General features: G+C 42.5%; 2 protein-coding genes across 2 annotated transcripts; one reads left to right on the top strand and one right to left on the bottom strand.

Annotated features, from left to right (window-relative positions):
- Positions 1 to 30,090: 30,090 nt before the first annotated feature.
- On the top strand, positions 30,091 to 50,429 carry LOC135176931 (zona pellucida sperm-binding protein 2-like). Its single transcript, XM_064146410.1, has 21 exons — positions 30,091 to 30,139; positions 31,654 to 31,746; positions 33,174 to 33,301; positions 33,957 to 34,100; positions 34,731 to 34,814; positions 35,714 to 35,881; positions 35,950 to 36,046; positions 36,138 to 36,361; positions 37,244 to 37,397; positions 37,472 to 37,680; positions 37,770 to 37,887; positions 38,055 to 38,260; positions 38,726 to 38,843; positions 39,479 to 39,648; positions 40,388 to 40,461; positions 40,542 to 40,666; positions 44,763 to 44,952; positions 45,352 to 45,493; positions 45,753 to 45,849; positions 45,988 to 46,066; positions 49,617 to 50,429. Exons 2-20 carry the CDS (start codon positions 31,659 to 31,661, stop codon positions 46,059 to 46,061), a joined length of 2,610 nt encoding a protein of 869 aa, XP_064002480.1. The 5' UTR covers positions 30,091 to 30,139; positions 31,654 to 31,658; the 3' UTR covers positions 46,062 to 46,066; positions 49,617 to 50,429.
- Positions 50,430 to 53,322: 2,893 nt separating this feature from the next.
- Positions 53,323 to 53,844, bottom strand: MSGN1 (mesogenin 1). Its single transcript, XM_064146850.1, has one exon. It carries the CDS (start codon positions 53,842 to 53,844, stop codon positions 53,323 to 53,325), a length of 522 nt encoding a protein of 173 aa, XP_064002920.1.
- Between the last annotated feature and the right edge of the window lie 12,694 nt (positions 53,845 to 66,538).

Here is a 66,538-nt window from a genome sequence, read left to right on the forward strand (position 1 = left end):
GGCAGATGTGACTGAGCTGGAGGGCAGAAGGGCTCTGCAGCGGGACCTTGACCGCCTGTACAGATGGGCAGAGGCCAATGGGATGGGGTTCAATAGCTCAAAGTGCAGGGTGCTGCACTTTGGCCACAACAACCCCATGCAGAGCTACAGGCTGGGGTCGGAGTGGCTGGAGAGCAGCCAGACAGAGAGGGATCTGGGGGTACTGATTGATACCCGCCTGAACATGAGCCAGCAGTGTGCCCAGGTGGCCAAGAGAGCCAGTGGCATCCTGGCCTGCATCAGGAGTGGTGTGGTCAGCAGGAGCAGGGAGGTCATTCTGCCCCTGTACTCTGCACTGGTCAGACCACACCTCGAGTACTGCGTTCAGTTCTGGGCCCCCCAGTTTAGGAAGGACATTGAGATGCTTGAGCGTGTCCAGAGAAGGGCGACGAGGCTGGTGAGAGGCCTCGAGCACAAGCCCTACGAGGAGAGGCTTAGGGAGCTGGGGTTGTTTAGCCTGGAGAAGAGGAGGCTCAGGGGTGACCTTATTGCTGTCTACAACTACCTGAAGGGTGGTTGTGGCCAGGAGGAGGTTGCTCTCTTCTCTCAGGTGGCCAGCTCCAGAACAAGAGGACACAGCCTCAGGCTGCGCCAGGGGAAATTTCGGCTCGAGGTGAGGAGAAAGTTCTTCACTGAGAGAGTCATTGGGCACTGGAATGGGCTGCCTGGGGAGGTGGTGGAGTCGTCGTCCCTGGGGCAGTTCAAGGCAAGGTTGGATGTGGCACTTGGTGCCATGGTCTAGCCTTGGGCACTGTGGTAAAGGGTTGGACTTGATGATCTGTGAGGTCTCTTCCAACCTTGGTGATACTGTGATACTGTGATACTGTGATACCTTTTCCTTCTGAGCGGAAGCTGTTACAGAAGTTAAAGCTACTGGAAGCGGCAACAGTTCGCATCAACTCAAGGAAAGCAGGATGAAAAGAAGCAAGGAGGAGAGCTACCAGAAGTGCTTCCAGTATTTATCAAACTGCCCAGTCTATGTGTTAACTTCCCCATGCAAATTAAATACATCACAGACTTTTCCTGTATTAGTTATCTGACTCCCACAAGTAACCTGGCTGTAGTTACATGAACAGCAGCAATAAATTTCTTAGGCTCAGAGAAAAAGAACACAAAAACAGAGAAATAAAAAATACCTCCTATACAGGACAGCAAATTGCTAATGCTTAGTTTTAGAAAACTATTACACCCAAGGCAGGTTTTGTCAATAAGTCTCACAGCACTTTATTAAAAGTGCTGCGAGGCAGATGCCTTGAGCTCCACACTTTGGAAACCAAATCTGAGACTTGAAAAGTGTTCAGCATCACGTAACAGGTCAACATGTTCTAATTCAACGTTCCCAAGTCTATAAAGCCTCTGTCTTTTCTTTGCTTTTAGTGAGCTCCAGAAGAGAAGACAAGCAGTCCTTTGCCCGGGTTGAGTTCTGAGCTTGTCACTAGAACAGCACTGAGGTAGAACGATTCAATGCATGGAAGAACTAACGAGTTTTTAAGATACCAGTTGCCATCTAAGTTGCTTTCCCAGGTTGAAGAACAAAGGACAAAAATGTAGTCAAGAGGAAGGAAAAAAAAGAGGAAGCAAAATTCTCTCTGCTTCAGATGATAAATAACCTGTTCTCCTTAAAATAGCCACACTCCACTTTGTCCATGTGGCCTTTTCTGGTTTTCAATGGCAAGATTGTAAGACCAAAACATTTCCTAAAAAGGAAACCAAAAAAAGATAAGTTCATTTATTAGACCTTGCTCCAAAACAATCCTATTCAGAGCACACACAGCTCCAGCAGAATACACCTCTGGAGCCCTCACACCCTGCAAGCGCAGGTTCTTGCAAGACCAGAGGAAACAACTGCATTTCTTGCTGCTGATGATAAAGGTAAGGATGGTGCAGTGTTGCCTTTCAACCTCCAAACACGGATCGATACTGCTAGATCAAAATCAGGCAGCTCCCCCGACCAAGTTCAACCTGCAAGACATAAGCCTACCTGGAAGAGATGGCAACAGCACAGAGCAAACTGAAGTCAGGCTGATATCTGCAGTCAGGACCCATGGTGGCTTTGAACAGAATGGAGTCCAACAGGCTGCAATGGCCTCCCTTTGTGCCCCCTCCCAGCAATTCCACAGCAGCTATATGAGCCAGTAAATCAAGATCTCTCATCTCAATTCCCACTCACTTGCTAGGGATGGAAAGGCAAAATACATAAGGTGCTTTAGTGTGATGGGAGAGAAGATGAGCCAGAAAACTTGAGGAAAAGGGGATAAAGAACAGAAAATCATGCTAACACCAAAGACATCAGGAGTTCTTAGGACATGGGTAACACTGAAGTAAACAATGTAAACAGTCAAAATAAGTGAAGCCTTCCACAATCCTTTATATCAAAGTTACCAACACTTCAACCACAGAGACCACCACGCTTATTTCAGATTTAACCTAGCTCCTTGCAGAACAGCACATGAAAATCAGTGTCTCAGGCTTTAACTGTAACAGAGCAAATGGCATGAATCCAAAGTAAACTAAGCTCCAGTACAAGAATAGTGACCACAACAGAACCTTCTAATACCAGTGATAAATCTCATCTTTCTAGAACACAACTGCCTCTTGAAAATAAAATCATGACTCTGGAATAAGCTCCCTCAGAAATTAAAGGCAAACACGGTCAACACCATTTTCATCTCCACGATAAATATTTTAGAAGCCATCTTTTCTAGAGAAGAATGAACAAAGAAAACCATTACAAGCAACTGTCACATACAGAACTCTTAAGAAAAAATGGGCAAGTGATAGATGACAGCAATTTAACACACTATTGTTCAGACTTCCCAGAAGTTATGAATGATGGTTAAGACATGGTAGAATATGTTCAAATAAAATGACAAGTAGAGTCTAAACAGAAGAAGCATCAGTAGAATAAGGAAAACTGAAAGGGCCCAGTAGGAAATCAGGTATAAAAAACAATAAATGCTAAAGAATGGAGAAGTCTATCTTGGAGCATATGATAACCTGACATTAACTGGTGCAGAACTATTAACTGGAATAGGTCAAAGGCAGTTTCTGTCAGCTGAGGATTTGGCCCTCTACACAGAACCAGACAAGGGCAAGCAGATGTCATCCTGATTGCTTTTCTGGGGGTGTTTTCCCCTTTGGAAAAGGGTAACACAGGACGAAAGTAAGATGATATGAATTAAAAAGGAGAAAGATATAAAACAGAGAAAAAATAGGTGAAGAGCAAGAAACAAGAACAAAGAGGCAGGGCAAAAGCCAAGATAAGATGAAAATATCTACAGGTTAGTGGAATACATTTTATTTATTCATGAGTTCTGTTTTATTATGTGTCCTTGGCAGACATCCCACAACTGAAAATTTGAAAGACATAGAATGATGAGAGTTAAGAGACTTGAGCCTTGTTTCTAGTCATTAGCCTTGGGCAGATCTATTTAATAGATGTGCCCCAGTAGCAAGTAAACAAGTTCTTTAAATCAAGAGCCTTTAGACAGGAGTGATGCTGCAAACTATCAGGCTTAGCCAGAGAGAGATTCTGGGAGAAAAGACAATAAGCAAGCATGACCACAACCCATTTTCAAGCAACCAAGAAGAAAGGACAGACCTTTAGGAAAGATACTGCCCAACAGCATGCAGTCTGTTTCTCACTCTGACCGTAGCTCACAGCAGACTCTGTAGAGCATCTGCCTTTCACACACACTCCTTGTTAACCAGCACTTATTCTACCTGAGACCATGTGGGGTTCAGCTTGCTCAGCTGGCAGTGAGGAGGGATGCAAATAGCAGGCAACCAGAGGATCGGCGGCAGCACTCTCTGGCAGTGATCCCAGCGCAGATGTGTCCAACGACGACGACTTCACTAGGGGGGTCAGAACATAGAGCACACCTCTGGCAGATGCACTAAGCTGAGCAGGGAAAGCCTGGCTGTCTCCACTCTCCATATGGGTTTAAGGTGCCTCTGCAGATCAGCTCAGTCACTGCTGAACCTTGTTTTGCATTGAGACTGAATCTGGCTCACGGTCTTGGCACTGAGTATTAATAGTTGGGTTTACTTTGCCTGTAGCTGTAATTGCACTGCTAAGGCAATATTGGTGGCTTAATGCTGATTTATCATCTGCTCGGGTTTGAGATAGTTTTATTCTTCTTGCCCTGGGAAATCTGCTAAGTCCTGCAGAGGATAAGCAAATGAATGCTTCTCTTTCAGAAGCAATCTGTTTCCAGAAAGGACATTTTAAGAAAACATCTGACCTCACTTGTCTCAGGAATAATACTAGGGAGAACACTGGAGTTTGTATCCATTCAGCTGAAAACCACTGTTCATTGATTTTCTTTTGCCTACACTCACAAACAAGAGGTTGAAAGGCTGCTACCATTTCTGTGGGCTGCCTTAGTGCTGAGATGGATAAACAAGACATAGCCATTTAGATACAGGGTTCAAGGAAGAATGTCTCTTCAAAAAGAGCTTTAATGTTCTTTGCTATGAATACACATAGATGCCTCTTATTTTCAAATCAATGTAAACAAATCTGTTCAGCCTGTACACAGAAGATCTAACAGATAAGTAAAGAACTGTATAACTTAGGAGATTTAGATATTATTTCTGGACCTTTGTCATTCTTCAGTTCCTACAACTGGGGGGGGGGGGGGGGGGGGGGGGGGGGGGAAGTGAAATAATTACATTGCATCCACTTATGAAAAGAATTTTTTTGAAATCTGTACATAAAAAGCACTATAAAGGTATGATTGCTGTCAGTCATTGCTTTTTAATAATCATTTAGCTACTGATCTATACACAAACAATTTACACAGTTTCAGAATGTAAAATCATGTCTACTCACAGTGCTATCTCAGCAAAAGTTTAGATACTAGAAAGGATTTTTCTTATTAGTCAATTGTCTGCCACTCCTCCAAATACTACCTTTTTGAGCAGTGAAAGCTAGAAAAACCTGGAAAAGTAGAAGGCAAGGAGGAGAACATATAGTTCTCTATAAAGAAACTTCCATTCTCATAAGAAATGATTACTGTTTTCAACACTGCTGCAATGGGCCACTTCCACCCAGCAGCAGATAGTAAATACACCTTACGAAGCTGAATGACTACCTTTGTTTCTTAGTGAGCACAGGAAATCGATACCAATCAAAACCTATCAAAACCGTGGATGATTTAACTGTAACTGCTTAGGGCAGAGTAGGATTTTGCAAAATGTTGCCATTGTGACTAAGGGAACTAGGAATGTGTGGTCCAGGACGTGCCTCTGAAAATGAAATGTTCCCAATGTATCCCAAGACATGCACACCCAATGTATCCCAGAATATCCCTATGTATCCCAGAATTTGATGCACACATAACTCTGAAAATCCTGGCTCGTGTACACAGTGTATTCTTGATTCCTCTGTCCTCTTAGGATGTTAGCCCAAGTACCTTATGCCATCTATTGGCCTAGACCAGCGACGGATGCTCTGAGAACTTTAATTCTGGGAAAGCAACTGTGTTAAAAGGGATCTGTCGGTAGATCTGTAAATTCTGCTAATGGAATCAATATGCTGCTGCTGCTGCTGCTCAGATTTGAGGTCTACCCTCCCAGTAGGCACTATGACTTCAGCTCCCAGAATAACCAGCAGTTGTGCTTTGCATTAGGTAAAAGAGAAGTAGTATTGACACAGGGCTATCTCACTGGCAAAGAAATGACAAGTGAGCATATTCACTGCCTTGTAGAAGGGCATACGAGAAGTCCTTTTACAAAAAGAGAAAGCTTCTTCAAAATCCACCCAATCTAAAATCAGGTAAACTGCTCTCAACTTAGTCTACTTAAAATCAGCCACGCAGAAAGAGTGGCCTTCTCCCACGTTTCTTTAGCTGTAGAGGCTACTGACATATCTCACCAACCCTTAAATACAGTTTAGCTTTTAATCTAAATGCGTTTTTAAACGGCAATGCGGAGTCCTGCAATGCGAAATGGGTTTGGGGGCATCTCTACTGATCCGCTCCCGCGCGGTCGCAAAGTCGGCAGCAAAACCGCGCGGCCACCCCTATCACCGCCTGCTCCCTATGCGGGGGCCGAGGAGGTCCCCATCGCCGGTCCCCATCCTGGTCAACACAGCCTCCCCAGAACCGTCTCCTTTCGAGGGGTGGGAGAGAAGCCGAACGTCCCGAGCGAAGAGTTCAGGGCAGGACTCTAGCGGAACAGCGAAGCCCGCGGGGATTCCCTCGGCGCCGAGCTGCATCCTCCCCCGCCTTCTCCTCCGCCCAGGACTGCTTCTCTCGCAAAACCCCAGGAGAAACCACCGCACCTCCGGCCCCGCGCCGAGCTGAGCCGGGCTGCGCTCCCTCCCCAGGGAGCCGGGAAGCCGCCCGCCCCGGGTCCGCCACGCTGCGCTGGGGAGCCAGCACTGCCTACCTGGAGCTCCGTGCTGCCGCCGGCCGCCTTCCGCCCGGCACCGTGGGGCAACACCACGCAGCCAGGGCTGGGAGGGGAAGGAAACCGACAGCGGGAGGGCTCAGGCGAGTCCCCACCCCGGCCTCGGGCATCCCCTGGCCTCCGCCCCGGCGCCCCGTTCCCGTCCCGGGGCCGCAGCAGATAGACACTGTCCCGGCGGGGCGGGAACAGCAGCGGGGCTGCGCTGCCTCCGCCCCTGAGGGTCCCGCGGCTCCCTCGGGGGGGTCCCGGTCCCCACTCCGAGATCCTGCCCCGTCCCTGCTATCTATTGCCTTGCTTTCGAGGGGTCCCGCACCGCGCGTGAGAGTCCTGTCCCGCACTCAGGGGTGCTGCTCAGCGCTCCCTGTAAGTCCCGTCCCTCGCTTGGGGGTCCAGCACCACGCTCAGGGATCAGGGATCCCATATCTTTCCCGGGGGTTCCGCTCATGCTCGGGTGGTCATGCTCAGTGCTGTCCCGAAAAGTGCCACTCCGAGCCATGGGGATCCTACTCCGTGGCCCCAGGGGGCTCCGCACCGCCCCCGGAGGTCCCGGAGTGTTCCCTCGCTTTGCCTGTCGTTACCGCACTGCATCCGTAGAGTCTCACGCTGCTCCCGGAGAGTTCCGCTGGGCTTTTTAATTTTTTCTTGGAGGTGTCCAGCTCAGTGACCTCGGGGAGACCCGCACCCACCCATACCCTGTCTCCGAAGCACGCGTGGGGATCTGGCCGCTCCGCTTCCCCCAGCAGCCACCTACCAGGCACCACCAGACAGTTCCCCTCTCTCCCACGATTCGGAAGAAGACGCGGAGAGAGGGGCAACCCGCCTGGAGCAGGAAATGCTGCCGAGGCTGGGGCCGTTGGGGTCGCAGACCGTCTCCTCCTGCCCTCGGGCTGCGGCACCGCGGCGGAACAAGTTCTGCGTCTGCCGCGGGCCTCCGCGAACTGGGCTGCCGGGCTTCTACCTGCCCGCTTTTGTGCAGCGACGCTGCCAAGTAGCACGCAGATAATAGCAACGCGAACAGGATTGATCTGTTATTGATTCTCCACCACTGGGTTGCTGAAGTGGCAAATACATGGCGATATTTGTCGGCTGTACGGAAGGAGATGCGGGGTGTCCCCCCTACATGCTGCAGAGGGAAGTGGTTTCTTCTCCGTGTTGAGCCCCAAAGGAGCTGCCTCCAGCAGGGCTCATTTCTGCCTTAGTGAAAGGCAGAGGGCAGTGGAACCAGGGCATCTCTGAAAGGTATCTGCAGAGCACAGCTGTGCCAACCTTCGGAAATGGACCATTTGCCGGTTTCATTGGTATCATTCTGGAAATTGACGAGGATGGTTGTGGCGTTCTATCCTTTCATTACATTTTTTGACACAAAGTATTTTATGAACTTGGGGCAAACTTTTCCAAACTTTTAATTAAAAAAAGTCCTCTAAATCATTGACTTCGTTGTATCCAACTCCAGGATTTGGGGGGAAAATTAACATCCTCTTAGTTACTATTTCTGCCTGGATTATTGTTGGGGTGTTTTTGTTTGTTTGGGGGGGGGGGGGGTGTTGGGTGGTGGTTGGTTGGGGTTTTTTTTCACTAATCAGTATTTCCTTAGAAAAAAAGAAAATCATGCTTGAATGTCAAAAAATTCTCCTGTTTTCTTTTTAAATTAGTGGTTTTTTATGAGTAGTTTTTTTTTTTTTTTTTTTAAGAATTCATTACATGTTTTAAGGAAAATAATTCAAAGACCTCTTGTCAGGGAGTCAATATAGATGCTCACCATGTTGTTGTGCTCCTAGGAATCATTTTGAAGTCCTCATTTGTGAAGACTGAGGAGAGTGGGAATGCTAGGATAGCATATGTCTCTCTGATTGTGTTTACTGGTGTTCCCTTAATTGATATACAGAAAGGGTCCTTTTTTTATGATTTGTGGTTTAATTACATTAATAAATTAACTGTTTAACACCTTCCCGTTTCATTAAGTGAAGAAGTTTCAATAACTGCAAAATAGGACTTGTCCCTGTATTACATCTGCCCTTCAATGTTGTGCACAGCAATTTGCCTTTCTTACATGTTTATCCAAACAACATAATTAACAAGCAGTATGGAATAAGATCAAAAGTAATGACCTGCATGGAATGTAAAGTAGTTTCAGAAAGTTTGTGAGAAAGCAACACATTCAGTGCTGAGTGAATTTCTCAGAACTATTCAAACACAAGAATGTGAAGAGAATACTTCCTGAACACAAATGAGATCATCTTAATGGGTCATTTGGTGATTTCAGCATAAAATCTGAAAGATGATGTAGAAATAGTTACTGTCTTTGGAAATGATACTGCAGCACAGCAGCCCATCAAACAGTTACACAACCTAAGTCATCACAAGCACAAATGTGAGATACTAGAAATTGCCCTCAGCAGAAGGGCACGTATATTCCTATAACACCTGGTGAGATATGTAAGGGCAAAGGGGTTTGTGGTGGTCTCATTCCCTGATGACACTGATGACCCTGTCTTTTTGCTGCTGTTGTGGCCATTGTGTATGTCCCATGGTCCTGCTCTGCTTCTCACGCAGGAAAAGAAATGTGCTCTTGGCTTGTCATGGAGCCTATCAAGCTGCAACATGCATTATCATAACTTAAAGCTCCTTACATCAGAATGAGTTTGAGTTACTCTTTTCTGGACTACAGACCCAGTCCCTTGAGAGCAGCACATTTAGAAATGCCAGTTCACTCCTCTCAGTGTTCTGCAGACTCATACACCTTCTCTATTTTATCTGCATCAAGAAATACCACAAATTTTGGGACTTGTATTTATTTTTGTATTTGATGCATCACGGTTGCTTGGTGTTTTTTTTTCATATAAGCAGCATCTGAGCACTGAGCTGTCTGTAGGAGCATCTTCCTTTACAAAGCAGTATTTCATTTGCTTCCACTAAGACATAGCAGCTTCCCAAAGCTGTGATCATGCTTTTACACAGAGGGCTGACTTGAAGTTTTTGGCAGGTTTTTGTGCCTTCGTTTGAAAACATGCCTTGGAATTTGCTTGACTTGCTCATCTGGAAAAAGAGAGAGGTCGTTTCTAGCTTCCTGATGCAGGAAAAAACTTACTGGCAGCTGTTTGTGGTGGGCACGAGCTTAGCTGCTGGCAGTGGGGAAAAGAGATCAAGCAAAATCTAGTCTCTGACACCATCATCTTCATTACACTGCAGTGTTTTATAATATTGCAGAATGGTGTTAACTCCTGCTCACCAGTTTAAAATGATTGTGAGATAAAAACTGTTAGGAAAAGTGGCATATACTAGGCTGGCTCACAGTATCTTGTGCTCCAACCAAAGGTCAGCCAAAAATATTTGTGTTCTGGAACGAATCATTGCAAAGTGTTCAGACTAGGTTTTGCAAATATTAACTCCTTCAAAGCTGCTTGTAATAAATTAGCTTGTGACAAAACCACTGATTTAAATCCCTCTTAGGATGAGAAGATTTTCACCTACAGAGTGAATGGAGTGAAAAGTTTGCACTAGTGAACATATGGCTATGTCAGAAGGGATTGTAACCCCCTAATAAAATGGTTTACATCCATTTTATGGCTCTCTAAAGCATGCAGTAAGCCTATCCGAAGTCAAGGAGCCACTGGCTAATCTAAACTGGAAACAACAACACCCTGAGCACCGTTGTGTGTGTTTGTTGTGTTTGTGTAATGCTGCCATCCCTAGGGGCTGGCCATTTCCCCCCCTATTTGTTTCCTTCTCTGAATTGCCTTAATTCAACCAAATTCTGTCAGCAGTTACACCAGGGGGACTCTATTAAAGGCAAATGGACTAATGTTCTTCCTCCATAAATGCTCATAATTTAAACTGCACAGCTGTGGAACAAAGTGGGAGTAACTCTGCCTGAGGTACTTTCTTGAGGAGAAAACAAACAAACAAACAAACAAACAAAAACAGCACAAAAAAAAATCCCAAAAGCAATTAGAATGGCAATTCTTCTGTCAGCAAGAGCTGAATCTGATCTGCTCTGCTTGCTGTAATCCTACTCCAGATCCCAGGACGACACATGGGACAGGGACTGTAACATCACTTCCAGTCCCTTCAGTACTTGCTGATGTACATTCATAGGCACCACAGCAGCGGGCACAAGGAGTTGTCACTTGCTAAACAAACAACATACATGACTGCAATATTTCATATTCATGGAGTTTTACATGGAGTTTGTGCTATATCCACAGGGACTCAGTGCTCTTGTAATGTTATGGAGGTTGAGGCACCGTCCCTGGGGGTCTTCAAGAAAAGACTGGATGAGGCACTTAGTGCCATGGTCTAGTTGATTGGATAGGGCTGGGTGCTAGGTTGGACTGGATGATCTTGGAGGTCTCTTCCAACCTGGTTGATTCTATGATTCTATGATTCTATACTTGCTTTTGTGTTCCAAATCTTCAGTCTGTCTATGCAATTTTGGTTTAAGAACATTGGTTGGAATTCACCATTTTTACTGTTTAGTTCAGGAAGACAAACTTTTCTTTAAAAATTATAAAGTGTCCCTCCTTAATTAGCCTGAGAAAACAACTTCATATAATGCAACACTGCACCTTTAATTCACTAAATAGCATATTTCTAGTGATAGCATAGCATTATCAAGAGAAAGGCAAAGAGTTTGAATGGGTTTGTGAGGCACCACGATCTGCTAACTTGAGGAAACACTATAGCCTCTACAGAACTAGGAACAGAACTTACAGTTCCAAATATTTCACTTTTTTTTTTTTTTTAATGCTGAGTTGGTAGTAAAGAGGAGAACACTGCTAGCATTTGAATTTAAACACATCTGTAAATGTTTCTGGGAATATGCGAACAATAACAGATCTTCAATCAAGGAAAAGGAAATAAATTTGAGATACAATTCAAGAGAGATGCTGAGATGCTGGAACGTGTCCAGAGAAGGGCAACAAAGCTGGTGAGGGGCCTGGAAAACAAACCCTATGAGGAGAAGCTGAGGGAGCTGGGGTTGTTTAGCCTGGAGAAGAGGAGGCTCTGGGGTGACCTCACTGCTGTCTACAACTACCTGAAGGGAGGTTGTGGCCAGATGGGAGTTGATCTCTTCACCCAGGCAACTAGCAACAGAATAAGGGGACAGAGTCTCAAGTTGTGCTGGGGGAAGTATAGGCTGGATGTTAGGAGGAAGTTCTTGATAGAGAGAGTGATTAGCATTGGAATGGGCTGCCCAGGGAGGTGGTGGAGTCGCCATCCCTGGAGGTGTTCAAGAAAAGCCTGGATGAGGCACTTAGTGCCATGATCTAGTTGATTGGACAGGGCTGGGTGCTAGGTTGGACTGGATGATCTTGGAGGTCTCTTCCAACCTGGGTGATTCTGTGATTCTATGAAATTTGTCACTGCCAGGTACACCCTGGTTGTCAGGCATTTCTTATGAAGAAAGGTCAATACATGAGTGCATTAAGCAAATATATTTTCCTGAAAGTATTTTTTGCCTTTATTTTGAACACATATTAATACAAAGGCTTTTTAATAGAAGATGATGGACTACAAGTTATTGAATCACTGTTGGCTGTAATCTTTCTTAACTCCAAATAATCTGAAATTAGAGTTTGACTTGTAGCAGAGTAGGGCTCTGGAAACACAATATAGCATTGACAACTCACACAAAAATGCTGAATGCAGCAACCATCATTACACAGGCTACTAATTCAGTAATTACACACTGAATTTATGATCTGTCTTGCTTGTCACTGCTGAATTCTTGCTTCCAGTGAATACACTAAGCTTTACAGTGCTACACCTTTTAAAAAATATAAGTGGAAGGCATACTTGCTGAGGTAAAAGACAAGGTCTTCGGTGGGAAAAAGATATCTGTAAGTATGCTGAAGAAGGATCTTTTTATTTCTCCTATAAGTTTACAAGGGGAGGCTTAGGAAAATGAAGTAGAAGGTGGGGTCTCTTTTCTTTAGTATTCTTTCTCTTTGTATTTCTGGTTTTGTCATCTGTCTTGGTTTTCAGCTTTATTATTATTCAGTGTTACTAGGAACCTTAATCCAGACACATAATTTCATTTGAGTAGATGTGATACAATCAAGGACACAAGAAGATAACCTGAAGATTAGGTAAGAAGTAGGACTATAGAAGGAACTGAAAATCAGAAGGCAAGTAATGCTAAAATGAATAGAGATATATTAAATATTAATTGTTATATGTATTTATATTAAATTTTAATATAAATAGTAAAGCTGTGGCAGTGTTTCAATCTGCTAAAGTTTTAAACCTTTTTATTTGCTGTTTCTCTTGAAAATGACAATACTTCTTCTAGTTCTAGTCTCTTTTCCCTTTGGACATTTGTCCTTACATTGCATTTCTGTTCAGTGTAGAAGTCCTTGACTTGTCCATTTCTCTGACTTGACATCAGTCACCAGCTGTGTGGTTGGAAGATAGAACTGCAAATATTTCCTTCAATACTTAAGAGAAAAATGAGCCAGGAATCAATATTGCTATACAGGCATATCACACTAATTATTGAGCTGTAAGAGTATTTACATCTGAAAGCATTCCACCTTGCTCTTCTCATGAATAATGAAAGAGGTTACAGCATTCTTGTGGATCTGGGTTAGCCAAACAAAATCTTTGGAGAGCATGAGGGGACTAGTACATATTCATTACCGTTCTGTGTTTACTTACTGTTTTCTGGGGGCGGAGGAAAGAAAGAACTTTTCAATGTTTCATAAAGTTTCTATTCCATAGAATCTATGGAGATACACTATTGATACAATTACTATATAAGGTCCAAAGAGACTCAATACAAAAGTCATTCAGCTCTAGAAATATTGCATTTTAGTAAAACTATATGATGTCCAGTCATTGGTATCCCTTCACAGGCTATGTCTGCAGTCTAAGATATTCAGTTAGTACCTTCATCTGTCAGTGATAAGTGACACGTACTTGGTAAAAGAAATGTTGGAGGGGAGGTTATTAGTATATTTTGGGCTTTCTTCAAAGTGATCATATTCCTCCTGGAAAGCCTAAGCCTAATGACATGGGCTAAAATCAAAATATTGAAAGTATTCATAGAATCAACAAGGTTGGAAGAGACCTCCAAGATCATCCAGTCCAACCTAGCACTCAGTCCTATCCAATCAACTACACCACAACACTAAGTGCCTCAGCCAGGTTTTTTATAACATCTCCATGGATGACAACTCCACCATCTCCCTGGGCAGCCCATTCCAATGCCAATCACTCTCTCTGGGAAGAACTTCCTCTTAACCTCCAGCCTATACCTCTCCCAGCACAATTTGAGACTGTGTCTCCTTGTTCTGTTGCTGGTTGCCTGGGAGAAGAGACCAACCCCCACCTGGCTACAGCCTCCCTTCAGGTAATTGTAGGCAGCAATGAGGTCTGCCCTGAGCCTCCTCTTCTTCAGGCTAAACAAGCCCAGCTCCCTCAGCCTCTCCTCACAGGGCTGTGTTCCAGGCCTCTCACCAGCTTTGTTGCCCTTCTCTGGATACATTCCAGCACCTCAACATCTCTCTTGAATTGAGGAGCCTAGAACTGGATACATTAGTCAAGGTGTGGCCTGACCAATGTTGAGTAACATTCTGCATGATTAAAGAACAAGGAAATACCTTTCTGTTTAAAACAAAAGATAATTACATGATTTTTCTTTTTGTGATTTAACAGTTACAGAAGAAGAATTTCATAAAATGACAGGACCAACAAAACTACAACACAGCCCACTGCAGATGAGACACTGAAATTCTCAGTGACAAAACCAAGAAGAAACATGGATGTTTGAGAAGGAATGCCTGTTCTGTTATCAAAAGAAATATTAACCATCCTCATCATTACATCTATAAGCTAAAAATGTAGATGTTGAGTGGAAAAAGCAAATTAAATGAGGTATTTCACCCAGTTTTGCAATCAACTGTAAGGCCCTGCTTTGCCAAAGTCTTCTCTGGCGACTATCTAATTTTCCATCAAATAGCAATCTGTTCTGTGACATTATTCTCCAGGTGCTCTATAGTCTTTTAAAAAATCTCCCTGAACCTAGAACTTTACATCTTTGAAACCTCAGCTTAGAACTCATATCAGGTCTAATGTCCAACAAAGAATGATTAAATGTGGCACAGGCTGTACTGGTAAATAGTGCCATATTACTGGATTACCTTTCACATTGCATGTACCTCTTCTCTGGGGCTTCTGTGTCCTTTCTAGAAGTTTTTTTAAGTGTAAATAGGCTGTATATCATATAGCTTTATTAACAGGGCTGGGGACAGAGTGGCTGGAGAGTAGCCAGGCAGAGAAGGACCTGTGGGTATTGGTCAAAAGTGACTGAACATGAGCCAGCAGTGTAACCAGGTGGCCAAAAAGGCCAATGACATACTGACCTGTATCAGGAATGGTGTAGCCAGCAGGACCAGGGAGGTTATTCTGACCCTGTACTTGGCCACATCTTGAGTACTATGTCCAGTTCTGGGCTCCTCCATTTAAGAAAGATGTTGAGGTGCTTGAATGTGTCCAGAGAAGGGCAACAAGTCTGGTGAGGGGGCTGGAGCAGAGCCCTACAAGGAGTGGCTGAGGGAGCTGGGGTGGTTCAGCCTGGAGAAAAAGAAGTTGTAGCCAGGTGGGGGTTTGTCTCTTCTCCCAGGCACCCAGAGACAGAACAAGAGGACATAGTCTCAAACTGCACCAGGGAAGGTTTAGGCTGGACGTGAGGAAGAAATTCTTCATGGAAAGAATGACTGCCCATTGGAATGGGCTGTCTGGGGAGGTGATGGAGTCACCATCCCTGAAGGTGTTTAAAAGGGGACTGGATGAGGCATTTAGTGCCCTGGTTTAGTCAATTAGAAGGGTTATGTGATAGGTTGGAATTGATGATCCTAGAGGTCTTTTCCAACCTGGTTAATTCTGTGATTCTGTGAACATAACGCAGTTTTGTACTGCTTAAGAGTAGGAACCATTCCACATCCAACAGTCCAAATGAAGCAAGGAGATATGCATTTTACTGAACCCATCTGCTCAGAGTTTTGACTGTTATGGTAATTGGTCACAGCATGGCTATGAGCTGTCAACAGAGCATGACCATAAAAACCTCAGGATATTTTCTGCAGAGATAGAGAAACATTCGTATCACTATATATAGCACTGGTGAAACCTCACCTGTATTATGATGCTCTGTATTACAGAAAAATATGCTACTAGGATGTTCAAAGGAATGGAGACTCAAGTGTAAAATAGGATGAGAAAGGAAAGGATGCTTCAGTCAACTAAATGAAGAGTAACAAGGAGTATGAGTCGTCTCTTTGAAAATGAGAACTAAAACCAGGAGGTGAATAAGAGTAATTTAGACTCAACAGCTGCACTAGTATAAGAATAGATCAATACAAACTGCTCGAGAAGACAATCTGGATAAAAATTCAACATTTCCAGATGTCAAGAAAATAAAGATCTGGAACATTCTTTCATTAGAGAGTTGAAGTGGGGGTGGGAGGAGGATAGGGGGAAAAAAATCATTGTTTTTGGAGTGGATTTCAATCACCTGATGAAAGTTATTATACAGAGAATTGCCTGTAATAATGAGGTACTAAGTAGATGGAGTAATAAACTCTAAACTTCTTCCCAGTCCTGAGATTTTTTTTAAGTATACCACTGCAAACAAATGTGGAAAACCTCCCAATTCAATTAACAGCATTTAAGATTCGTGCAAAGGAAGTTGTGAATAGTTCACAGTATCACAGTATCACAGTATCATCAGGGTTGGAAAAGGCCTCACAGATCATCAAGTCCAACCCTTTACCACAGAGCTCAAGGCTAGACCATGGCACCAAGTGCCACGTCCAATCCTGCCTTGAACAGCTCCAGGGACAGCGACTCCACCACCTCCCCAGGCAGCCCATTCCAGTGTCCAATGACTCTCTCAGTGAAGAACTTTCTCCTCACCTCCAGCCTAAATCTCCCCTGGCACAGCCTGAGGCTGTGTCCTCTCATTCTGGTGCTGGCCACCTGAGAGAAGAGAGCAACCTCCTCCTGGCCACAACCACCCCTCAGGTAGTTGTAGACAGCAATAAGGTCACCCCTGAGCCTCCTCTTCTCCAGACTAAACAATCCCAGCTCCCTCAGCCTCTCCTCATAGGGCTGTGCTCGAGGCCTCTCACCAGCCTCATTGCCCTTCTCTGGACACGCTCAAGCATCTCAATGTCCCTCCTAAACTGAGGGGCCCAGAACTGAACACAGTACTCAAGGTGAGGTCTAACCAGTGCAGAGTACAGGGGTAGAATGACCTCCCTGCTCCTGCTGACCACACCATTCCTGATGCAGGCCAGGATGCCACTGGCTCTCTTGGCCACCTGGGCACACTGCTGGCTCATGTTCAGGCAGGTATCAATCAGCACCCCCAGATCCCTCTCTGTCTTCCTGCTCTCCAGCCACTCCGACCCCAGCCTGTATCTCTGCATGGGGTTGTTCATAGAATCACAGAATCAACCAGGATAGAATCAACCAGGTTGGAAGAGACCTCCAAGATCATCCAGTCCGACCTATCACCCTGCCCTATCCAGTCAACTAGACCATGGCACTAAGTGCCTCAGCCAGTCCTTTCATGAAGACCTCCAGGGACGGTGCCTCCACCACCTCCCTGGGCAGCCCATTCCAATGGGAAATCACTCTCTCTGTGTGTTGTGGCCAAAGTGCAGCACCCTGCACTTGGAGCTATTGAACCCCATCCCATTGGACTCTGCCCATCTGTCCAGGCGGTCAAGGTCCCGCTGCAGAGCCCTTCTGCCCTCCAACCCAGCCACATCTGCCCCCAGCTTAATGTCATCTGCAAACTTGCTGATGACTGACTCCATGCCCTCATCCAGATCATCTATGAAGATGTTAAAGAGGATGGGGCCCAGCACTGATCCCTGAGGGACACCACTAGTGACAGCCGCCAGCTGGATGTGGCACCATTCACCACCACTCTCTGGGCTCAGCCCTCCAGCCAGTTCCTAATCAGTTACTCTGATCAAAAGCTGTTTTACTGCTACATCCATTTTCTTACATTAATTAGGATCGGATGCTTTAAGAACTGCTTCCTTCAGCAACAAACATCTATTTATGTGCTCAGTTTGATTGTGGAAACACTAAATGATCATAAATGCAAGCAGTACATCCGATGAGACTGGGCTCACCAAAGTAAAAACAGGTGGGACAATTATAAATCAGCTGTAGAGCAACCCGATTGCTTAAGGGGAAGTTGAATGTATCCCACAATGATCTTAGATTTAATGACACTGTAGCACCCCCTTGTACAAATGCCTAGATAGAACAGAACTCAGTGAAATATTTATCTGGATTAATTATGAGTGTTCTATCACAGTGTCAAAATATGAACTTCTGAATCCCTACAGGAGAATGATTTTGTTTTTGAACCCTATAACACTTGGATTTTTCCAGATACCTGAATTAAAGTAGTTGCAGCAGAATCTATTTTATTAATAGTTTCTTGAACAACAGCCAGTGCTTATTGCTTTGCAAGAGGAAAAAAAACAACAGTCAATGCTTTAAGGAGCTGGAGACATTCAAAGCACATAGTGCTTTCTCAAAAGAAAATCAACATCAGCATTACTTCCCAGTCCTCTGCTGTAAGGAGACTGAAAAGGAGTTTAAAGCAAACTGCTTTGCAAACATGCAGGATTCATCTGCTACATATAGGTCTAAAAGTAGGCTTGGGACATCAAGTAGACTAATATGCAATATTATCAGGCTGACAGATTGTTTTAGAACAATATTATCAGGCTAAGAGATTGTTTACTCTTATACTGATATTGGTGTACCTCTCTTTAATTTAAAAGTAATGTTGTAAGGGACACCCTGTGACTTATGTAAAATCAGATCACTCAGTCTAATACGGCTTTATTCTTAAGACATGGTAGTCTTGCCTCTAATACCTATGTAATCTAGAATAACTACTGCTGAACTTGCAGGTCCATTCACAAGCCTGAGGCTGTGATATTGCCCAGCAAGAGCAAGCCTATCAGTAGACTCCTGTTTCTCAGAGGAGAAAAGGAGAGTTGTATCTTGACATTTAGGATATGTCAGCTACACCATTGTTGGAGTCCGGAGGCTGGTGAGAGGCGAGGTCCGGGTACTGGCGAGTCGACTCAGCAGCTTCTATGCATCAGTACAGCTTTATTAGGGTAGCGAAGCCTCTTATATAGTGCTCAGAGGAGGTGTATCCAGTCAGCCTGGGGCTGGCACAAGTGGTCAGTACAGATTGGCCCAGAGCCACGTGCAAGGTGCAGATAGGTTGCCCTGTGCCAAAACAACCTGTGGTTCCCACCCCAGGGGGCTGGCAGGCTCAGGCCCCTGTAGCTGTGTCCAGCCCCCTGCAGGTGTGCATGGGTTGCTCACTGTAGCTTCCAGCTCAAGGACATTCTCCCATCACAAGTTCTCATGTTTACAGCTCATGTCCCACTGTGGGAGAATTCTCCCACACACCATGAAAATTTAGGATATGTCAGCTACACCATGAAAATGTCAAGATACAACTCTCCTTTTCTCCTCTGAGAATCAGGAGTCTACTGATAGGCTTGCTCTTGCTGGGCAATATCACAGCCTCAGGCTTGTGAATGGACCTGCAAGTTCAGCAGTAGCAGTTTTACAAACAGGCAAGGACATGAATCAACTAAATCACCATTTTCAGGAAGCATCTCTAGTAGCCCTGTGACAGCCACATTTTACATGTGCCTCGCTTGGGCATTTTGACTACAGCCATGTCATCTGAGCTCAAGAGAGGAGTAAGTCACACTCCTTTCTATCCAAGGCTGCCAGATCTCTGCAATAACTGGCAGAGATAGTCAAAACATCTACTGTGCTGAAAATACAATGTTTGACAATCTGTTATCGGTGGCAATACACTGTCTCTATGCATGGTCCCTCCCCAACACCAAAACAACCTGTCTATTTTCCTTCCATCCATTGTGCTGACATTAATGTAGAACTGCAAAAATTTGTGCTTTCTTTTAATGGTGAATTCTGACCACCATGTAGCCCTGAAAATAGTCAAAATGGTGCTCCCTTATGGTGGCAGCAACAACTTCATGAAGACAGAAAAGCCTACCAGATCATGGGAGGCAAGTAGGGGAGATCTTAAAGCAACTCTGCCACTGTTGGCAATGCCTAGTCTCAATGTAGCCTATTCTGAAACGAGCCAAATAAGATAAGCAAGTACTAAAAGCACTTCTGAAATCTTCAAGTATCTCTAATTTTCTCATAGAATCTCTCACAGAATCAACCAGGTTGGAAGAGACCTCCAGGATCATCCAGTCCAACCTAGCACTCAGCCCTGTCCAGTCAACCAGACCATGGCACTAAGTGCCTCATCCAGTCTTTTTTTTAACACCCCCAGCGATTGTGACTCCATCACCTCCCTGGGCAGCCCATTCTAATGGCAAATCACTCTCTCTGTCAACAACTTCCTCCTAACATCCAGCCTAGACCTCCCCCAGCACAACTTGAGACTATGTTGACATATTTGACAGAAAATACTGAGCTTTCAAGTGAAATTAGGGAGTGTCAACTTAATAATCTTTTCATTGAACTACATTCTGAAATTTTAGTGATTTCAATATCTGTCAGCAAAGTAAATTTTAGAAGCAAAGCTTAACATATAAGTCAAGGTCAAATCAAAATGGGATTCAGGGAGGGTATGTTGTTATGCCTGAATGGCTCGTAGCTGTTCTGATTAGTGTTGGGTAAAAGCAGCTTCCAGACCACTCATCCATCCTCATATTTCAGGATCACCCTCTCTACATCAGAAGTAGTTGTAACTACTGTGCAGTAATTCCTTTTGGCAAGATGACAACAGTATCTGTATTGAAAATTGCCATTACTTACTGTCATGTTATTATTTCTGAGATAATTATTATTGGTATACCCTCATCAGCTCCTGAACCTCCTGATGGTTCAGTTGTTGAATCTCTCCTATTCTACTCCATAGTGTGGACTCTCTTATTATGTGTCATCTTCCAGGACATGGGATGAGCTTAACCATTGAGACACCAGAGTACACTGAATATGGGGAAGTCTGGCAGGGGAATTTGGCCTACTGTGGAGAGCAGTGAGATCACAGGACCATTTTGTTTGGAAAAGACCTTTTTAAAGTAGAGTCCCACCATAAAGACATTGGGTTTATTATCTCCAAATGATACAAGAGAATCTCAAGAGATATTAGCCCAACATCACAGCAGAAGCAAAGATCCCCAGATTCTTCCAGACTGAATTTCTTCTCAAATTTTCTTCTTTACAGACTGAAGTTTGGTTCTCCTGAACTTTCTCTTTTGCTAAGTATTTCATTATTTCTTCTAATTATCTGCACTTTGAGTTTTAAAAAATGTCAAACTTATTACCAGGACATAATTTTTTTTTTGACTGGCAGTGATGAATGCTCAATGACATTTATTGTGGAGTCAATAGGAGTGTATGAAACACAGAAAAGATGTGAGCAATGTCTCCTTAGTCCACAGACCTCTCTTTCTTGTAAAGTATTTAATCTAGTACCAATTTTCCCTGCAGCTACCCAGAGGCAGTGTAAATTTGGATTTATTATTTGAAATAATGCTGCTATAGTTAACCACAAATTATCTTCCATAGTTATATGGCCTTTTTGATGCACACATTGTGTAGTGTACAAACAGATCACTAACTTTTTTTTCAAACTCTTCTAACAGTACTGTGAAACAGTATTAATAGAGGATGTAGATGCTGCTGGCTAATGATCACATAATGATCTGCTGTGAAGTCAAATTGGAGATTAAGCCCATTTTACCTCTCTGGCAGTATTCATAGGGTAGTTTTCATATGCAAGAGATTGACTGGTTCCTTAATACAATCCATTGCATGAGATAGGGATATTTCCAGACCTTATTCGTGTATTTCATGGTCCTGCATAAAAATCATTCATCATTTAGATTCTTATCATTAGAATCTGTTTCCACTGATGGGAATCTGGCAAAAAGACCAAACTGTCCCCTAAGAGTTATCAAAAGTACTGAGAGAACTTGATTGATGCTAAATGGCTGCCAGCTCTGGGGAGAGGAGACATATCATCTGAACTTGAACTTATTTTATTACTCACAGGCAATATGGAGCTCTGTCTGCAAAGCAATGCAGATAAACATTGATGCAAGTCATAGAATCATGGAATCAACCAGGTTGGAAGAGACCTTCAAAATCATCCAGTCCAACCTATTACCTAGCCCTGTCCAATCACCTGTCCAATCAACTAGACCATGGCACTAAGTGCCTCAGCCAGGCTTTTCGTCAACACCTTCAGGGATGGTGACTCCACCACCTCCCTGGGCAGCCCATTCCAATGCCAATCACTCCCTCTGTGAAGAGCTTCCTCCTAACATCCAGCCTAGATCTCCCCTGGCACAACTTGAGACTGTCCAGTTGTTCTGTTGCTGGTTGCCTAGCAGAAGGGACTGACTCCTACCTGGCTACAGCCTCTCTTCAGGTAGTTGTAGACAGCAATGAGGTCACCCCTGAGCCTCCACTTCTCCAGGCCAAACACCCCCAGCTCCCTCAGCCTCTCCTCATAGGATTTGTGTTCCAGGCCCTTCACCAGCCTTGTTGCCCTTCTCTGGACACCTTCCAGCACCTCAACATCTCTCTTGAATTGAGGAGTCCAGAACTGGACACAGCACTCAAGGTGTGGTCTGACCAGTGTTGAGTATAGGGGAAGACTAACCTCCCTTGTCCTGCTGGCCACACTGTTCCTGATACAGGCCAGGATGCCATTCGCTCCCCTGGCCACCTGGGCACACTGCTGGCTCATCTTCAGCTACTGTCTACCAGTACCCCCAGGTCTCTCTCTGCCTGGCTGCTCTCCAGCCACTCTGTCCCCAGCCTGTAGCACTACTTGGGGTTGTTGTGGCCAAAGTGCAGAACCCTGCACTTGGCCTTGTTAGGTCTCATCCCATTGGCCTCTGCCCTCATCCAAGTCCCTCTGCAGGGCTCTCCTACCCTCCAACAGATCCACATCTGCTCCTAGTTTGGTGTCATCTGCAGACTTACTGATGCTGGACTCAATCCCCTCATCCAGATCATCAATAAAGATTTTGAACAGGACTGGGCCCAGCATTGATGCCTGGGGAACACCACTAGTGACAGCTGCCAACTGGATGTGGCACCATTCACCACCACTCTCTGGGCCTGGCCCTCCAGCTGGTTCTTGACCTATATCAGAGTGAATCTGTCCAAGCCATGAGCTGCCAGCTCTGCCAGGAGCTTCTTGTGGCAGACGGTGTCAAAGGCTTTGCTGAAGTCCAGGTAGACTACATCCACAGCCTCCCCTACATTCACCAGGCAGGTAACCTGATCATAAAAGGAGATCAGGTTGGTCAGGCAGGACCTGCCCTTCCTGAATGAAGACGCTTCCAAATTTAAAAATAAATCACTCAATAAAGTTTTAAACTGTTTCCTGTGTGACGAGAACACAGACAGCCCCATCCTCCAGACTTTGAGAGCTAAATCCAAAGATCATTGAAATCAGAGAGGATCAGATTATTGTTCATTTAAGGCAGCAGCTTTAAAGGTTAAAGACTTCTATAAGCAAGCATCAACTGTATTTAAGCAAACTGCAATTAGACTTGCAAGTTATTTTTTATAAAGATACTCTGGAAAGGTTATTCTTCTTTTGGTTCTATATTGCTTCTTTTTGACTGCTAATAAGACACAGAATTCTTTGGACACATGGAAGAAATGTGTTAATTCACTGCTGATTACACACTATTTTCACTTGCCATCTCTGTCTCTACAAAGTCTAAGCAGTACTGGTGTATTGTCGTGCACCTAAGAAAATTTCCTTCCTTCCTTTCCTTACAGCACCAAAGAATAGCTTACTAGATATGTAAATGATATTGCAAGGTCTCAGAAGCTTTATGTAAATAGAGAGAAGAAAGAAGATTTCAAATCAGTGAAATAGTGATTATAAATCCAGAGGTGTACTGGAATTGACCGAAAGAAAGAAATCTGCCTGAAGAATTCTGGCTTCTGAGAACAGGCCTGAGTATCTCAGGCTTTTCAGTGTCTCAGGAGGACTGAAACCGAAGATGAGCTAAAAATATAAAAGGATTGTATCTGTGTGACCCATCTGCATGACAGGAGCTAGTTTATTTGTCCATTACTTTGATGGATATAAATGTGTAATAGCATCTTTAAATAGAGACAAAGAGAGAAAAAGGGAGGGAAGAGTAAAATGTGCTTGTCTGTAGTTGAAATAGAACTAGATCACAGATTGTATTTAAGAACAAGTTATTCTTTCCTTGTTTATTACAGTTGTCAAGTAACCACATATAACTACTTATAGACAAAGACAGGGCTGTGCCGGAGCAGCAATTATTAATGGACATCACTGAATGATAACGAAAGAGCTAGCTCAGAAATGGCATTCATTGCACACAGATGTCTGGACCATGGGCAGATGTCTTAGATTGTCGACACAAAGCGCTTTTGTGCTGTCACAGTAATCTAAATTGCTTTGCATTTGGTTCCAGACTTTTCTACAAACTGCTTTCCGCTGCACATAAATTCCTATTCTTAAATCCTAACTGGACTTCAAGGGCCAAATTACTTCCTGGTGTAACTTTGCTTAATTTCACTCAGTTTTATTGGTGCAGACAGACTCGGAGAATGGCATTCTCGGTTATAGGAGATCTCATACATCATTCCATAGGTTATGGTCTTGGTTCAGGGGAGGGCATCCACTGCTCTTGCACCATCGCATGGAAGGAGATGATACTCAGAAAGCGTAAGTGGTGAGCCGGTGGGGTGGAGTGTGCTAGTTTGAAGCTAGCTAGAATGTTTTGGTGAGAAGAACTAGATCATAGCCTGTGAAAGGAAAACAATGGTGGTGTGTACTCCCCTCAGAGTCTTGCTGAAGAAGAAACTAAAACATTAGATAACACGCTCGCCATTTTTGTCTCACTTTCTGGCTGGGCTGCTGACTGAGCAACGTCTTTCTAACACACCTTCCACTCACCTTTGCTTCTTAACCTCTTGGCCGAACCTCTATTCTTCTTTGGGACTGGGGTAAGGTTGAGAGGGACAGGGGGAAGGTGCAGGGGTGGTTGAGAGCCCCTCCTGAGGGACTCAGGTTTCTGGGGGGGAGTTGTGTTTCTGTATTACCTTTTACCTTGTGTATTTCTGTCTATAACTGTATATACTGTAAATATCTGCTTGTATATTGTGCTAGCTGTAAATAAATAGCTTCATTTATATGCCCAGAGCCGACTGAGTCTAGTCTGGGTAACTTCTAAAGTGTGGGGGGGGCAGGGAACACCCAAACCATCACAGTGGAGGCATGGTTTTGTGTACACTCTGTGTGCAAAACACAGTATGCTTCACAAGACAGTGTGGTCAATGACCAGTGCTTAAAAAGAGAGGCTTGTTTCAAATGTCCTGCTGTACCCTACTCAGAGAAGAAAGGCCTCACAGTATGTTTGATAAAGTTTTAGCTAAGAACATTTGTCATTTTAAATGTACTGATCCCTGATGTAATCTGTGAATTGTCAGCTGACATCATACCTTGTGTATGAACATGCCCACAGAAAACCATCCATAGCTGTGAGACACATCATTTCCTGACTCTCTGGGGAATCTTAGCTCTACCGTACTCCTATAGTAGAGTTGTGCCTAACAGAAAATCAAGTCAGTAATGAATTAGGAAATAATTCATAACCCTAGAGGAGGTATATCTTGCAATAGCGACAGCCCAGCCTAAGTTTCTGAGTTTTAGTTAATGGCCTCATTCTGTCTAACGTGTCTACTCTTGGAGATATCACTTAGAAATGAACTGTGTGTTTATATTGTCACCATTTATTTTTTACATGGAAAATATTTGAATTAGGCCAGCAGATAAACACACTGTCTAGGAACAGATTCATGAGAGGAGAAGGAAATAGAGACAGAATAGTTGATTGAATATCTGTTATTCTGCATTTCAATTTGGTAATGAATTTATTGGTGGACATTTTACAAGGGTCACTTTATGTGGGTGAGACTGCAAAACATCTCTCCAGGGTTTATTATTCCCATCATCATAGAATTTTCTATTACCTAATCCTAGAGAAACTACGGTTTGACTTTGATTTGTCATGCATTTTTTTTCCTGCAGTCATAGGTACATTTAACATATTACCAGATCTCCCTTTTTCCATTATCCAAGGGTCAAGGCGCTACATGAACTGACTGTATTGCCCAGTCACCATGAGAGTGGTGAGACCCCAGAATGGGTTGCCCAGGGAGGTGGTTGAGGCCCCATCCCTGGAGGTGTTTAAAGCCAGGCTGGATGAGGCTCTGGGCAGCCTGATCTAGGGTAGGGTGTCCCTGGCCACAGCAAGGGGGTTGGAACTAGATGATCATTGTGGTCCCTTCCAACCCTGACTGGATAGAATCATAGAATCATAGAATCAACAAGGTTGGAAGAGACCTCCAAGATCATCCAGTCCAACCTATCCCCCAGCCCTAGCCAGTCAACTAGACCATGGCACTAAGTGCCTCATCCAGTCTTTTCTTGAATACCTCCAGAGACGGTGCCTCCACCACCTCCCTGGGCAGCCCATTCCAATGCCAATCACTCTCTCTGGCAAGAACTTCCTCCTAACATCCAGCTTTCCCCGGCACAACTTGAGATTGTGTCCCCTTGTTCTATTGCTGGTTGCCTGGGAGAAGAGGCCAACACCCACCTGGCTACAGCCTCCCTTCAGGTAGTTTTAGACAGCAGTGAGGTCACCCCTGAGCCTCCTCTTCTCCAGGCTAAACAACCCCAGCTCCCTCAGCCTCTCCTCATAGGGTTCTATGATTCTAAGCTTCAGTCACCAGCAGAAAGGCTGGTAACATTAAGATATGTTGATACCAGTACATAGTTCTGCATAGCTGTTAGCTCTGAAAATATGCACAATACCACATCATTTCCTCCTCTTCATGCGCTGACACTGACTGCAAAAAAGCAAAAGGAAAATTTTATCTGTCATCTTGGACATTTTAGCCATAGAATTTGGGTAAAGCCATTTAGATTTCAGTGTTCTTTAGAAAATAAAATTGTGACAGACAAGACTTACCCTTGCCTTTTAGTTAAGTTAGCTGCTCATTTAAATCTGGCTGGCTATAGATAATCTCAGCTTTATCTGTGTTATGTTATCATCCAGACTCATAATTACAGTTCAAGGCAACATATGCGGCATACTAAAATCACAGCAACAGACAACTGAAAAACTCCAAACCTCCAAAACAACCTAGAAACATTAAAGTGTATAGAAATTAATTTACAGTTAATTGGGGATGGTGGTGGTGGCAGAAATAGGAGGAAACAGTGTCTGCACGGGTAAGATAGAAGGGACGTTGAGATGCTTGAGTGTGTCCAGAGAAGGGCGACAAGGCTGAGGAGAGGCCTTGAGCACAGCCCTACGAGGAGAGGCTGAGGGAGCTGGGATTGGTTAGCCTGGAGAAGAGGAGGCTCAGGGGTGACCTTATTGCTGTCTACAACTACCTGAGGGGTGGTTGTGGCCAGGAGGAGGTTGCTCTCTTCTCTCAGGTGGCCAGCACCAGAACGAGAGGACACAGCCTCAGGCTGTGCCAGGGGAGATTTAGGCTGGAGGTGAGGAGAAAGTTCCTCACTGAGAGAGTCATTGGACACTGGAATGGGCTGCCTGGGGAGGTGGTGGAGTCGCCGTCCCTGGAGCTGTTCAAGGCAGGATTGGACGTGGCACTTGGTGCCATGGTCTAGCCTTGAGCTCTGTGGTAAAGGGTTGGACTTGATGATCTGTGAGGTCTCTTCCAACCTTGGTGATACTGTGATACTGTGATACTGTGATACATGGGTGATGCTTTCAGTACCACTGTGACAAGGCTGATTTGTATAAAGATTACTCCCATTCTACTATATGGTTGCTAATTATTGTGATCCTATTTAACTGCAAGAAGTGAATCAGACACCTCCGGGATGCTACTTTGCCCCACAACCTCAGTCTGAACGTGCTAAGTATTGGCAGGTTGAAGGATTAATGGAAACGTGACTAGAAACTGTTTGGAGTGGAAAAACATGAGAGACCTTGACGTTGTCAAGTCATAAACACGTAATTGTTGTGATGTGCTTGTCAACAGTGTAGATCTGCTTTAAATGTCAAGTGGAGTTGATGTGAGTTAGAAGAAATCTCAAACACTTTCTATAATGGTACTTAAAATTAAGTTCTGGAAAAGTGTAATAACCTTCTTGCAATATTGTAAAAACACACTCCTCAGCAAAATAAAGCCACAATGTGCTATCCAATATTTATGTCCTGACTGTCTGGTCATGGGTTTGTGTATTATTATAATCCATTATTTTTATAGTGCCCTTGGTGAGTAGTGCTTCTTAGGAAAACTCCTTGTAAAGTTAGCAAATTGTCATACAGGAAATTCCAGAAGGGAAAAAACAGCAGCACAAATCACTTGGGGATGATAATGCTTGTCTGTGGGGTAAAATCATAGTAATCATAATCATAGATTACTATGATTTTACATCTTGGAGCACAGCAAAGTTGTGGTTACTTGTTAGGTTTAGTTTTGGGGTTGTTTGGGTTTTTTTACATTCAGTTATTTTTTTTGTACCTTTGAAGGCATCAGAATGGTGTAGTAAGGTTAGCTATGCCAAGCAGCCTAAGTATGTATGTCAGTGTAAAAAGACGCTGTGTAATCTTTGTTAGGTGCAAAAAGAAGCTGTGAAGAAAACGTGCCTGCTCAGGCTGCGCTCCAGCGAAGGATCTGCGGGCAGGAGCTGAGCAGCCTGGTAGGAGAACCTTAGGCTCCCTCTCGAGGACATCGGTGTTCATGACAAATACATCCTCCCAAGTCTTGCTCCGGCACCCTGCACATGTGCAAACCGTAGAAGCACGCAATTGTTTTGGTTGGAAGAAACCCTTAAGATCACCATGTCCAACCGGTAACCCAATATTGCTAGCTCACCACACTTGCTAGAGTTAGATAATGATTGGACCCGATGATCTGAGAGCTTTTTTTGCAACCAAAATGATTCCATAGAATTGTTCTGCTGGAAGAGACCTCTAAGATCATCAAATCTGACCACTGATTTAACACAAACACAGATGCTAAGCCATGTTCTGATGTGTCATGTTTCCACGGATGGTGACTCCACTTCCCAGTGCCTGACCATTCTTTAATTAAAGATTTTTTTTCCTAATATCCAATCCAAAGCTCTCCTGGCACAATCTGAGGCCATTTTTTCTCATGCTATCACTTGATACTAGGGAAAAGATACCACCAGCAACCTCAGTACAATTTCCTTTCAGGTAGTTGTAGAGAACAATAAAGTCTTCATGACTCTATGATTATAATTTGAAACCCTGTCCTTAAGCACTGTGTCTAGAAGTCTTTTAAATACCTCCAGGGATGGTGACTCCATCATTTCACCATCTGTGCCAGTGCCTTGCAATCCTTTCTGTAAAGATTTTTTTCCTAATATCCAACCTGAACTTCCCCTGGGCCAACTTGAAGCCATTTGCTCTCATTCTATCCCAACTTACTTGGGAGAAGCAGCTGACACCTACCTTGCTACAATCTCCAGTTAGGCAGCTGTAAGGCAACAAGAAGGTCTCTCTTGAGCCTCCCACTCTCCAGGTGAAACAACTTTAGCTTCTGGAGATGTTCCTCATCATATCTGTGCTCCAGCCCTTCACTTCACTGCACTTCTTTGAACGTCTTCCAGCAACATGTCCCTCTTGAAGGGTCCAAAACTGAATCTAGTATTCAAGTTGCAAGCTCACCAGTGCTGTGTACCAAGGGACAATCACTTCACTAGTCCTGCTGGCCACACTATTTCTCACAGAAGCCTGGGTACACTGCTGTCTCATATTTAGCTGCCTATCATGCACCAACATATACAAGGTAAATATTCCTTAACTCTTGTTGAAGCTGATGGAAAATAACTTATCAACCCCTCATTGTTTTTCTTCTCCCTTGTCCAGCTGCAGAATGGAATGGTGGAGTGGACATCAGGTATCCAACACCAGGTGAAGAGAAGTAACTCTGAATCGATTAATTGCCACGTGGCTTATGGGAACAGCCCCAGTTATCCTACTGTGTCTCTGAGAACCTGATAGTTAGGAGCTGGCAGCCATCAAAATGAGAGACCTAGAGACCTCATTTGGAGCAAATTTAATCAGTAAAGCAAAGGAACAAATGACATGAATTACAAGTTCATAGAAGTGTAAACAGCTGAAAATTAGTTTCATCAGTATAAAGGTGGCAGACTTTCTTTTTAACTTAAGATTCTGAGAAGACAGGAGTACTTTGTCTTCTCTGCAAAGCTGGTGAAGGAGACTTTTTGTTTGCATGTGACTATAAAAGAAAAAGCACCACAGGTAGAGGCTGAGCAAATACACCATGGGGCTGAGTCTGGTGCAGAGGTGAGAGCTGGGGGGCTACTAAGCATAAATGGTCTTACCTCAGGTGTTAGATACTTTAACTTTACTGGCTTACCTTTCTAGTGGTGATTAAAACAAATCCCATTTTGTGACTTCTAATGCTGAACCTGAAGCTATAAACTTGTTTAATATCCAGGCCAGAACAGAAATCTGTTAGCAAGCTCTTCTGCTGATCCTTGTCTTCTCTTACAGGCTGCTACTAATAGGGATATTGGTCTTTGAAATATGGACCCAAGAGAAACCAGGTAATGCTGCTGTAAACTGCTTTCAGAGAACAATTTCCAAGCTTTTTGATAGGTATTATCAGTGTTTGTGTGTCTATTTCAGAAGAATCTGAAGCTCTTGTGAAAGCCATACTTACAAACTTCTCTGAGAAGCTCCAAACATGCAGGTGGCTGTTCATGATGCAACTATTCATAGCATCTCTTGAGGTTTATATGCCCTCATTGAGCACATATTTGTTTTCCTTACTCAGGTAACAAGCACTGATTAATTGATAAGAAATTTATTGCTCTCTTTCTCATGAGCATAGTTATTGTCATTGGTCATGCAATGATCCTTTAAATGCTATGCTTTGCCTGAGGAGAAATGGTTTTCTTAACTGAAATTGTTTTCTGCTTTGACTTCTTTACAAAACAGAGCAGGTGACAGAACAGCAGGTACAAAGACCTGTTTCTAGGACTATCTGCTCTACTCACTGCAGGTGTTATATAAGCATGTTAGCACTTAGCACAGGTCAAAGTTAAAATATGCTGGAAGGGGTTTTATCCATCTTGGAGCAATTAAATGGCTCCTGCAGCAAATAAAGCTTTGGAATACAGGCACAACAAGTTCATGCTAATCAGTATCATGTTCTCCAGCATGACTGTGTCTGGGGTGGAAGTTGTATGTTTTGTTAATTTAAGGCTATAGTGCAGACCTTTCTAGGAAAAAGGATCCTCTCAGTCCCTGAAGTACACCACTACTACAAAAGATGTAGTTGATATCAGCTCGCTATGCCATAGGAACTTCTGTTTGAAACAACAAATGCCAATTTATGAGAAATGCATGCCAAATGGAACATCTTCTGTGGTCTCTAGTTCTATGTATAGAACAGTTTGTACCTCCTTCTTGCCTTAAAGAGGCTGGGCAGCCATAGCTTGGTTTATACTGTGGTGATAGCTTGGGATTTGACTGTGCAAAGCCATCCTCTTTGCCTCCCGTGTGGTCTTTTTGCAGCATGAGACAACTGATCATCAAGCAGGTTAATAGAGTAGGCTGATGGGTAGTTGAGGTGACTGCTCCTCACTCTTAGACAGTTTATGGCTTCTCTTGTGCATAGATGTGTGTGGAGATTTCTGGTTCTGTGTTTTGGTTGGTTTCATTTCTTTGATTTAGGGGTTACTGTTTTTTTCCCCTTTTCAGGAGGGTGCAAGGACTGTCTTGTTCTGTTTTATTCCATTTAAGGTGTTCAGGGTAAGGCAGTCAATTTAGTATTCTTTTGACCCTGTTCCAAAATCCTGTTTCCATGACTGGCTGTTTCAGTTAACACTGTCAGATGACAAGACAGAGTCATTACTGAAATACTAATTTTAGGGCTGACTTTTCTCCTGGAAACATTACCTAATTAAAAAAAAAAAAATCATAACCCCTCCTGACCAAAGATGCTGTAATATAGCTGTCACTACACTGACTTAAAGTAATCTTGGAAGTAACAGGTTTCTGTTTGTATGTTACTCTTAATCTCCTACTTACTAGCCTTTCAATATGTTCAACACAGGACCCATGAATTCAGAGTGCTTGGGGAACGTTTTGCATATAACACTGAGTGCAGAATACTTTGAAGACAAATATTTATCTTTTTCTGTTCTTGGTAAGTTTACCTAGAAAAACGCAGAGGGAATTGCACATGGTGAAATGCTTAAACATTTCTGAACTTCTCCTGTATTAGAATTCCCTGGATTATTCAAAGATCGTAGAGCTTAACAGGTTGTATACCTCGTTGTAGCTTTATTTTTGTATGAAGTCCTACAGACTTGTTTTGTGACTGAAACTGAATTGTACATGGTAGTTTCTAGGCATGAAAATAGACCAACACTATCCTTCTGGCAAAACTGTTTCCCAGCAATAGCACACACTGCTCTGGAAATTCACTAGTTGAGGCTGGCACTACATTGCTGATTTTGAACTTGTGGCTTTCAGTCTTCATTGCCTGCAGTTAAGGCACTTGGTGTAGGCATATAAATACTTAATGAACTTTTAGAAGAGTTAGCTGGGCCCTCTGGCTGTGGATTGAGCAAACAAGTGGTGCATTCAAGTGAAAAGCTCCACAGAGCACTCTGGAAGGGCAGGGTGTGATAGCTTTGGGGCAATAAACAACATCAGGTGTAAGATAATATGCACAAAATACAAACACAGCCTTGAACTCTCTCTCTCTCCATGCTAGTTAGGTTACAGATGTATTTGACTATTTCTAGCTAGACAGGTAACATCCATCTCTGTAAACTGTTAAACTTACATAAAAACCTGATTAACATATGGCCTTTGTTCAGGCATTTTCATCCTAGAATCACCCAGGTTGGAAGAGACCTCCAAGATCATCCAGTCCAACCTATCACCCAGCCCTAGCCAGTCAACTAGACCATGGCACTAAGTGCCCTCATCCAGTCTTCTCTTGAACACCTCCAGGGATGGTGACTCCACCACCTCCCTGGGCAGCCCATAGACACCCTGTAACTGGGATATGTACAGCTTGAAAGTATAAAGAAATTATTTGAGAAGGAGAGGAATGGATCTAAAACATAAAATGAAAAGGCCCAAAACACAAAGCCAGCTTTGTAGCCTGAAAAAATCAAGCTAAGTTTTAATGTGTTTGCCATCCTGATAAGACCACTGAGGAGACCCTGACCAGCCAGGCATCAGAGAGAAATGTGATCTGTGGCTGGCACAGGTCCAGACTCCTGATGTTGCTGTGGTTGTCATCATCTCTCAATCCTGATGACTTTGACACTGTTGTCTTAACTGACTGGTTACTGGGGGGTTTGTCCCTTTAGGATAGTGGCTTTCTGTGTTGATAGTTTTCATCTTCATTCCTTGAGCTGCTAATGCTTCTTGTCCCTGTCTTCTGTGACTTTACCTTTCTTATTTCTATAGCCTTGTTATAGCTCTTTCACTCCTTTGCAATTATCGTGTGTCAGCCTAGGGTATGCAGCTGGACCCTGGCGCAAGAACAGGTCACTAGGGGAGTTTGCAGAGCAAGAGTTACACTCATTAACACAATTCTCCACTGACTGCCCATAGATCAGTTTGGCATAGCCTGGGAGCTAGATGAGGCCATGGCATCACAGTGTGGCTATACAGTAACTTACAGCAACTGGAACAACATTGAGTTTCGTGCTTCTGCACTAAGCTGTCATTCTCACTTAGAGGTAAGTCTATTCCAGACACATTGACACTAGTGCTGTTGTATATAACCTTTATGCAATAGGTCACAAAACTATTGATAGCCGTTAACTGAGGTGTCCCACCTTGAAAATCTATTAGCAGTAAATTATTTCATTCTCCTCAAATGTATCCAGAGGTTGGAGAATATTCCATGGTATTGACATTTCAGTGGCCTATAGATGAACACGTGAAGAAGCATATCACACATGCCTTTGAAGGGCAGCTGTTTTCTCTTGGCTAAAACTAGGGAATTCTGTCTGACAACTGTGTTGCATTCTGCTCTAATATTCAATGTCAGAGACACATAAGGGTAAAAGTTCTAAACCTTTGGCTACTTGTGTTAAATGGTCACTGCTACTATGTCATAAAAAAGACAAGATCAGCTGTATCTTGGGAAGCCTTTTTTGCCCAGTAATGGAAGTCTACTCTTCTCCCAAAGAAATTATGTTGCTGTGCACTTATACACCGATATGCATGTAACTCTTGCAGTTAATCAAGTAGAAAGCAAGAGTGCTTCAGTATGGAATTGCTCTTCTGTGCAGAGGCTGGCATGTGGGTTTTATTATTTACTTAGTTCATAAGTTGTACTTAACTAGAGAAAACCTTTCCAACCAGCAAGTGTTCTCTCTGTTTATGCAGAAAGATGTGTTCATAGTAACTCTACAAGTCAAAGCATCTCATACTCCTAACATGAAAAATGCTACAACTCATCTGAAAAGTGCAAGATGTTGCTATAGTCCATGGAGTCCAAGACAGTTAGTGTGTGAAAGTAACTACATGGAGGTAAGTACTGGAAGATACTTTCTTTGGAGCTGATTAAATACTAGGAATGCATATTGGAAACAGATTTTTAAAGCCCCACCATGAACAACTTGCTAGCAAAGGCACAACATACATCTTGAATTTAGTGATGTGTTAGCATTGTGCTTATATAGCCTACTTGACATCACTAATAACCAATAGAGCTATGAGTATTCAGAAGGTTAAGGTAATGAATTGGACTCACTGAATGCTGTCTCCACAAATCTTATTGGACGTAACAGAAATGTATAGTCTCTGAAGGAAATTTTCCTACTTAATTTGCTGGGGAGAAATGCAAAGAAGAGAGGAAAAGGGCTCTTCTGAAAGATACCTAACATGAGAGTCAAGAATTAATTCCTGGCCTTAACTAGAAGTAGAAAAGGAAAGATAGGTGGAAAATAAAAAGAAGCTGAAATCAAGAAGAGCACAGATAATGCACCATTCATGATGTCACCTTCAGCCATCATTTACAGCAGGAGGAAACTGGACTTGATGATCTGTGAGGTCTCTTCCAATCCTAATAATACTGTAATACTGTGAAACCTCTCTCTAGGAAAAGACTTGAAGTGTTGAAAACAAGGAAATCTTCTTAAAGAGGCTCTTTGCTTTCAGGTTTCTGTCAGGAGGGAGGTTCCAAAAGTTGTGAAAGACGTCACTCAAGATGAACTTGTAGACTGGACTTCTGCTTTTCCAGAGGTAAATCACAGAATTGCCGAGTGACAGATGTTGGAAAGGATCTCTGAAGAGAGAGAGCAGGTGCACATAAAGCAGGTTGCACAGGATGATATCTATCTGGGTTTTGGATGACTACAGAAATAGTGACTCCACCTCTGTGGGTGGCCTGTTCAGGTCCTTTTCCACCCTGCGAGTAAAGAACTTCCTCCTCATATTTAGCTGGGACTTCCTATGTTCAAATTTGTGTCTGTTACCTCTTGTCCTGTCACTGGGCACCGCTGAAGAATGCCTGGCCCCATCCTCCTGATACCCACACTTTAAATCTTTACAAGGATTGATAAGGCTGCCTCTCAGTCTTCTGTACGCTTAAAAGCCCCAAGTCCCTCAGCCTACTACAGATTTTCATCCTAGTAAAAGCTAGTGCTACTTAGAAGGATGGTTGTGTTATATGTTCACACAGTACTCAATGTCCTTTCAAAATGCACTCGAGTAGAAAGAGAAGAACTTCTGTACCAAGTGTTTTAGTGCACAGACTTTAGATGTTAGAAGTACAAATAGCTGTAGGCTGTGTCTCCAAGGAGCAAATGGAAACTGTTTTCTCAAGTTACCTAGAAATTTTCTTCTCCAGGTAAGAGATGGTGTGATAAGAACCATCTCTAAGACCCCATGGCCTTAGAGTCACCAATGGATAGGCTTTTTTCATCTTGAACCCTGCATTTGCAATGCAGCAGTGCAGTTAGTTGCTCGGTTTAGCATGGAGAGTTTTCTGTATGTGTGGGTGGTGGAAAGCTGGAATAGTATCCCACTAGTAATATTTAAAATAAGCCAACAAATGTACTGTGCAGTTCAATATAAGAAACATATAGCAAATCTGTTACTTTGAACACATGTCTAAACTGTTGATGAATTCTTCTGGGCAGGCAAAAGCAGGAGAAGCCTCAATATGGCAAATAGTCTTTCATCAGCCAGAAAAGAAAAAGGCTCTGCTTGTGAGTGATGCTTGGAGTGCAGGCTATGGACTCAACATCACAGACACCAGAGTTCTGCTGCGAATACCACACACTGCTGGGCAAATTCAGCTGGTTGAGGTTGGTATGCTCATTCTGTCCCAGCAAGATGCCAGGCTGTGTAGGTCTAACCAAATATTTTCCTACAGGATCAGGGAATTAACTTTTCTTCAGTGAGATCAAGTATATTTTACAAACAGCTATGGATGATCGTGATGGTGGATACTGCTATGGCATGCCCTGTAGGTGAGAAATGCAGCAGCTTACTCCAACGCTTAACTGTACAGTGACCAAATTACAACTAATGAACTGACAGCTGTTGTATCTTGTCCCTAAGATGGTGTGGTCTACACTACTAAAACAATCACCTGGACTGTTCCAAAGTACATTCAATCCCTCTCTGCTGGAGCGACAGGCTTTAAGGATGTCCTCATTGAAGCTGGTGTGGATCTACATAAACTCTCTGCCGAAGAAATGGCTTCCAGGAAATATGTGTTACTGAATGATTTAAATGCAATTACAATGAAGATACCAATAGGTGCAGAAGGTGGCTATTACAAGGTTAGTGACTTGTTAAGACTTATGCTTTTATTATTATGAACAGTCCCTTTAAGTGAGGGATGGGGATGAGAGGAAAGAAAAAGCTATATTAAAAATGTCAAAATACCTGATGGAAGATTGCTCCTGCAAGCACTGCTTTGTGAAGATCTTTTATTGCAAGCCAAGATGGATAGAATATCACAGAGCTATCCATTTGTCTCCTGCCCAAGGTTAATATGAAGCTTTTGCCTCTTAGTCCTACTCTTTGGAGACAATCCTAACTGGACTGTAAAGTATGCAAGCATTCTGTTGTATTTTACACATACCGTTTAAGTCTGGAAACAACTTATTTGTCCACTAGATCTTGTGGCACAGGAATGGACTGAGACTATACATTCAAACCTGGTTGCTTGAAATGAACTGAATCCTGGGCAAATGTTACAAATGAACTTGATAGGAAGTTGCAGGAGGAGCCCTTTTTCTGGCAATATAGCACTCTGCTGCTTAGTACTTGGGAATAGGGGACAATTTTCCAACGTTTTCTGAGTATTCTGAGAGAATCTAAACTTTCAGGGACACAGCAAGGGCCACTTAAGAGTTCATGATTCCTGACCTGAGACAATTTTATGTGCTATAGCTCTAGCTGACCTTGAGATCATAGAACCATAAAATTATTTGGGTTGGAAGGGACCTTAAAGATCATCTAGTTCCACCCCACTTGCAACATGACCAGGTTTCTCAAAACCCTATTCAACTTGACCTTGAAAATTTCCAGGCATGGGGCATCCACAAGTGATCTAGGAAACGTGCCCCAGACCCTCTCTGCCCTCACAACAACAAAGCTACAATAAAACTTCAATATTGAACTACATTATACTAAAGGCTGTTAATCTGAAATTCTAGACATCTGTGAGCAGTGGACAGCATGGGGCAAAATACACCATCAATGTGTTTTTAGAACATCAGTGGGAAGATAACAAATGGGGACTAACCAAACATACCATCATCAAAGAAATAGAAACACCATTTGAACAAGTAGAACTTGCTATAATCAACAGTAAGTAGCCTAATGTTGAATTTGATGGGGATTTTTGTATTGTTAAGAGCCTAATGCTGTTGTGTTTCTTCTAGACTCAAATCTGACTGCAAGACTAATGAATGTGACAGTGGGAACGTTCCTCCCAGATGTGGAGCTTGTAAACTTAACCATGGAGGAAGCAACTGTTGCTGTGCCTGAAGCTGTTCAGCATGGATATCTAATAGATGAGATCAGATATCCTAATGGAAGCAAAGCCTATGCAATACAAGTCCCACTTGATGTAACAAGTGTTAAGAAAGAGGTGTGTACTAAAGCACTGGAGCATGTCATGCTATAGAGATAGTGATAACACCTGGTGATTTTTTTCATTGCTAACTATGGTTTTCCTAGTACGTGGGAGCAAACAAGAGAGCGCACACCCTGAATGTCACACTTGCATTCATAGTCCATCCAACAAGTGAGACCTTTGTGGTCCCAGTCAGAATTGTGTCAGCTGTTGAAGATGCAGGTAAACTAGTAAAACTCGGGCAAAACTATACCAACCTGGCTGCAACCAATTTGGCTGTGAACTCAGCTGCTAACTGGGCTAACTTCAGCCAGTGATACTGTCAGTGCTAAACCCTTTTAAACTTCAGTGGTGGTTAACATGCTGTCTGACTCTGGACTGTATTACAGTACTGCCCAGTGCAACAGGATTTTGTGATGGGAGGAACCTTCATCTCACTATTACTCATGGGAATGTGGACCAAAACTGGCAACCTTTCATCTCAGACTGGCACCTGACCCCAGACACTGTGAAAAAGTACAACTACAGCCTGAGGGACAATGGCACTCACTTGGCAATCTCTGTCCCTTTTCTTTCTTCCCATGTGAACTATGAGGTAAGGATGCTACCAAGCAGCAATTAAAAGGCATGCTCTATCTGTGAAATATGAACATAGTATATTATGTCCTTGAAGATTAAATAACATTTCAAGAGGCTTCAAAGAATTAGTACAGGAGGGTTTTTTTTTTTGCCCTTGGAAGAGCACTTGTGTTTCCCTTGGTCAATGTTAGTAGGAGTAGGTATGAAGAAAAAAAATAACTGCATTGTAAGGCTGAGCTACCTTTAATGGTAACTGCACATGCAAGGGATTTTGTGTTACACTCTACCTCAAAATGACTGGAAAAGCTCATTGTGTGAGATTCTAGATTAAAAAACAAATAGAAATCTAGCCTGTGGATTTGACTTTGATCAAATATCATTACATTTAGCTTGTGATGACTTGCCCACTTGTTTTTTTTAGTGCTCCAGTTAAACACTGTTTCTTTATTCTCTTGTTTTAACCTGTGATTGTCATCCCTAGGATTTTAATATCTCTGGAATAAAGGCTTCTCTCCACTTAACCTTGAAGGATGGCATCACCTCTGCCAATAGGAGAGACTTCTCAGTTTCCTGCATATTTTCCTCTTCAGAGCTAATACGTAATTACTTGGTGGATTAGTTGTTAATGCTCCTTGAGTTGCATAATTAAGTTGCACAAGCCCATGCAGTCTGAAATGCTTTTAGAATTTATACTTGTTGATAGTCTCTTTGTCTATTGGATTTCCTACAAAGTAACGCACGACAAAGCAAGTCAAATTAGTTTGGAGTGACTATCCTGTCTAGTAGAGGAGTGGAGAAAGAGATGGGGAAACTACTTCCCCTCACACCTCCAAAATTATGAAGCTTTTTGAAAGAGGTTTGATGGTTGATGTTTGGGCTCAAATGTTTCTTTGATGGGATGAGGGAAGGATCGGGATGTAATTTAATCATTCTAAAAGCTACTCAGCAGTATTGAATATGCTTGGCTAGAAAAATCCTCCTGGGACAGGATGAGAGTTCCTATGAGAATACAGGCAAATAAAATCAACAGCTTTTTTTCATGTAGTGCATGCTCCACTGGAAGTTACCTTGAGGAAATTAGTTGTTAGTACGGAAGACAGTCATACTCAAAACTTGGTTCTTATGAGCTGCCAAAAAACTTGCCGTCACATCCAAGCAGAACCTCTTTGTTCTGGGTTACAAAACAAAGGAGTTTGAGTCCTGATGTATATTAACATTGTACTTTTTCTTTCAGAGTGCTTGCCCAATGGCACTGTGGTTATTACTGCACTGAAACTGCTAGGAGTTGCAGACCTGGACACCAGCCTGCTTGTCTTGAGGGACAGGAGGTGCAAACCCAATTTAGTGACAGAGAAGACTGCAACCTTCAAATTCAATGTGAACACTTGTGGAACAAGTAGAAAGGTAGAACAAGAAGGCAGCTTAGTCATATGAAGCTTACTTGCATTAGGGCAGGGTTATTACTAGAACTGGTGGAGTCTTTCAGCTTCTGCTCAAATCTGAACCTATCAGAGCTTTAAGTAGTATATCTATCTTTTTTTCCTGAGGATATTAAATTCAGTTGGGCAGAAGTTCTTACTTGTTAGTAGCTGTTTCTGAGGTGTTTTCTGAAACTAGCCTTCAGTTTGACACCTGAATTTGGTAATAGCTTTGAATGTGAGTTTAGGCTGTTGAGATACATTCGTGCCTTGCAGAACTTGCTTAAGTGTTGCTAATGATTACCTGGCCCAAGACTACAGTGGGCCCTGTTCCTGCTTTCTAAGCACTGCATAAATAGAAACTACACTACATAAAGGGATCAGATGATACTTAAACTCAGGTCAACACAAATGCAGCTTGCTTGTGTGAATATTGCATCTTGTGCTGCACACAGACTCTGAAAATAGCTGATCTATTTTTCTTAGACCCCTTTCTGAGGTGTTCTGTTGTACTTGAGGTATTGCTAGCCTTAAACTGTTTCTTCCTGGCTATGGCATAGCTGTCAGCTATAATCTGCTTCAGTTCAGTAGACATGGGGTTGCTGGTCAGTGATTTCTGATCATTTCTAAGTGTACCCTTCAGTACAATCTGCCAGTCAAGCGAAGGAATGTGGATGTTCTGTGAAAAGCAAAGTAACCTATTTTGTTTGATGTGTATCTTTCAGTTCAATAGTACAACTATGAAATATGAAAATGATGTCCTCTATTTCAGACCTGGCACCAATACACCAGTATACCAGTAAGTGTGATTCTCTAGAAGAACATTGTTCAAGGTATTTCAATATTTGAAAAAGCTAATGCTAAACTTTTTTCCCTCAGACTGAAATTTGCATGCTGGTATGCAATCAAGCAGACTCTTGATGCCAAATATGAATCTAAGACTCCACCACCCAGTATTACGCCATGGTTTGGCTCTCTTGCTCTTTCAATGAAGCTTTTCAGAGGTAATGGACCTGGACAGGCTGGATGGGTGGGCAGGGGCCAATGGGATGAGATTTAACAAGGCCAAGTGCAGGGTTCTGCACTTTGTCCACAACAACCCCAAGCAGCACTACAGGCTGGGGACTGAGTGGCTGGAAAGCAGACAGGAAGAAAGGTACCTGGGGGTACTGGTAGAGAGTAGCTGACGATGAGCCAGCAGTGTGCCCAGGTGGCCAAGAGAGCCAATGGCATCCTGGCCTGCATCAGAAACAGAGTGGCCAGTAGGACGAGGGAGGTTCTTCCCCTGTACTCAGCACTGGTCAGGCCACACCTTGAGTGCTGTGTCCAGTTCTGGGCTCCTCAATTCAAGAGAGATGTTGAGGTGCTGGAACATGTCCAGAGAAGGGTGACAAAGCTGGTGAGGGGCCTGGAACACAAACAACCAGCAATAGAACAAGGGGATGCAATCTCAAGTTGTGCCATGAGAGCTCTAGACTGGAATTTAGGAGGAAGTTCTTCCCAGAGAGAAATATTTGCCATTGGAATGGGCTGCCCAGGGAGGTGGTGGAGTCACCGTCCCTGGAAGTGTTCAGGAAAAGCCTGGATGAGGCACTTAGTGGCATGGTCTAGTTGACTGGCTAGGGCTGGGTGCTAGGTTGGACTGGATGATCTTGGAGGTTTCCTCCAACCTGGATGAGGCACTTAGTGCCGTGGTCTGGTTGACTGGCTATGACTCCATAGAATCACTGAAATGTTCATGTTGGAAGGGGGGAATGTTCATTCATTCTGCTCAAGTAGGACCACATAAAGCAGATTGCCCAGGACCATGCCCAGATAATTTTTAAGTATCTCCAAGGATGATGTGGAAACTTGCTTTAAGGCCTCTACTAGACATTATCATTCCAGAATACAACATAAACGATCAAGTGTCTCCAGTACATCAGATTTAGCACCATTGATGTGTGGCTTTCCTGCTTGGTCCAGGCATGCTAAAGGTCTTGTGTAGTGTCTGATGAAAGCGTCTCTCTCCAATCAATTTCCTAAGTGATGCTAAGCAGAGTTAGCCCTGAACAAAATAATTTGCACCTATGTCAGAGGGAAACTACATACTGTAAAATGTTAACTACACTAGCAAAAAGGGTGTGATGGTTTGGGTGTTCCCTGCCCACCCCCCCTACTTTAGAAATTGCTCAGACTAGTCTCAGTCAGCTCTGGGAATATAGATGAAGCTATTTATTTATAGCTAGCACAATATACAAGCAGATATTTACAGTAGATACAGTTATAGACAGAAATATACAAGGTAAAAGGTAATGCAGAAACACAACTCCCCTCCCAGAAACCTGAGTCCCCAGGAGGGGCTCCCAACCACCCCTGCACCTTCCCCCTACCCCTCTCAACCTTACCCCAGTCCCAAGGAAGAACAGAGGTTCAGCCAAGAAGTTAAGAAGCAGAGGTGAGTGGAGGGTGTATTAGAGAGATGCAGCTCAGTCAGAAGCCCAAGGCAGAGTGAGACAAAATGGTGAGAGTGTTATCTAATGTTTTCGTTTCTTCTTCAGCAAGGCTCTGAGTGAAGCAGACATCACCATTGTTTTCCTTTCACAGCCTATGATCTAGTTCTTCTCACCAAAACATTCTAGCCTGCTTCAAACTAGCACAAAGGGATAAGTGAAGCCTAAATAAAACCCCTATCCTGACTGGAGTGTCATGGATGACTTTTCACTCTTTGTTTTTGTCCCCCAGTACCTTTATAGAGACAATTCTGAATAAGCATCCTTACTCCAATGGTTTTTGCAGGAGGAGGAATATCTTTGGTGTGCTAGCTGGAAGCTAACTGGAATGTTTAGTGAGAAGAATTAGATTGTAGGTTGTGAAAAGGAAACAATGGTGATGTCTACTTCACTCATAGGCTTTCTAATATGCATAAAACAAAAACACACGACATAGATAGCAGTTGCAGGAGCTCTCTGTTGCAGCTGGTTCCTGTACTTTTCTGCCTGGCCTGCTTTTCAGTGTATCTAATTCTTCTGCTTTCTAACCCCCCTGGCCGATCCTGCAAATTGTTATGCAGGGGTTTGAATCTGGGCCAGGAGTGAACTGTAATGAGGCCACTGTAAAATTATTAAATAGTTTATTAATTAGACAAAGAAATTTTCCCCACACTTACTTGTAACTAACACACACGGATGCTATGATGCAGTTGGTAAAACTCTCTTGCAGAATGTGTCTATATGGTCAAGCTAAATGATTTAGGAAAGCCTTCAGAAAACGTTTCTAACGAGAGAGACTTGCAGCACACACTGCCGCTTAAAGCTTAAGCATAAGCTTTCACAACTTGAGTAAAGAGAGTTAGGTTACTCACTGGTTAAGAGTGGTGGGCTTCACGTGGTAATGATGCTATGGGGCTGTGCTGCTTGTTGAGTCCAGACTGAGCAGGTCCTCCGAGAAGGCCCATGGACACGAGAGAAGTCTTCCGTGGCTCTCGGGAAGTTACCAGGTGGTCAGCAGCCACCTGGGCAAAGCTGGGTCTGGTTTTGCGGGCTGGAGAAGTTTGACTGAGTGCTGTGTATAGCAAGGAGTCGGCTCTCGGGCCGGATCAGCGGGCCGGCAAGTCCCAATGTCGTGACTCGTTGCTAGGTCGTTACCTGTATTCGGGCTCGATCAGGCAGGGTCAGGGCTGCTGGTCGTAGGTAAGTCCCCAGTTACACGCAGCGCAAAGTGTCGTGAGGCAAACCAGTAGCAAACAAAAGCAAAGCAGCAGGTTTGCGAGGTTTTGAAGCATTTTGGCAAGTGTCTTTGACCAATAGCATCAGGCAAAACCACCTCTAGAACCAGTCCTGAATTGTTTCTCCAACAAAGGAAGCTGCACAGGCCTGGGATCGTGACCTGTGTTTGTCACAAAACAAAGCAAGCTGCAAAACAAGGCCAAATACAGTGTCTGTGGTAGACTGAGAGGTGCCAAAGCTTTTGTCTGCTTTCCCGCTTCTTCCACCCGGGAAGAAGAATCATAGAATCAACCAACCAGGTTGAAAGAGACCTCCAAGATCATCCAGTCCAACCTATCCCCCAGCCCTATCCAGTCAACTAGACCATGGCACTAAGTGCCTCATCCAGGCTTTTCTTGAAGACCTCCAGGGATGGTGACTCCACCACCTCCCTGGGCAGCCCATTCCAATGCCAATCACTCTCTCTGACAACAACTTCCTCCTAACATCCAGCCTGGACCTCCCCCAGCACAACTTGAGACTCTGTCCCCTTATTCTGTTGCTGATTGCCTGGGCGAAGAGATCAACCCCCACTTGGTTACAACCTCCCTTCAGGTAGTTGTAGACAGCAATGAGGTCACCCCAGAGCCTCCTCTTCTCCAGGCTGCACACCCCCAGCTCCCTCAGCTTCTCCTCATAGGGTTTGTGTTCCAGGCCCCTCACCAGCTTTGTTGCCCTTCTCTGGACACATTCCAGTATCTCAACATCTCTCTTGAATTGTATCTCAAATTTATTTCCTTTTCCTTGATTGAAGATCTGTTATTCTCCAGGATAAAGAACCCCAGCTCCCTCAGCTTCTCCAGGCAGGTGTTTAGGGCATGTGATGGATATGTGTTCTAGGCATAATTTGGACCTTCCACCACACAAACTCACCTTGTTAAGGCAAACTCTAAGATAAGGTAGAGGGATGGAAAGGTGGAAGGGTGTTTGGGAGCCCCTTGTGGGAACTCTAGTTTCTGGGAGGGGTGTTGTGTTTCTGTATTGTATATTTCTGTATACAGCTGTATATATTTTAAAGACCTGCTTGTATATTGTGCTAAGATGTAAGTATAAAGCTTCATTTCTTCATTTCCAGCTGACTGAGGCTAGTCTGGGTGATTTCATGAGAGTTGGAGGGGGAGGGCAGGTAACACCCAAACTGCCATATTTGGTATTCTGACCTAAGATCTTTGCTTTCATTGTCAGTTCTTATTTTAATGACATCCTGCCCCCATTTTTTAATGTTCATAGACTTTCCTAGGTTTTAGTATTACTGTGCTGAAGTCAATGGTGGTGGAAAGAAGAGTGAAGCAGAAAGTTTGTGAGTGCTTTATCTGCAAAAAAAGGAAACTCTAATACAAATACTCTCTTCTAGAGAAATCTTATGTGGAGCCCTACCAGGAGTCAGAATACCCTGTGGTAAAATACCTGAAGGAAGCATTGTATTTTGAAGTTGAACTGCTTCAGCCTAAGGATAGGAGACTGGAACTAAACCTGGCTGACTGCTGGGCTGCCAACTCCCAAAGCCAGGAGAGTCTCCCACAGTGGCACATCCTTCTAAACGGGTAAGGAGAGCTTCTCTCCTGTACTTAGTAACCGTTCAGAATAAGACTTCTTAATCTTAGGTTAGATGAAAGGGGAAGAGGACAGAAGTGAGATTGAATGCATTGTTTTGTCCTGAGGAGCGGTTGATGCTAGGGTGTCAGTATCAGCACAGTGGCTGACTTCTGGTGGCAGCAGGTCATGGGGGTGGCCAGAAGTGCTTCTAGCTGACAGCTTCCAGATGGAAGGAGAGAAAAAGAAGCACTGCTGCCAAAAGCAGGCATAAGGAATGCGAAAGCTCTCCACACCCCTACCGTGCAGGGGAAATTTCTTTCTATTTCACCACCTTGCTTTGTTTTAAAGACCTGGTTAACATGATCAAGGTTTAGAGTAGATACATTTTCTTTTCCTTTCCTGAAAAGATGTGAAAACAGCAAGGACTCCTATAAAACTGTCTTCCATGAAGTTAACTATAGCCGCAGAGTGAAATTTCCTCAGCACCTGAAGAGATTTGAAGTGAGAATGTTCACCTTTGTACAAGACACAACAGTATTACAAGAGCAGGTGAGATGTCTCTGTAGTCTGTCACGTGCTCCTGACAGCTTCAACATGTAAACTTGGAGCAGTGCACATAGAAAATGCTCTGTGAGGTCTTACCCTCCCAGTGCTGCCTGGGGCTCTTAGCCACCTTCTAGGAGGCATACCACAGAGCAGTAAATGTGAAGACTATCCACTTAGTGTTCACATCATCTTTGAGGTCAGTATGTGCAGCAGATGTTTGCCAGATAGATCTTGCCTACGCGGATGTATTCTTGTCTCGTAGCTGTATTTCCACTGCAGTGTGGTGATCTGCAGCACTGTGCAACAACCTTCAGGCTTTCTTTGTTCAAGGAGATGCAGTCCTGTGAAACACAGACTTGGTAAGAAAATGGTCATGTCTTAAGTCACTCCTGGCTCTGCTTGGAAATGTGGCACATACTCTCACAAGCTGTCAGATGACAGACTCCTAGTCCTAGCGTGTGCTATACAGGAAACTGAAAGCTGAAATATCTCACTAGATCGCAGTGCAGAACCACCTCTACGTGGGCAAGTCTCATCTGGAGCGGTGCTTCTTAGGAAGGAAAATTACTAACAGAGGTGAGTGTCAGTCTTACATTACACTATTAAAATGCCAAGGATATTGCTGCTGCAACGTTACAGACTTTTCTGCTTGTAGGTAAATACATGGACGGGCTTTTGACAGAGACTAAACAAGAATTTCCCATTTTTATGAAGCTGTAGCTAGGTGGTCTAAGCAAGCACGTCCTGCCAAGACTTATAAGTGAATACACTTTGAAAGTATCTACTGGGAAATCATCTTGATAGTGTCCACTCAAAGGGTCAGCTAACCTGTATGGCTCTATCTTAGTCATTAACTTAAAGTTAGTATGTTGCTCTCTCATGTTGCTCTACAGTATTGAATAGTCTAGTGTGATGTGCATATGATCTAGTCTGCTGAGCTAATGTGTGCAAAACTTGTGCCTGGTCACTTGGAAGTATCTGTTCTAAGGTAGAGAAAGAATGGTGGCAACAGGTGCAAAGTCAACTGAAAAACACTTTGAGTTTTTTTTAATCTTCAATTTGACAGAAAGATTGTGGGGCACTTAATGTCAGGTATTTTGAAGCAAGATGTATTTGAACCTGTAGTGGCTATTGACAGCAAAGCTGTAAACTTGATTTGGCTGCAGTGTTTTGGCTCTGCAATGTCAAACTGCCTTCCATAGGTGGTTGGAAATTGCTCACAGATAGCATTGATGACTGCTTAGCTGAGCAAGATGTCAGTCTAAATGGATATCTTTTACTGAAGGCTTGTAGTAGTAGTGATGATAACGTATGGACTCTAGGAAGGATTCTTCCTTCCTAGAGAGTATGATGCTTAGGAGCTCCTGTCACATTACCTGTTTTGTTTGGATTTTTCAGTTTGTAATGAGGTGTTTTGAGTTGTGTTTTGGTTTGGGAATTTTTTCCTTTAGGATTTTGGTTGGTTGGTTTTTGGTTGGGGGAGGATGTTTATTTGTTTGTCTGTTTTTAAGGCAATTAAAATTCTTGATTATTTCTTTTTTAATTCTGAACAGTGATGTAAAAATAGTTCCAATTCAATATTGCATTTTCCTGCTTTAAGCAAAGCTATTGTTTAACAGGAATCTCTATCCCTTAAAGATACAGTAATGAACGTCTTCTTTGTAACTTCATATGACATAGAGTTGTGGTACAGGGAATTTCAGGAGATGAACTTGAGCAAGAACTTATTTTGTGAATCTACTTGCACTTTGTGAAAAAACAGTGACTAAAAGGTTGGAGGCTGTTGCTGTACTACCTGTGCAGAGATCCCACTAAACAGCTTATGCGCTATAATTTCAAGCTCACATGTGTGTTGTTTGTCCTCCAGTTGTCTGCTAAGCATATATGTAGTAGATGTCTTTCTGTAATTTCTGGGGAAAATTCCATGGGCTTCATGATGAGGGGCATGTCAAGTACCTAGCTATGCACTGAGACTTTTCTAACAGAGAAGGCTGCTCTGCTAAAGGAATCTTATTTTCTTACTCCTGTGGTAGGTGAAGCCATGCACCCGTGATATTGAGGAATGAGATGTAAATATCATGGGAATCAAAGGAAAACACACATCATATGAGCCTGAGAGCAGACTTGATAAGGCAGTTATTTCATGCTTAGTGTTTTCCCCTACATTGGCCCCGTGGGTTGTGTACTAGCTATTTCTCAGTCTGCAAGCACAATCTATTGGGAAATCAAAGGATGTGCCTGTAAGGTGCTGCTAAGTTTCTGCACCTAACAGAACACGGGCACTTAAGTGATGTGGTGACTTCCCTGTGTGTCTTACATTATGCTGATTTGTACTCCAAAAACTGAAAGTGTTATGCACTGTTTTCTCCAGATAAGGGAGTGTCAATCTTCATCTGCCATGTCAATGTTCTACCTACACAGTGTAGGCTACCTTGGGTAACCTGATCCATCTTCTTCCCTCTTAAAGCTGAAAGGAGGAGGAATATAGCAGTTAGGGACTGCTATGAGAACCAGTTGTGAGGCTGGGTAACCTATTTCAGCACTATTAACTTGGTCTTAGCTATAGCTTCCTCCATTTCTAATGCTTTCCTTCAGACAAAAACTCAGACACCATCACTTAGGAACAGAAATCTAGTACTTACAATCTTATGTAAGGCATCTTCATTTCTTCTCATAAATTAGTTGATATCCTGGGTTTGGTGTGGGGTGTTTTTTTTGTAGATCTGTTGGAAATTTAGGAGTTGTTAAAAAGCAACATGATGTCCAGGTAGCTCTACTCTTTAGCTATACAAAAAAACTCTGCTTAGGGCTATTTTGAAATATGAGAAGTGTGAATAGATAAGATGATCCTTTACCTTCTTGATGTATAGGAAAATTCAAGGAGATTCCCTGCTGTGGTTGGACTAAGATTTATAGGGAGCTTCTTACCACATTTTCCAATAGCATGTGAGACATGCAACCCATTAAGAATATCAGTAAAATCTTTTAGGCATGACAGGAAAACTCGACACCTCGAAGGTGTCTGTTTATACTAAAATTCAGGAACTGCCATCCTGGTTTTATATATATTTATAGATATATAAAAATCCTTTTCAAGTGTTGTATCAACACCCTTTTTCCTTTTAAGTGGATATTTTACAACCACACGCTTCTCTTCTGGTATTTGGGATGTTGTCTTTATATCTCTGTTAACACAAGTTGAAAACAGATCAATCTTCTTTGTTTATGCTTAATGTCTTCTGCAGTTTCAGCAGGTGAATGATAAGAGAAGTCTGCAATTCGTTTTTTATAGGAAAATAGGAATGATAAAAGAGCATTGCAGACCACTATTTCTGTTTGAAGTAAATGGCATTAAGTCAGTGCTACAAGTAACATCACTATACCTGGTCACTGATAAAAATGCAGAGATCTCATTTTTACTATAGCCAATACTATGTCTACCATTTTAAAACTCTGCTTCTTTTGTGATTCAAAGCAGCAACAAATTACTACTAATGCTGGAAAAATCAAGAAAACTGATTTATGCTTTCTGGCCCAATTAATTTTATTCTTTTGGTATTGCACTCTTTTTGTTTTAAATCTCAGTGTCTTCAGTAGAAGAGTAGATGCTGTGCACCTATATCTAGACAAAAACATACTCTGACAGTGAGAAGCTTTGATTCAAGTTTGGGCCTCTGCCACATAAGTCTGTTTGAGTCTTTAACCAGTCCTTCCTGTACAATTGCTTTGTGCATGCAAGTCCAGAAATGCCTAAAAAGCAACAGCTAGATTTCCCAAATCCCAGACAAGTATGTGTTTTGCAAGAAATGCTCTAAAGCATAAGTTGAATCTGCTTTCTTAAAGTACTTGGTATTGTAATAAGTAGAGCAAACCCAGACTCATGATGTTGCATAAAGTAGCAAAAAGTTAGGAGCTCTATCAGAGAGGGGTTTTAGTTGGATGCAAATTCTATAGCTCTAAGAAGCTTTTTTTTATCGGGTGCTGGAACTTTTATTCAGAATTATGTTTTCCCATCTGTTAAATGCAGTAATGCTTGTGGTTGTATGGTAAATAAGTTGGAGAATGGTCAGATGCTTGCCCCTTAGCAGCTGGACTTGTATGTGTATTGTTGTGGGTTTTTTTTCAGCTATTGCCCTGAAAAGCTGGAGGAATATCTCCTGGCACCCCTTAGAAGAGGGAATGTGGAGCTGGGGTAGCCAGCAGATAAACAACTCTCCTGAGGAACTGGCCGAAGTCCTTTCACAGGAGGCTTTCTTCCCCCACAGGCACACCTATGTGCAGCCCAAATGTGTAACCATAAAACCTCTTGACACCTATGTGGTGCTCCTTAGCATAGAATTTCAAAGCTCTGTGTGTGAGAGGGTGGCTCCAGCTTTGTTGGAGGGTAGGGGTGATTTCTTCAATTTGAAGAGCTAGGACTTGCCTGTGGAGTTTCTTCCATGTGTGAAATTTAACCACTGACAAATATTCTACTTGAGGTGCTTAATCTTCCTATCATAAGGGAACTTTGGCCTCCTTGTCACTTTCAGGGTATTTAAGTGTTACTGCTGCTGGCAGGCACATGGCAACATTTTTATAAGGTGGGCAGAGATGTTGTCGGTCTCTTGAACTCAAGTGGAAAGCCTACCCTGGAGAGGTGAAGCCATACAAGTCTCTTCAAGCTTGGGCTAGTATCTGACCTACAAGGCTTCCTCCTTTCTGTTAGTGTACCTTATGCTGAGTAAAACAGCAGCATATATTTCAGCTGCACCAGAGGAGCCTCTAGGCTGGGTGACAGGAAGAAATCTAAATACTATTTTCACTCTGTTGATAGTGGCACCACCTCTCTCCCGCAGCACAAATGTTAACTTTATACAAAATCCATTATATGCAACTGCCTGCTCTGCTGTGTGTTACTCTTCCCTAATAAAAGCATTAGGATGACTGTGAGGCAAAAGCACCTCTCTTTTCTGGCTTCTGAAACTTGCAGCACTTTCTCTGTGGTCGTATCTTGTATCCCCATCATCAATTCACCCAGAGTGGAGAGAAGAGTGCAGCTTTGAATGTGAAATGCTGCTCATGAAAATAGCTGGTAGGATCCATCTGTCTCACCTCTGATTTGACCTTAGTTACTTTTTTTTTTCCTATCACATGCAGGTGGAAAGAGGTACCTTGAAAGTAGATCAAACAAATCAAAAATCAAACAGTGTTAAGAACACAGTATATTATAGAACAGGAAGCGAGTTAGGGTAGACTGTTACCTAAACTCTGCATAGAAGCAGCCACGATGTAGTGAGGCTCAAAAGTATTTCACGATACCATAAGAGCCACTGGAGTTCTGGGACTAGGGATTAAGTAGAGACATGGTCTGGTTCACTGGCACCAGCAGTAAAGTGTACTTCTAAAACCTGAAGCCTTGTTTTTGTGGTTAGAGCTGTTGCTTCACTTTGGACTTGCAGGGAGACAGAGGAACTCTACAGGTACTTAACAAGCTGTAGCATAACACATTCAGGACCTTCACATGACACTTTCTCTGGGATGGCAGGAAATGCTGACCCCAAACCATCTCTCAGATCTTCATAGTACATCCTACTGAGGTGGTCTTTCTGCATCCATTACTTATCTTTATGAGCAACAGCTTTCTGAAGCTATTAGCTATCACAATCTTCATTTGTTGATGGGTAAACTGAAGCAGCAATGCTGGATGATGACCACTCAAGGTCATAGATAAACTAGTATCAAAAGTGGGTCTTTCTAAGTCCTTGTTTCTCTGCTTTAACCATGACCCTGTGTTTCCCTACACCTAAAGAGCTACATGGTGTAGTCATTTCCTGTAGTTTCGGATGTGGAAGATTTAAAGAACAAGGTTAATAGTCTTCTCAAGCATAAACAGTCTACCCAGCTGCTACATGTGTGAATGATGATAGTATTCAATAAACAGAATGCCAGGGTTCTCTTCCCCTGCATCTGCTGGTGGCTTACCTTTACAGCTGTCAATGACAATGACTGAGAAAAGCCAGTTACTGTTCTGTGCAAGATACCCTGAGCACTGGGAAATTTCCCTCCCTTGCCACATATAATCCAGACTGACCTTGTCTGTGTGGCTTTTGATCTATTCAAATCCAAATAAACTGCATAGGCTTATACTGAGGAACACTATGCTGTCATTAATGCTTGCTGTCTCATATATGCATACTTTTTTTCTATCGAGACAATTTTATAGGGCTTTCTTTTTCCTACTTATTCTTGCTGAAACACTAAAGCTTGTGAATAATGTAACATGAGATAAAATAAAACAGAAGTGTGTGTGATCTGTTTCAATGGGGTTACAACTTCAGTGACATTGCTACCTGTATAATATGAATGTAGCTGCCTTTGTGAAATGCTGTTATCATACTGGTTGCACCAGTACACATGTACCATGTAAGAAGAGCATTGAGTCAGCTTAGACTGAACCTTGGGCACAGAAATGTACAAAGACAATTGTATTTCCTTCCAAACAAACCAAAACAGGAATAGAGAAAAACATCAACAACACAACAAAATTTCCATTTTTCAGCTTTTCTAAAACAGGATCTATCCACAAACCTAAACTATCTGCTCCACACAGACATGCTGATGTATCCATCCTGGTGCGACAAGCCTGTTAGAGCCAGGGCCAGGAGTTTTCTGTGCCTTGCACGAGGAAAAGGTTAATCTCACTTAATCAGCTCCCTGCAACTCAGCCCCGGGTATTGTTCCACTCTGTACTCAGCCAAGCCTTCTGAATCAGTCTGCAATGAGTTTTAAAAATCAACCCATATTTTTGGGTAATGTGGTGAGATTTGTGTGATACCTGTCAGAAGAAATTCAAAGATGAAGACTACATCCTCTTTGTTTGTTTGTTTGTTGTATCTTTATGATACATGAACTGATTTATTTCATGTCAGAGAGAAGGAAGACAACTCAGCCTAGTAATATTTGTTATAGCAATTTGATGTAACAATGTCTTCCATCATTTATCAGGTATTGAAGCAAGGGAGTCTTATATGTTAAATACTGAAGCAGCATATGTTTCTATATATATTAATAAAGAAAATAAGGTCTAACAGCAATTTAGCTATACAAAATGTCAGTTTGCTTATATTTCATTTCCATTATTTAGTAGTCACTGCTGGACTTTACTTATATGTCAGTTAGATAACACAAGATACAGGCTATGACACTGGTATTTATTTGTTTAGGAGAAAAGATGTTCTCACTATTACTTAGTTTCTTGATTTTTAGGTACAGTGAAAACATGGATAAATAGACAATACTTGAACTAAATATACATGTACGTTCTTCACCATTCTAGTGTTAAAGTGCCTACAAATCAATACACTTAATGTTCTTACAGTGTTGCTGTCCTTTCCTTGTTACAAATTCAGTTTAAAAACCTCTGGATTGACTATTGGCCTTATTAAACAGAAGATCAGTCAGAGGAGTGATACATAAATCCAAGGAAGACTGGCTGGCTGGGGATTTTTTTTCTACTTTCGTATCACACTAGTTTTAATGTTTCTTAGCAGATTATTATTTCAAACAACAATAAAAAATAACAAACCAAACAATCAACATCAACAAAACAACCACAAAAAAAGCATTAAGAAAAAGTGAAAAGCAAGACTTCTGTCTTGGCAACCTTCAGCTCAGGTTGTTTAGGCAATCTGACATCACCTTCCAACATCACGTCCTCTGGACAATGGTGACCCTTGCTCTCCTCCCTGTGTCCTTCCCTCACATCCCAGGCCATCATTTTTTGAGGAAGCAATTTTCCTGGTTTTTCGTTTGCATGGCCCTGGGGGTGTCAGGCCAGGTGCTCCAGGTGAAGTCTATGTCCGCTTGATGCTGTTGAGGAGCTCAGTCAGTTCACTGATGTACTTGATGGTGTACTTCAGGGTTTGTATTTTGGTGAGGGGCTGTCCCCGCTGGCTGTAGATCGGTGGCAGGTAGTTGCGTAACGTGTGGAGTGCGTCAGCCAGGGTCCTCATCCGCAGCTTCTCCCTCTCGCTGGCCTTCCTCCTGCGTTGAGCAGACATCCGCACCTTGGTGCCCTTGGGCAGCCGAGCTTGCCCAGGGCTGGGCAGGTAGGCAGGGGGGAAGTCCACCAGGCCATAGCCCACCAGGCTGCTGCCGCTGCTACTGCCGCCATAAGGGGTCTCTGCCGCTACTGGACAAGGAGATGATGAGTAGGATTCGAAGGAAGGCGTTGGGGATAAGCTGTGTGGAGATGAGACAGGGTGCAGCTCAAAAGCTCCAGCAGCATTTTTCCAGTCCCAGGATGATAAGCAGATAGGGTGTTCTGAACCCAAAGCATCTTCCATGTTTATCAACGTCTCATGTAGTTTCTCCATGCTGGAGGAGCGCTCAGCAGCAGCAATGTCCTCTGCCCGCCAGCAAAGGCTGGAACTGCCGGCTCCTGAGGCCTTTTTATGATGGAGAGAGGAAAGTGACAGAGTGGGAACGTGGGTTTGGCGAGAGGAGTTCAAAGGAGCGCCACAAGTGCTAAGATGGAAAATGAACTCCTGACGTGCTACTTTCTTCTCAATGATAATTATCAACCTTCAGCTAAAAAGTCTTTAAGCTAACAGGCAACAGTGAGAAAGGAGGAAAAAAAGATTATCTTCTTGCAACTAAATCAATTAAGGCTGTGCATCTACATGTAATGTTGTGCGGGGGATAGGTGTTGAGAGAGGAAAAAGAAAATTCACGATTTTACAAAACAGTTTACAGATGTAGAATTTAAAGATAATGATCACTAAAGCAAATGCTGACTTTAAGCTACTAAGTCCTGATTTCTATGTAACTGTTTGAAGGCAATGGAACTGCAGCAGTAAAGATTTGATCCCTTCTGACTGCCACTGAAGTAGTCTCTCAGTAGTCTCTCGTTATCTGCCTCTTAATTGTGAAAGTCAAAAATAGTTTGTTAGGAGCTGTGTGTGTGAGGGCTCTCTGGATTTCTCTTCTCATTAAGATTGTAACTTCTCTTGGGTGACTTTGGTTTTCAACAAGAGAAAGGAGGGAAAAACAGCAATGCATTCCCTGCAGTTTATAGATTCATTTGGCATTTTAAATCATGTCTGGGAAGTCAAAAAGGAAATCTAGAATGCTAAAGAAAGTCCTACTTAAAATATATATATATATATATATATATATATATATATATATTAAAAGTGTAGGAAATAAAATAAGCTTTAAAATAAATAAATATTTTTTTTTAAAAAAAAAGTGTAGGAAATAAAATAAGCTTTAAAATAAATAAATATATATATTTTTTTTTTTAAAAAAAGTGTAGGAAATAAAATAAGCTTTAAAAAAAATATATATATATATTTAAAGTGTAGGAAATAAAATAAGCTTTGTGTAACCTTGGGGCTCAAGACAAACATTTTACATGGAAATTTAATTCAAAGTAATAGACAGATTAGATGTGTGTAAGAGAAAGCTAAAATTGTCTGCCTCTAGGAATCCAGTCTTTTACCCCCAAAAAGCCTTTTTCCATCCCTGACTCAACATAACAGCGAAGTTACTCGTTAAGCAGTTCAGAAGAAAATGTATATCCTAAAAATTAATGTCATTACTAATGAGCACTGTTCATCCCTAGGCTTCAGAACTGCTTACAGTGATGATTAATGATCCTAGGGAAATGAATATGAGGAGGCAAGGATCAACTTGCCCAAAATCACACAGCATATCATTAGGAGAGTCAGGAAAACTGTCCAAACTACTGAGCACTCCAGCTCTACTAACCAGCTCAACTGTCAGTTATGACTTTGTATCGGTCTATAGTAAAACCAAAGTATAATACATGATTGAAAGGTGCTAAAATGGAGACAAGCAGGATTTATTTTAAAGATTCCTTATGTGTAATGATTTCTATGTCCACCATAATACACTCCTGAAAAAAAGGAAAGGGAATACCTCTAAATGTCACATAGCTGAAGCAAGCTGAGACTTCCTGGAATACACTATTTCTTTCTGATTGTGAAATCCTCACTATAATCACTCAGAAAAAAAAAACCAACAAACAATCCAGGACTCACCGTAGTCATTAGGAAGGCTTTTTGTGAGTTTATTTTGATTCCACATTCATACAAATTGTGGGAAGCAGCTTGTGGGAGCCCTCCTGATTTTATGCTGGGATGGAGAGGAGAGGAGAGGAGAGGAGACTTTAGGAGACTTTTGCATTTTAACCCAGGCTGACAATTTGAGTACAGTGACATCTCCCACACACAAAAACTTGAGGCACAGATCCCCACAGTCAAGATTGCTTTGGGTTTTATGGTTAACCTGTTTTATTCTGAGCTATTTTATGCCTTCCTTAAAGAAAAGAATCTGAAACAGTCCTCAGAATCTCAAATGCATACTACAAGTTAAAACAAGAGTATTTCCTGTGACTTTGATTTATTGAATGAGCCTCAATAAGCACAAGGCAATGATCATAAGGCCACAAGTTAGACACAAGATCTAATTTAGCATAAACAAGGGACTCATATTTTGTCCCATTTAAGATCTTCAATTCTTTCTTCTCTTTTCCTCTTCGTATTTATGGTCATAATACCTTTCCCATTCAACACATTGCCTGCTTTTATTTAGACAATTATATTAGACAATTAAAAGTCTATGACTAGACAAAAATCAGGAAAGGAAGATGGAAGAGGAGGGACTTCTGTCAGGATGTGCCAGAAGAAAGGAGCTTGCAAATACTTGTATGTGTGTGTGTGAATATACAAATGCATTTAAAATATATATTAAGCATATTTGTATATACATATGTGTGTGTGTATAACTGTTCTGCTCAAAAGTTTTTATTTTGGACCAAATATTGGTCAAATTCAGTCAAATATTAACCAGTTACAGTCAAACTTATAAGCAAAAATTTCAACAACTCAGAGTGCATATATAAACAGTGCATGTTGCAGTTTATACCCCTAATCTATAGGTTGCCATTTAATTCATGGTCCTAATTTATGGGTAAATCATGGAAAATGTTGCTAAGACACCAAAGGGAAAAAGACTTTGTGCACATCCAAGATGCCACTGCTGTAAATGATTGGTGAACACAGATTTCATCTCTGCATCCTTACCTAAAAGGATTTGGATGAGGTTAGGCAGAGAAGAGGAATGCAAACTGTATCCTTTTTTATATCTTACAGGTAAATGTTTAGAGCAACCAAGGCAGAATATTAGTGTATGTGGACAACTGCTCTGGTTGCATGAAAAATCACTGAATTGTATAAGCTTATATTCTAGTTATATCGGTAAGAAAGATGATAGCCTTTTCTGTGTTAATAGTTAACATAGGACTAATGCTCATACTTGAAAATTGCCTTGTAGTTGTGCACCAGATCCCTGGTGCTATTTTAGCTTGGACCAATCTAATTATGTCCCAAACATCACCTGACTATGTTTCAGGAGTTGTCACCAAGAGCACAGGGTTTACCCATACAGGGTTTACTCGTATGGCAATCTTCGCCATAGCGTGTCTTCAGCGATGAAGAAGGGGCTGTGGCCCTGTGTGTTCTACTGGTATAGATGCAGCCAAGGGTTCAGATTTGAAAAACAGACACCCATTTTTATGCATACTCTCCCAAGATGTATTCACATGAAGTGTTCCTCTGCTTTGGCCAAACTGGGAGCTGCATTGCATTTTTTCCCACAATTCTTGTGTGATCCATAGCCTATGTAAGTCATGTAAGAATCTCATGGTATGTAGCTTGAGTCACTTTTGGGTAGTGCTACACTTCTACCTGCAAGTGGGAGAATCCTTCATTAAGAAATTATCTCATAAAATAGAGACAATTATAACAGCCTAAAAAAATGGAAATGGTAGAACAGTGCATAGTGTGGGTTTATAACAGGGTGTTAAACATGCCATAAAGAGGAAGGCAAGGCTATATGCTGGGTATCAGATTTGTTTTCTGTACCTATTGATGCTCTCTCACTGAAGAGATAAGATAGTCCAGTATTTCAGGTGGGACCTTCCTAGGAAAGAAGTTTATGAGAAACAAAGGAAGAAAGGAAGGAAGGAAGGAAGGAAGGAAGGAAGGAAGGAAGGAAGGAAGGAAGGAAGGAAGGAAGGAAGGAAGGAAGGAAGGAAGGAAGGAAGGAAGGAAGGAAGGAAGGAAGGAAGGAAGGAAGGAAGGAAGGAAGGAAGGAAAAGAAAGAAAGAGAGAAAGAAAGAGAGAAAGAAAGAGAGAAAGAGAGAAAGAAAGAAAGAGAGAAAGAGAGAGAGAAAGAGAGAGAGAAAGAGAGAGAGAAAGAGAGAGAGAAAGAGAGAGAGAGAGAAAGAGAGAGAGAAAGAGAGAAAGAGAGAAAGAGAGAAAGAAAGAAAGAAAGAAAGAAAGAAAGAAAGAAAGAAAGAAAGAAAGAAAGAAAGAAAGAAAGAAAGAAAAGAAAAGAAAGAAAGAAAGAAAGAAAGAAAGAAAGAAAGAAAGAAAGAAAGAAAGAAAGAAAGAAAGAAAGAAAGAGAGAAAGAAAGAGAGAAAGAGAGAAAGAAAGAAGAGGGAAAGAAAGAAGAGAGAGAAAGAAAGAGAGAAAGAGAGAAAGAGAGAAAGAAAGGAAGGAAGGAAGGAAGGAAGGAAGGAAGGAAGGAAGGAAGGAAGGAAGGAAGGAAGGAAGGAAGGAAGGAAGGAAGGAAGGAAGGAAGGAAGGAAGGAAGGAAGGAAGGAAGGAAGGAAGGAAGGAAGGAAGGAAGGAAGGAAGGAAGGAAGGAAGGGTTCATAATCTTTCTTTTATTCTACATCTTACAAATTTTAGGAATTCCCTTTTTCTCTGCCAGTAAGTAATGTCAAAACATTGAAGGGTGGTGAGATATGAGCCTAACACTAGTGAAATATGAACTGACACTTAAAAAGTAAGTGATAAACCACTTCCTGCTTTATTGATAGTTTTTATTTTCATTTCAGTAATGTATTATACCAAAAAAACCCACTAACATCTCAATCTTTGTCTGGTTTAAAATGAAAGATTCACTGCTCATATTTCTGACTTCATTACAGAGGAGAGGAGATACAGGAATGCATAAAAGGAGGAAAAATATTTCCTTCTTTAAAGAAAAAAAAAAAAAGCTTATGTGGAATAGAAAATGTTTAGAGCTTCTCCATGTGTCTGATTCAGGATTTACATTTAAAATAAATTGTCCAGATAATCACTGTTATCCATAAGTATACATTTTTTTGCATGCAGTTATTTAAGGACTTATTTTTAGAGTGTATTTCCAGCAAGATGTGAATTTGAAAGGAGAAACAGACTTGCAACAATAAGTAAAAAATCATATCAGATGGGAGGAGTGCAGGCTGAAACAGAGTAAGCATAGCTAAATGAGTTTCAGCAAGTTATGCCTTAACAGTCAACCTTCCTTACAGTTAGGACAAGAGTCTAGTCTTAACTTTATGATCAAGAAGCGAATCATACCATTACCCTTTGTGCTAGTTTGAGCCTAGCTGTATTTTAGTGAGAGAAATTAGATTATAGGCTGTAAAAAGGAAACAATGGTGATATCTACTTCATTCATAGGCTTGCTGAGATGCATAAAAACAGGAACACAAACATAGATAACACAGTTACTGTGTGGCTCTGGCTGCCAACACTTTTCTCCCTAACCTGCCATCTGTGTAACTAATCCTTCTGCTTCCTAACCACTTGGCCAATCCTCCAAACTCACCTTGCATGAAAGGCAAAGTCTGGGATGAGGTAGAGGGGTGGAAAGGAGGTGGAAGGGTGGTTGGGAGCCCCTCCAGGGAGCTCTGGTTTCTGGGAGGGGTATTGTGTTTCTGTATTAACTTTACCTTGTATATTTCAGCATATAACTGTATATATTTGTGTATATATGCCTGTACGTTGTGCTAAACTGTAAACATAAAGCTTCATTTCTTAATTTCCAGCCAGCTGAGTCTAGTCTGGGTGATTTCATAAGAGGGGGGGGGCAGATAACTCCCAAACCATCACATCCTTGTAGAGCACTTAGGTGATAAAGCCTCATTTTGCAATTTGCACCATGAAAAAATACCTACCTCTCAATAGCTTTTAAAGACACTTCATCTCTTATTTAACAAGAGGTTCCTCAAGTATTAGGTTGGGGAGGTGGCTGTTGCCATCCTGCTTTACAGAGACACAGATGAGGAGTCAGTCACCCGTATGTAAAGCATGGGTTGAGCAGCTGCAGGTCTCACTAACCCCAGCAGACGCAGCAGGTGTTCAACACCACTTTTCAGAAGTGTTGAACATCTCATTTTACACCCAAACTGGCAATAAAGGAAAGAAAGGATCCACCACATTTGTTATCCAGAGTCACATTAGCCACCAGACAATGCTTCTGTCCTTTCCCTCAATTTGTATAGATACTTTTTTGGATTTAGTCTGAGTCCAGTCTCAATCCTGTAGCCAGCACAACAGAGAACATTGATACTCATTTGTGGTAAAACTAGAATTAGGCTAGTCCTAGTGCAGTTAAAAAATCCTGACTTAATTAAAACCTTCAGTATTCTCAAGGGTGAAACTTGAAAACACCAAGCTAAGAGCCTGCTCATTGAATAGAAACAGTCAGGTAAGTACCACTGATTTTACTAGGGCTTTGCAAAGTGGCAATCATCTCCCTGGTGCTGCCTTGGCAGGATCGGAATCTAACTGCTTTACATCCTAAAATATAAGTATTTGATCCTCCAAATAGTGTCAGTCTCCTTTGACTGACAAGTGACATCAGCTCTGCAGTTCATTTAAAACATCTGATCTCCAAGCAACTGGCTTCCCAGATGAAAAGGCCTATGTGTGGAATTTACACCTACCCATCTTTTAAGTAGGGAGTTTATTACCTAGTGGTTTTCAGCTGATATTTAGGAATGCCTTTTTAATACCCCTGTTAACAGAAGTTGAAAGGAGATTCAGCTATGTGGTTGGTCTTTAATGTCTACTGGCTACTTCAGCCAGAAGGAAAGGGCAAATCTGGAGGGGGAGTGTGGGGAGGGAATGGGAACTTAACAAGGTTTATCTTGCTCAGAAAATGTGGATATCATCCAAATAACAGAAGCTGCTCCAGGAGTGCCTGCTTATGAATGAGTGCAGCTTAATCATATCAGCTTTCACGTTTGATTGTTTTTAATTTTATCTGCTGTGATGAAATGCATATATTTCAGGTTTTCATGGAGGGTTATTTATGCAAATATTTCAGGATCTTCAGCAATGCCTCCTTTTCTGCCAAAAAAAAAAGTGTCTGTTCAATACAACATAGTTAATTTCAAAGGGTTTCTTTTACTCTCCCCATGAACAACTCGATGATTGCTTTTGCCATACATGATAGTGGTTTCACAGAGCTTTTAAAAACATTAGGACAGCACCTATGGGTCTGTACTCTTGCTTTCCTGCTTTTACTGTAGGCTTTCATAACCTGTGCTCTGAATGGTTCATTTTGCAGCGTGATGAATTTTGCCAAACTCAGTAAATCTTACAAGAGATTCCAATAGCCATGAAAACTGCATTAAAAGCTCAATTGTGACTATTTCTAGTCAAGCTGCACAGCAGAAGCTGGGTGTTTGTGAAAGGAGCTATTTTTCAATTGCTGTGATTACAGTTCAGCTCAGGCTGCTCCTTTTCATCCACTGAACCTCCTCATCAGTATATGCTTATTTCTTCCTCCCCCGTGTCCTAGCACTGATGTGTCAAATTGCTTCATGCCGCTAATAAAAACCATGTTTCATCTCGGTGCTAAATGAAGTTATACTTGGGTACAGCCTGCAGTTCAGTTTAATAATTATAAACCAGATTGATTGTCTGGGTTAGAGACAACATACAAGTGTTAGATTATGAATTTTATGTAGCTCTTACATATTTCACATTCTGAAATAAAGTGCTCTGAACCTGTTCAAGCCACCTCTCACACGCATATAGTTAACCTGCAGGTGATGATCATTGACTTTAAATTGCAATCATTAATTTCTTGCCAAGTTACTAGATTTTGGTTTTTGTGGGATTGACTGTGGTAAAAATTAAGTTCTTCTTTCAGTCTCCAGCTGAACATGAGTAGTGTATTAACTTTGGGATATTTTTGCATTTGCTGTGCATGCTTCCACAAATTTTGTCTAACTCAGTGCTATAATTGCCCCATGAATATATCTGAGTAAAATAGTTCCCATTTATTTATAGATGATGTTGCACATAGAGAGGTTTTCAGATTACACTGAAATTAGCAAAGAGGTTAATGTATTGGAGAACAGAGCTACCGTTCAGAGGGAATTGGAAAAGTTAGAGAAAAAGATCTGCAAGCAATCTTGGGAAGTGCAAGAAAAGCAAATGCAGACTCCTGCACCAGGTGTGGTAACCCCACACAGTAGCACAGACTTATGGTGACTGGCCAGGAGGCAGCTCCCTAGGGAAGCTGCTGGGTGGACAGACTGGAGCAAGTCCAGAGAAGGGTCACTGTGATGGTTTGGGTATTACCTTCACCCCAACTATTATGAAATCACCCAGATTAGACTCAAATGGCTGCAAGTAAGGAATGAAGCTTTGTATTTACAGCCTTGCACAATATACAAGCATATATAGACAAATACATGCAGAAATATACAAGGTAAAAGTAATACAGAAATACAACACCCCTCCCAGAAACCAAAGTCCCCAGGAGGGGCTCCCAGCCACCCTTCCACCTCCTTTTCACAGACTTTGCCTTATGTGCAAGGTGAGTTTGGAGGATTGGACAGGGGGGGTTAGAAAACAGAAGGATTAGTTACACAGACAGTGGGTTAGGGAGAAAAGTGCATGCACCAGCTGCACTCAGCAACTGTGTTATCTATGTTTGTGTTCTTGTTTCTATACATCTCAGCAAGCCTAGGAGTGAAGTAGGCATCACCATTGTTTCCTTTTCACAGCCTAGAATCTAATTCCTCTCATTAAAATATCCCAGCTAGGCTCAAACTAGCACAGTCACCAAGCTGGTCATGGGGCTGGTGAATACAGTGTATTGGGAGAGACCCAGGGCTGGATCTGCCCAGCCTGGAAATGAGATGGCTCAGTGGAGACCTTAATGCTGCCTGCAACTAAGTGATTGAGAGTGAAAAGAACAACAACCAAATTTTTTTTTTCAGCAGTTTCCAGTGGAAAAGAGAGAGACAATAAACACAGCATGTTCTGAGTCTTACAAGAGTTTGACCTTTCAGTGATGCATTATAGTTTCCTGCTGTACTATTGATAGAAGACACTGATTTTTTTTCCTGCTTTATTAGATTTTTGGACAGTTATATCTGTGTGAGAAGGGCATGCAGAGGTCTGCATTCTCCACCACTGAAGATCTTGCTCCCTTGCTTCGCCTCAGAACCAGCTTTCATTTTCCACCTCTTCTCAGTTTTTCTACCTTCAATTTCTCCCGTGTATGACTAAACATTGTTTCTTTTCTTCTTTTATCTATCTTCTATTCTCTTTTCCTTTCTTTCCTCTCCCCCTAAGTTTACTCTATTTGATAATCAGTCTCATTCTCTTTGATGGTTCTACATACTGACCTTAGGTCATGATCACTTTAACATCCCCTGCCCATGTAAATCACTTATCTCTGTTTTTCTGCTCAGTTATGGAGATGAAGTTTGTGTTAGAAGTTGGAAACATGTAACTATCCACTTGAAACAGGCTTTTCAGGAAGCACAGAGCTATCAAATAAATAGTTGCAATTGTTACAGCATGTAGTTACAGACAGGGACTCAGCTACAGCTGTAAATTTACAAGAAGTTCCTTACTTCAGCCTTTGCTGTTTAGCAAACAAATAACTTCTATTTTGAAACACGTAAGAGAGCAGAAGACCACTAAACTTCTACCAGGGACACTTATGTACAGACCAGTAAGTCAAGTTTACAAATCTACTAGGTGAAACAGAAGGTAAAATGTTGAACTAGTAGGGGGGAAAAAGGATTACTAATCAAAGTCTTGGCTTGCCTTCACTCTGAGAGGCCATTTAACTGCATGCTGCTGGCCACTCTGTCACTCTGATGAGACACAGACATCTGGTTTGCACCCTGGCTAAGTTCCTGCTTAGTTAATGGTAATTGGGATGTGTAAAAATCGGTGCATGCATGAATAAGCAGGTACATCTTACAACAGCAGGTATGCAAGTTTTGAGGGCAGCTGGTCCTAGCTGAAATCCTGCTCTTTTAGGAGTCAGTTTGCTGCAAACCAAGGAGAGCAGTTGGGAAAAAAAAAATGTCTGGAGAGGCAGCACAATCACCCAGATAGGAAATCAGGTCACAAATGTCCTGTTCTTGGCCCTGCTACTGATCTACATGATCATGAAGAAGTCCCTTCTTCCACTCCTGCTCTTCTAAATCTCTCCTTTCTTTAGACACAAACCGTGTCAGTGGAGGTATCGCCTCTTCACAGAGACGTTCCATATGCTGCCAGTGCTTAATGTGAAGTTTGTGAGACTATCTTATTACAACACACTGTGTCAAGTGTGACAAACATTCAGAAAACAATGAAATCTAAATTCCCCAGGCAATATCGCATTGTCAGTTGAGCCCTAGAGTAGCGATTTTCCAAAGTAAATACTGGCAAATAGGTTGTAAGGAAAACAAAACAAAGACATACCAAAAAAAAAAAAAAAAAAAGAAGAGAGAGAGAAAAGTTTAATTTCCCTGACATTGACCTGCCCTGTCAGGCTGGGATGAACATTCATCAGTCTCTTGTTCTTATCTGCTATCTGACATTCTGTGACGAGTTGAAAGCAAAGTAACACAGATGGATAGCGCTCTCTTTTGAAGAGCAAAATGTACCAGCAAATGAATTTTCAAGTACATTCAAAGTGAAGTTAACTGGCAGATTGAAGGAGCATCTTTTAAAGGAGGGGGGTGGGGAAGTTTCGAAAGGACTGCTGGTGATTCCCTGTTGATGCGCTGTAGAAAGCAAGCTAACATTTACATAGCCGCTTCTACTTCCAATGTACTTCAGACAGTGGCTAATCAATACTCATTACACAGCTTTAAAAAGGTTGAATATTCTGGGGTGGTGAGGTTGTGAGCCAAATCCTCTCAAGTACGACAGGCAGCCTGAAGCCAGACACTTCCACCCTCGGGAGTTTGCCGAGATCAGACAGGCTGTCCTCCTCCGAGGAACCTAAGCCTTGTCTTTCAGATTAAAAGCTCCGCTTGGAGAAACTTGCTCATGCTTCAGGAAGGAATTCCACACAGGCATTTTTAAATCAGTGAACGCAGCCTACCTCAAGAACCAAGCCTAGGATGAATACTCGTGTCCAGAGAAGGGCGACGAGGCTGGTGAGAGGCCTGGAGCACAGCCCTACGAGGAGAGGCTGAGGGAGCTGGGATTGTTTAGCCTGGAGAAGAGGAGGCTTAGGGGTGACCTTATTGCTGTCTACAACTACCTGAGGGGTGGTTGTGGCCAGGGGGAGGTTGCTCTCTTCTCTCAGGTGGCCAGCACCAGAACAAGAGGACACAGCCTCAGGCTGCACCAGGAGAGATTTAGGCTGGAGGTGAGGAGAAAGTTCTTCACTGAGAGAGTGATTGGACACTGGAATGGGCTGCCTGGGGAGGTGGTGGAGTCGCTGTCCCTGGAGCTGTTCAAGGCAGGATTGGACGTGGCACTTGGTGCCATGGTCTAGCCTTGAGCTCTGTGGTAAAGGGTTGGACTTGATGATCTGTGAGGTCTCTTCCAACCCTGATAATACTGTGATACTGTGATACTGTGAAATGAGCCCCTCCTTCACAGGCATGGAGCTAACTATTGTGTTCCAGCAGAGACATCAGCTGAATTATATACACCTTCACGAGAGATACAATAGTTCTGATTCAAACCCCAGCCCTATTCCTCCTGAATCCTGTGATTCTCTTCTAATTTTGAGGTCAAAGAGGAAACATGAGGAACATGCTTTACATATCCTAGGCTAAATGCTTGATTTTGCTCACGTATGTGCATTGTGCCAGTAATACCGTGACTTTTTTCAAGGGTTCCTCTTCCAGCCCAAAGATGTCTCTCCCATTAATGGCTTTCTTCCTTAGAATCATAGGATTAGTCAAGGTTGGAAGGGACCACAAGAATCAGCCAGTTCCAACCCCACAGCCATGGGCAGGGACACCCTTCCCTAGAGCAGGCTGAACACAGCCTCATCCAGCCTGGCTTTAAACACCTCGAGGGACAAGGGCTCAACCACCTCCCTGGGCAACCCATTCCAGCCTCTCACCACTCTCATGCTAAACAACTTCCTCATCACAGTCCAGTCGGAACCTACCCATCTCCAGCTTTGCTCCATCCCCCCTAGTTCTGTCACTCCCTGATAGCCTCAAAAGCCCCTCCCCAGCTTTTTTGTAGCCCCCCTTCAGATACTGGAAGGCCACAATAAAGTCACCTCAGAGTCTCTTCTTCTCCAGACTGAACAGCCCCAACTCTTTCAGTCTGTCCTCATACGCGAGGTGCTCCAGCCCTCTGAGCATCCTCGTGGCCCTTCTCTGGACACACTCCAGCACTTCCACATCCTTCTTGTAATTTAGGCTCTTTCTTTTAATAACAAAAGAAACAAACAATTAAGTAGCATTTAAGAAATAGATCCGTGACCATCACAGTCTTTTCTTGAGCTTGTTAGGTGCTGAAATTCTCCAAATGTCCAATGCTAAGAAGTTCTTTTCTACAACAAATTCCAATCTACAGAAGCAGCCAATATGTACAGCTCAGTGGGCTTTACATCAGACTCTCTGTTCCTTTAAAATCTTCCACGAGGACTTTCTCTTGCTTAAAAGAAAATCTAATAACATAGATTCGTACAGATTTTGTCGTGCACTATATAGAGGCCACTCCAATTCATCAGTAGAATATTTTTGTGGACACGAATTGTTCATTTTTGTTTTCATGTCTATTTTCAGAGCTACTTTTGCTCCTACATCTTCCACCTGGTGAAACGCGCATGTAGGTGTCTGGCCAGGAGCATAAGCACTGGAGGGAAAAGATCAAAGGGCTGTAAATGTGTCAAACTTTCAAATGCAAATCACCTGCCATAACCTTGCCGAGAACAAATCCTTCATTATCACCATTCTGTGAAAGGCTTAAATTAGCCTGAATTGGCCG

The sequence above is a fragment of the Pogoniulus pusillus genome, chromosome 7 (assembly GCF_015220805.1).
Source record: "Pogoniulus pusillus isolate bPogPus1 chromosome 7, bPogPus1.pri, whole genome shotgun sequence".
NCBI lineage: Eukaryota > Metazoa > Chordata > Aves > Piciformes > Lybiidae > Pogoniulus > Pogoniulus pusillus.

What these genes read in the sequence shown, in the direction of transcription:
- LOC135176931 (XM_064146410.1), top strand. Translation starts at nt 31,659, where the DNA reads ATGAATTCAGAGTGCTTGGGGAACGTTTTGCATATAACACTGAGTGCA. An exon ending in GTGAAAGTAACTACATGGAG is followed by an intron (nt 34,101 to 34,730) that starts GTAAGTACTGGA and finishes CTTTGCTTTCAG; the next exon opens with GTTTCTGTCAGGAGGGAGGT. An exon ending in GGCAAATTCAGCTGGTTGAG is followed by an intron (nt 35,882 to 35,949) that starts GTTGGTATGCTC and finishes ATTTTCCTACAG; the next exon opens with GATCAGGGAATTAACTTTTC.
- MSGN1 (XM_064146850.1), bottom strand. Translation starts at nt 53,844, where the DNA reads ATGGAGAAACTACATGAGACGTTGATAAACATGGAAGATGCTTTGGGT.